Raw genomic sequence first — 69,874 nt, 5'->3', positions numbered from 1 at the left:
TAAACAACAGAAATTTATCTCACAGTTCGGGAGGCTAGAAGTCCAAAATCAAGGTGTTGGCAGAGTTGATTCCTTCTGGAGGTTCTGAGGGAGAACCTTTTCTACCTTCTGTAGCTGCAGCAACACCTGGGATCATTTAAGGTTGCTTAGTGCCAGCAATCCAGGTGATGCTTGTAAATGCATGCCTCACTCCAATCTCTTGTGTTTACAAGAACTTCACAACCACTGGGACCAGATTCCCTGAGAGGCTCATTAGAGAAAAGGATAATTGTCTTGCCTACTTCTTGGTCCCTTTGTACCAAATGATGATGATAAAGAATATTGTTTAAGGCTTAGATGTAACTCTTGGGTCAAAACTTGAAGATATTACAAATGAAGCCAGGGCTATGGAGATAAATCCCAGACAAAATTCCCTGGGACCTCAAACCTGGGACCCGGCTGATCTGGGCCTGTGCCCATAGATGGGGAAATTCAGTTATTAAATCCTAGCTCTCCTCACTTCCTGCGTTCAGACCTGGGGCTATTCTTGAGTTTCCTGTGTAATTCTTGCTTTCTTATGTCTGGTTATATCCAGAGAAGATAAGTGATGCCTAATCGTCTCCATTGTGCAGATGGGAATATTGAGAACCCATTACAGAGCTGAGCTTAATTTATGATCACACCTGGGTTAAAGGACAACCTGATTCTAAGGGAAGTTGTCTCCAGGAGAACGCAGCATACTGTGATTTACGGACTCCAAGCCCCAAGGCAGATACCTTTTGGACTGTCTGTCCAGCTTACATTGTTTACCTTTTTTCTGAATGGAACCCCTAATTCACATAGTAGTGACCGTGGGGCCCCAGCAACCATATTTATACCACATCCCTCTCTTCATCATAGCTGGTTAGACCAGGGTATTTGGAACTAGGCTGAGGGAGAGCCAGTCCATATCACTATGTGGCTTGGCTGGAATGTGTAAATCCAACCCTCTTCTGCCTGCCCATTGCTATCCTATGGACTGAGGAGCAGAGAAGTGCTGAAGGAACAAACACAGAGAGAGGAGAAGATATTAGTTGGAGAAAACCCTCATGGTTTTCTAATTCTGGGTTCGAGTCTTTACCTGATGACTGGTTACATTCCAGAATGTTTCACTCAGTGTTCTTAGTCACAAATAATAAAAACCAATATGGCTAATCTGAGCAGAAGATTTAAAAAATTTAAAAAAAACTTCTGGGCTTCCCTGGTGGCGCAGTGGTTGAGAGTCCGCCTGCCAATGCAGGGGACGTGGGTTCGTGCCCCGGTCCGGGAAGATCCCACATGCCGCAGAGCGGCTGGGCCCGTGAGCCATGGCCGCTGAGCCTGCGCGTCCAGAGCCTGTGCTCCGCAACGGGAGAGGCCACAACAGTGAGAGGCCCGTGTACAGTAAAAAAAAAAACTTCTAAAAAAATATTGAGTCCATCAAAGGATGAATGGATAAGTAAATTGTAGCTGGGTGGAGGAATAGATTGGGAGTTTGGGATTGACATGTACACAGTACTATATTTAAAATAGATAACCAACAAGGACCTACGGTATAGCACAGGGAACTTGGCTAAATATTCTGTAATAACTTAAATGGGAAAAGAATTTGAAAAGAATGGATACTTGTATGGGTATAACGGAATTACTTTTCTGTACACCTGCAACTAACACATCATTGTTGATCAACTATACTCCAATATAAAATTAAAAAATTTTAAATTGTATAAATAAATTTTATTTATACAATGGGATATTATTCAGCCATAAAAAGGAATGAAGTCATGATACATATTACAACCTGTATGAACCTCAAAATCATTATGCTAAGTAAAAGAAGACAGACACAAAAGGTCACATACTGTATGATAGGACATCCGGGTGGAGGGGCCCAAGAGTCAGATGTTTTGGACCTGTGACTCAGGCAAGGGTCCAGCTTCACATGGTTCAGTAGTCATCAGCACATAAGTTTATCTGAGGCCATGAGAGTGAATGTGATTGTCCACGGAAAGGGAGTAACACGAGAAGGAAAAAAAAAATCCAAGAATAAAACCCATGAGGGTAATAACATATAGTGAGGTGACAGAAATAGAGGCCAGCAAATGTGATCTGTAAAGGTAGAAATCAGGAAACAATCAGTGTACAAGAAGGAAGTGGTGTCTCAGAAGCCAAGAGCTAAGTTTCAAAAAAAAAAAAACCATATCAGTAATGTATTATCATAGTAATAGTATGTGACAAAACTCCCCAACCTCAATGGAATAGAAAAGCAATAACCTCCTATTCACTGGTCTCAAGGTCAAATTCAGCTTCAGACTGTGGGCCATCTGGGCTTGACAACAGGCTGTGGGCCAGGCTCACGTCCTCTCTTCTTGTGTCCTCCTGGGTCTCAGGCTGGAGGGACAGCAGCGACCCAGAGCATGGTCTCCTGATGGAGCAATGGACTGCGGGTGGGCAAACCCAGCCCCAAGTCCATTTGAAGCCTCTCCTTAGGTCACCTGCACTGATATCCCATTGGCCAAAACCCAAGTCAAGGGTCAGGGAAGGGCACTCCATCTGCCATGAGGCCACGTAAAGGGCATGGATATATAATGGTATTATAGGCAAGTGAAAGACTGAGTTTCATCATTCATTCTACCATACAAACCTAGTGGTAAACAATGCCAATGAGACAGATAAATTAAGCAAAGAAGTAGATGACATCAATTATATTTTGTAAAATTATTTTTTAAAGAAAACACTACGTGATGTTTTCAGAGTATAATTTTATAATACGGTAAATGCAATCCAGCCTGGTAGTTAAGCATATGTGTTTTGGTCAGCCAACATGGCTTAGTTGTACTTATTGTTAGAATATCATTATAATTAAAATGTTAAATGAAAAAGTGAGATAGAAAAATATTCAGAATGCAGGGTTTTTAGATAGTTTTCTTTCTTCGTAATAACTCTCTGCTTTTTCCAAAAGTTTCTTTAATAGGCATTGTGAGAACTGTGAGGGGTCTGAGATTTTTCCCTATTAACTAGTCTAGTCTTTCAGGTTCATGGATGGTAGCAGAAGACATAAGACTGTTAGGTCAAAGACAAAGAACTTTAAGGCATAACTCAGAGATATTGCAGTTCAGTTCCAGACCACCAAAATAAAGCAATTATCAAAATAAACCATGTCACATGAATATTTTGGTTTCCAGTGCATATAAAAGTTATGTTTACACTGTATTGTAGTCTACTGTGTGCACTAGCATTATGCCTTTAAAAAAATGTACGTACCGAGCAGAAGCAAGAAGAACTACAATCCTGCAGCCTGTGGAACAAAAACCACATTCACAGAAAGATAGACAAGATTAAAAGGCAGACGGCTATGTATAAGATGAAGGAACAAGATAAAACCCCAGAAAAACAACTAAATGGGGCTTCCCTGGTGGCGCATTGGTTGAGAGTCCGCCTACCGATGCAGGGGTCACAGGTTCGTGCCCTGGTCCGGGAAGATCCCACATGCCGTGGAGCGGCTGGGCCCATGAGCCATGGCCACTGAGCCTGCGCATCCGGAGCCGGTGCTCTGCAACGGGAGAGGCCACAACAGTGAGAGGCCCACGTACCGCAAACAAACAAACAAAAAAACCAACCAAACAAACAACTAAATGAAGTGGAGATAGGCAACCTTCCAGAAAAAGAACTCAGAATAATGATAGTGAAGATGATCCAGGACCTTGGAAAAAGAATGAAGGCAAAGATCAAGAAAATGCAAGAAATGTTTAACAAAGATCTAGAAGAATTAAAGAACAAACAAACAGAGATGAACAATACAATAACTGAAATGAAAACTACCCTAGAAGGAATCAGTAGCAGAATAACTGAGGCAGAAGAACGGATAAGTGACCTGGAAGACAGAATGGTGGAATTCACTGTTGTGGAACAGAATATAGAAAAAAGAATGAAAAGAAATGAAGACAGCCTAAGAGACCTCTGGGACAACATTAAACGCAGCAACATTCGCATTATAGGAGTCCCAGAAGGAGAAGAGAGAGAGAAAGGACCTGAGAAAATATTTGAAGAGATTATAGTCAAAAACTTCCCTAACATGGGAAAGGAAATAGCCACCCAAGTCCAGGAGGCACAGAGAGTCCCAGGCAGAATAAACCCAAGGAGAAACATGCCGAGACACATAGTAATCAAACTGGCAAAAATTAAAGACACAGGAAAATTATTGAAAGCAGCAAGGGAAAAATGACAAGTAACATACAATGGAACTCCCATAAGGTTAACAGCTGATTTCTCAGCAGAAACTCTACAAGCCAAAAGGGAATGGCATGATATACTTAAAGTGATGAAAGGGAAGAACCTACAACCAAGATTACTCTACCCAGCAAGTATCTCATTCAGATTCGATGGAGAAATCAAAAGCTTTACAGACAAGCAAAAGCTAGGGGAATTCAGCACCACCAACCAGCTCTACAACAAATGCTAAAGAAACTTCTCTAAGTGGGAAACACAAGAGAAGAAAAGGACCTACAAAAACAAACCAAAACAATTAAGAAAATGGTCATAGGAACATACATATCGATAATTACCTTAAACATGTATGGATTAAATCCTCCAACCAAAAGACACAGGCTTGATGAATGGATACAAAAACAAGACCCATATATATGCTGTCTACAAGAGACCCATTCCAGACCTAGGGACACATACAGACTGAAAGTGAGGGGATGGAAAAAGATATTCTATGCAAATGGAAATCAAAAGAAAGCTGGAGTAGCAATACCAATATCTGATAAAATAGACTTTAAAATAAAGAATGTTACAAGAGACAAGGAAGGACACTACATAATGATCAAGACATCAATCCAAGAAGATATAACAATTATAAATATATATGCACCAAACATAGGAGCACCTCAATACATAAGGCAACTACTAACAGCTATAAAAGAGGAAATCGACAGTAACACAACAATAGTGGGGGACTTTAACACCTCACTTACACCAATGGACAGATCATCCAAAATGAAAATAAATATGGAAAAGAAGCTTTAAATGACACAATACACCAGATAGATTTAATTGATATTTATAGGACATTCCATCCAAAAACAGCAGATTACACTTTCTTCTCAAGTGCGCACGGAACATGCTCCAGGATAGATCACATCTTGGGTCACAAATCAAGCCTCAGTAAACTTAAGAAAATTGAAATCATATCAAGCATCTTTTCTGACAACAACGCTATGAGATTAGAATCAATTACAGGGAAAAAAATGTAAAAAACACAAACACATGGAGGCTGAACAATACATTATTATATAACCAAGAGATCACTGAAGAAATCAAAGAGGAAATCAAAAAATACCTAGAGACAAATGACAATGAAAACACGACGATCAAAACCTATGGGATGAAAAAAAAAAAAACCTATGGGATGCAGCAAAAGCAGTTCTAAGAGGGAAGTTTATAGCTATACAAGCCTACCTCGAGAAACAAGAAAAATCTCAAATAAACAATCTAACCTTACACCTAAAGGAACTAGAGAAAGGAGAACAAACAAAACCCAACAACAAAACCCAAAGTTAGCAGAAGGAAAGAAATCATAAAGATCAGAGCAGAAATAAATGAAATACAAACAAAGAAAGCAATAGCAAAGATCAATAAAACTAAAAGCTGGTTCTTTGAGAGGATAAACAAAATTGATAAGCCATTAGCCAGACTCATCAAGAAAAAGAGGGAGGACTTCCCTGGTGGTGCAGTGGTTGGGAGTCCACCTGCCGATGCAGGGGACACGGGTTCGAGTCCTGGGCGGGGAAGATCCCACATGCCGCAGAGCGGCTAAGCCCGTGCACCACAACTACTGAGCCTGTGCTCTGGAGCCCACGAGCCACAACTACTGAGCCCACGTGCCACAGCTACTGAGGCCCGCGTGCCTGGAGCCTGTGCTCTGCCACAAGAGAAGCCACCGCGATGAGAAGCCCGTGCACCTCAACGAAGAGTAGCCCCTGCTCGCCGCAACTAGAGAAAGCCCGCGAGCAGCAATGAAGACCCAACGCGACCAAATATAAATAAATAAAATAAAATAAATTTATTTAAAAAAAGAAAAAAAAGAGAAGAAAAACAGGGAGAGGACTCAAATCAATAAAATTAGATATGAAAAAGGAGAAGTTACAACAGACACCGCAGAAATACAAAGCATCCTAAGAGACTACTACAAGCAACTCTATGCCAATAAAATAGACAACCTGGAAGAAATGGACAAATTCTTAGAAAGGTATAATCTTCCAAGACTGAACCAGGAAGAAATAGAAAATATGAACAGACCAATCACAAGTAATGAAATTGAAACTGTGATTAAAAATCTTCCAACACACAAAAGTCCAGGACCAGATGGCTTCACAGGTGAATTCTATCAAACATTTAGAGAAGAGCTAACACCCATCCTTCTCAACTCCTCCAAAAAATTACAGAGGAACACTCCCAAACTCATTCGATGAGGTCACCATCACCCTGATACCAAAACCAGACAAAAATACTACAAAAAAAAGAAAATTACAGACCAATATCACTGATGAATATAGATGCAAAAATCCTCAACAAAATACTAGCAAACAGAATGTAACAACACATTTAAAAGATCATACACCATGATCAAGTAGGATTTATTCCAGGGATGCAAGGATTCTTCAATATATGCAAATCAATCAATGTGATACACCATATTAACAAACTGAAGAATAAAAACCATATGATCACCTCAATAGATGCAGAAAAAGCTTTTGACAAAATTCAACACCTATTTATGATAAAAACTCTCCAGAAAGTGGGCATAGAGGGAACCTACCTCAACATAATAAAGGCCATATATAACAAACCCACAGCAAAATCATTCTCAATGGTGAAAAACTGAAAGCATTTCCTCTAAGATCAGGAACAAGACAAGGATGTCCACTCTCACCACTATTATTCAACATAGTTTTGGAAGTCCTAGCCACGGCAATCAGAGAAGAAAAAGAAATAAAAGGAATACAAATTGGAAAAGAAGAAGTAAAACTGTCACTGTTTGCAGATGACATGATACTATACATAGAGTATCCTAAATATGCCACCAGAAAACTACTGGAGCTAATCAATGAATATGGTAAAGGTGCAGGATACAAAATTAATGCACAGAAATCTCCTGCATTCCTATACACTAATGATGAAAAATCTGAAAGAGAAATTAAGGAAACACTGCCATTTACCACTGCAACAAAAAGAATAAAATGCCTAGGAAAGAACCCACCTAGGGAGACAACAGTCCTGTATGCAGAAAACTATAAGACACTGATGAAAGAAATTAAAGATGATACCAACAGATGGAGAGATATACCATGTTCTTGGATTGGAAGAATCAATAAAAAAAAAAATTACGTACCTTACTTTAAAAATATGTTTTTGCTAATAAATGCTAACCTTATCTGAGCCTTCAGAGAGTCATAATATTTTTGCAATAGTAACATTAAAGATTACTGATCACAGGTCACTTTAAAAATATAATAATAATGAAAAAGTTTGAAATATTGCAAGAATTACAAAAATAAGACACAAAGTGAGTAAATGCTGTTGGGAAGATGGCACCAAGGGATTTGTTTGACACAGGGTTGCCACTAACTTTCAATCTGTAAAAAAGTGTAATAACTGTGAAGCACAATAAAACAGGGCATGCTTGTATTACTCACAGCAGTAGCAGAAGCCAGAGTACCAGCATTTACAACAGTTCCCTAAGCCTTGATTCTCACAGGATGATGTGAATAAGGCCAAGCATCACCTGCATACACAAGGGATGTGTTACAGGAGCCTAAGCTTAGGAAATCAAATCTTTTATCATTGAGAATAAGCCTGCCTGAACTTTGCCCCAGAAGGATCCATTATATTTATTATACCGGACAGTGAAAAATCTTCCCTTTGCTCTGGAAAGACACACCATTCTATCTTCCAATGCTGTTCATTATATAGACATCCTTGGAAAAGTGGTCTAGAACAAAAAAGTGAATGTCTATGCTCATAGAATATGCAGAAAAGCAAGAGACACATGGAGAACTGTGTCTTACAAAGCATGTATTCATTCTCTACTCATAAAGTTTCATTTGTTTTTAACAGTGTATGGGAGATGGAGGCATTCATTGTTGACTATTCTTTCTAGGTACAGAATTATACTCTCTTTTTATCTCATGTACTGGAAGCTTTAAAAAAAAAGATACTGACAGTAGGAAAAGAACCCTTCAGCAAGTCAACTATTGTATTTATTTTTAAATTTTATTTATTTTTGGCTGCATTGGGTCTTTGTTGCTGTGCGCAGGCTTTCTCTACTTGTGGCAAGCGGGGGCTACTCTTCTTTGGGGTGCTTGGGCTTCTCATTGTGGTGGCTTTTCTTGTTGTGGATCACGGGCTCTAGGTGCACAGGCTTCAGTAGTTGTGGCTTGCGGGCTCTAGAGTGTGGGCTCAGTAGTTGTGGCACATGAGCTTTGTTGTTCTCTGGCAAGTGGGATCTTCCCGGACCAGTCTCGCACCCATGTCCCCTGAATTAGCAGGTGGATTCTTAACCACTGCACCACCAGGGAAGTCCCAAGTCAACTATTTTAGAGAGTCTGAGAGAATGAGTCAACACAAGCTGAAAGGAAGTAGAGATGTGATATTAATATTAACTAAAGTATGCTTTAAGATGAAGAAAGGATTAAAGAGGATGAAGATCTTTCAGTTACTAAAAGATACAATCCATAATGAACGTGTAGCATTCATGAACCTCTATTCCCTCCATAACCCAAAATCAAATCGAAAGGTAAAACTAGGCTTCTCTGGTGGCTCAGTGGTTAAGAATCCGACTGCCAATGCAGGGAACCGGGTTCCGGAAGATCCTACATGCCGCGGAGCAACTAAGCCCGTTTGCCACAACTACTGAGCCTGTGCTCTAGAGCCCACGTGCCACAACTACTGAAGCCCACGCGCCTAGAGCCGGTGCTCCACAACAAAAGAAGCCACCACAATGAGAAGCCCACGCACCGCAGCGAAGAGTAGCCCCCGCTCGCCGCAACTAGAGAAAGCCTGCACACAGCAACAAAGACCCAACACGGCCAAAAATAAATAAATAAATTTTTTAAAGTAAAAGCTATTAATATACAGAAAGAACATAGTTGAAATGTTCATTACCTTACAGATCAATCAATCAAAGAAACATTAATTATCCAAATATTATGATCTTCATATATACTTATTTCAATTCTATTTCACAGATATAGCTATGATATAGAAGAAACCTGAAGTCCACTCCATATAAAAAAGATCTCAAGGATGCAGCAGGAATCTCAAAGGTAGGAGGGTAAATCTGAGCTGAGTGTTCATGGGCAGAGCTGGTTTGACACAGTGGAGCTAGAAGTCCTGCTGTGTGTAGCCACCATGGCGCAGGGTCAGAATTTAATGGAGAATAAAGTAAACTTGAGCTCCGATAGCTGCGACCTGAGACCATAGGCGGGCCCGAAAAGGATGTGAGCCACAAGCATCAATTCTGCAGCAAAACAGGCCTCAAGAGATCAAACAAGACCAAGGTTTGCGAGCTACACTGGGTGCTAGCAACTCACACAATCATGCCAGTGGGCAGGTCCAACTTCTGGTTCTCTCTCTACACCTGGCAGTGGAAAGCGAGAAGGGCTGACTCTTTGAATGAGCTTCTGGGATGCTTTGACACCAAGAGAGTGACACTGGACCCCCTGCTAGTATTAACAGGTGGGGTGGGACAGAAACAAGGAAGAAATAAAGGAATGATGACCTTAATTTTTACTCCAAGCTGGGGAAATAGGTCATGTAGGTTACCTATGACAGTAAGGAACACAAAGATTTATACACCAGGAAGTGTGCAGCAGCATTATTTATAGTACAGAAACACTTGAAATCGTCCAGAGTCAAGGAATGGGTAAATTATACTGCACCCATGAATGGATAAAATATTATGCAGCCATTAAAATCACATGTCTAAGACCTTTATTGACATGGGAAGAAGGAGGTGGAAAATCGGAACGCAAAGTTATTTGGAAAAATTGCAGCCAACCTTTCTAAAACTTGTGTATTACCGTGGTTATCTTGGAGCAGCAAATTTACAGGTTGTTTTAATTTTCTTCTTTATGATTTTTATGTTCCATAACTAGGTATTACCTGTCAAATAACAAAAGTGATTTTTTTTAATGAGAAAGTTTTAAAAACCTCTTCTCAAGCAAGAATGTCCAAATTAGAAGTTAGCCACAACTAAAAGTTCACATGCCATAACTAAAACATCCCGCATGCTGCAAGGAAGATCCCGTGTGCTGCAACTAAGACCCGACACAGCCTAAATGAATAAATATTTTCTTTAAAAAGGTATTAAGTGATATTTATATCCTTTGCTCTCTGCTCAATCATCTGTATTCTGCATAAATATAATTTGGAAATAGTGTCACATGTTTATCTTCATATGTCAATAGTCTTTTTTTTTTTTCGGTACGTGGGCCTCTCACTGTTGTGGCCTCTCCCGTTGCGGAGCACAGGCTCTGGATGCGCAGGCTCAGCGGCCATGGCTAACGGGCCCAGCCGCTCCGTGGCACGTGGGATTCTCCCGCACCGGGGCACGAACCCGTGTCCCCTGCATCGGCAGGCGGACTCTCAACCACTGCGCCACCAGGGAAGCCCTCAATAGTCATTTTTATAAAGGACCAGTTGACAAGTCTTTTATTCTATATTTTAATTTGGGGGTAAATGAGGTAGAAATAGGAACCATTGCTGAGTTCAGTTATAAGCTGGTAGAACATGGGTGCCAATGAGGAACCGAGAATTCCTGAGTCCATTAGGTATCACTCTAGTTGTTCTGAAGGCAAGATCTGGCTTTAAGGTGCCCATAAAGGTCTTGATCTTATGCATTGCAAAGTTTACTTTCCTGAGTTGATAATATTAAAGAGTTACTCATAAAAACCATACATCTGGGTCAGAAGTGGCAATTGAATTCCTAAAAAATATCTCCTCTGGAAACCAGAGTGTTCCTCTAGCTAATTCTTCCACTTTGGGTTATTTATAAACAATATATTCCTCATGCTGACTATAGCATCTTAATAAATATCTTTAACCTCCTCCCATAAACTCAAAATAAGAATCTCAGGGCTGTAATGAGACTTCATGTCTCCATCAGACATGTGTTATGAGATCAAGTTCTCTCCATTCCATCTCCAAAAATAGGCCAACCGCCCCACACACAAAATTATCAAAGATCTGGGGAGGAAGGGGAGAATAGTGACTGGATTAGTAAAGCCATTGTTTACAAGTGATAGAAAACCAACTCATATCAGCTTAAGGAGAAATAGAATCTACTGGTTGATGTAATTGCAAAGTCCAAAGTTCTTCATGCAAAGCCTGTGTGTTTCAGGCAGGGCTAGATTCAGGGACCCAAGTAATGACATCCGGACCAGTATTTCTCTATCTCTTTACTCTGTTTGCTTCTGTTTGACTTCATTCTACAGACTGACTCTCCATGTGGCAAGAAGGCAGCCACCAGTACCTCTGAACTCACATCCTCCCAGACTAGCAATCACAGGGCACATAGAACTTCTCTCTACCACTGCTTATTGGCACTGTTGTAAGGCAAGACTGTCATCATCCCTATTTGGATCATATACCCAAATCGGAACCAACAATCCTGATGGGAAAGTGGGGTATTCTGGTTATCCGGGGTCATAACCCCAGTCCATTCCATGTGGGAATTCAGTGATGGACATTTATCACGAAGACTAAGTGGAGGAGGGGAGGAGTTGCCCAAACAGATCCAAAAAAATGGAAATGGGAAGGAATGCCCTGGAACTAAAAATTTCGAGTTATCGGACTTCTCTGGTGGTGCAGTGGTTAAGAATCTGCCTGCCAATGCAGGGGACTTGGGTTCGAGCCCTGGTCCGGGAAGATCCCACATGCGGCGGATCCACTAAGCTCATGCACCACAACTACTGAGCCTGTGCTCTAGAGCCCGCAAACCACAACTACTGAAGCCCGCGAGCCTACAGCCCGTGCTCCGCAACAAGAGAAGCCACCGCAATGAGCAGCCTGCACACCGCAACGAAGAGTAGCCCCCGCTCACCTCAACTAGAGAAAGCCTGCGCGCAGCAATGAAGACCCGATGCAGCTAAAAATAAATAAATTAATTAATTTTTAAAAAATCGAGTTACCATGATCCACCAGAGTCAATCCATCAACTGACCTGAGTTGAGCAAAGGATTGGAGAAGGAACACTTAAGACACAAGAATAAATTAGTAAGCTATTTTAAAAGTTAAGGTGATCTAAACAAAAACAAAAACTGTAATTAATGACAACCCGGTATCATTGAGCACACCTAGCACCCCGATCTTGGTTTCCAAATGCCATTCCCTACTAAAAGGAAATTGGATTCCTTAGAGAAAGGGCTGATTCCAGATCTGGGCAGAAAAAAACCAAAGTGAGTCTAGGACATTATGTGTGTGCCAGAAAATAAGGAAATGCTCAAAGTCCAATGTGAACATGCAAATGACTTTCATATGTATCATCATATCCATATATGGTGTTTAAAGTACTATTCTTTCAACTTTTCTTCAAGCTCGAAATTTTTCAAATTAAAGATTTGTGAATAAACGATTTTTAAAAAGGAACAAAGATGCTAGCTTGAAAGGGCTCTCCCACTGGCTAAATTTGGAATAATTTGAGCATCAAAGAGAATAATAGGGAATTCCCTGGTGGTCCAGTGATTAGGACTCCGTGCTTTCACTGCCAAGGGCGCAGGTTCAATCCCTGGTTGGGGAAATAAGATCCCACAAGCTGCGTGGCATGGCCAAAACCAAAACCAAAACAAAACAAATCAAAATAATAATAATAATAATTGTAAGTAATTATAAAATATTAAATATATTACAATCTGTGAATCAATATTAATACTATCTTTAAAAGAGAGAGTTTTTAAGGTAATTTGCCATAACTGAAGGTGAAAATTTAACAATTAAGGGAATGAATTTAGCATTTACTCTGTCTTTTTAAAATGATCTGAAGTTCATCATGTGTTCATGGAGAAAATCTCTTCTTTACAGAATAATGCCAGTTAAGAAATATAGAAAAATTATACAACTAGGAAATACTAATTGCAGGCAGGAAAATATACCAATATAAGAACTGCTTTTATAAAGTCACTACCACCAACCATCTTTACCAGCAACACAGCATTTACAAAGTTATCAAATAACATCACTAATACCTCCAATTCCACGCAACACCATAGGATTTATTGAAGCCCTCTCTCTTTCCAGCTCCACCAGTGAGCAATCTGGCTCACATTAATCTCAATATATTAACTTATTTGTGCAGTCCACTGTACGTAGCCTATTTCCTGACCCCACCGGGCTGCCTTCTGGGTTGGCCATTTCAGGATGAGTTTCCAGTTGGCCCTGATGCCTGGCCCTGTGCCAAGCCAGCCCTCCTGTCGATCCCACATGTGAACTGTTTGCGCCAATGTTTATGCCCTCAATTCTCTAGACAAGTGGCTCACAACCAGAAACAAATTTACCTCCCAGAGGACTTTGGACGGTGTATGGAGATATTTTTGGTTGTCACAACTATGGGGAGGCTACTGACATCTAGCAGATAGAGGCCAAGGATGCTGCTAAACACCCTGCAGTGCACAGACAGCCCCCCACCAAAGAGAACCATCTGAATCAAGATTTCAAAAGTACTAAGGTTGAGACTATAATACACCTCATTGATAATTTGTATATTATTACATGGGAAATAATAATAAACTGGTTAAAATAAAATATATTATTAAAATTAATTTCATTTTAAAAATTTAATGGGGCTACTACAAATTTTTAAATTACAAATGTGACATTTGCTGCCTCTAGGATCCCCTCAGGAGGCACATTCTATCTGGTTGTCCTTTTGTATTCTTTTTTCTGTTATTGTTGTTTTCTTGGTTGTCCTTTTTATTGATATAGTATTATAGATATCATCTTTCTAAGTCTTGCTAAACTTAAAACTTTTCATTCAAAGACACCTACTGGGCATATATTTAAGGGGAATCCTGGCTTTGTCACCCTTCCCTGCCGCCTACGATGCAAAGGAAAAAAGGCACACGCCCAACGTAGAGCTCGAACCCACAACCCTTAGATTAAGAGTCTCATCTCATGCTCTACCAACTGAGCTACCCGGATACACCAGGGCAATGCATATTTTCGGAGAGGAGTATGTACATACTACTTGGCATGACCCTGAGGATGAAGCGGGAACACCATTGACACCTCCTGTGGGAGGAGAAGCTCACGGCAGCCCAGTGGGATTTACCCAGGTCTCCTGGTCAGCGGGTGGAGCCGGGACTCCGCGGGCCTGGAGTCGACGAAACGCACCGGGCCGGGCTGCTCCTTCCAGCTGGGACCGTTCATCTTCCCGTCTTCTTGTAAGCTCTGGGCCCCAAAGGCGCCCCAACATACCAGAGACCACTCGCCTAATAGAGTCATCCATTCACTCAAGTGTTTATTGAGTGCCTAATGTATACCAGGCACTAAGGGTACAGCAGTTAACAAATTGGATTTTTAACAAAGAGGAAGAAAGGGGGCCGGATTCCGGATCAGATGAAGTTGCTGCTTTTCATTTTTGTTTCCTTCCTCACCAGGCTCGACGCCTGCAGTTTAACGGAGCAGACAAATATGAACCGCGGTAGGTGTCTTTTTAGGGGCGATTCTCTCTCCCTTCTACGGATACTTGCCCTGCCCTCTTTAGATATTAAGGAAGGAACGAAGGACGGAACGAAGGAATGAAGGAAGGAAAGAAGGAAGGAAGGAAAAGAAAAGTAAAGTAAAGAAAAGAAGCATGATGTTTCCGAGGACACAGGGCCATTTCTCACCCCGGAGGAACTATAAAAAGTCACAAAAGTAGCTATACTGAAATAACAGAAATCCAGGCAGAAAATCACCCACAGTCCTAACCTAGATAAAGTCAACGTTATCTTTGGCCCACGTTACTTCCAACTCTTCCATAAGCGCCCATTCAATTCTTACATTCACATATCAAAGGTGCAACGTCTGCTCTCCACATATTCTGTTTACCTTTTGACCGGCATATTTTTGCATTTTGCTAGTCTCTCTTTTTTTTTTCTCCCCTTCCCTCCTCAGCCTTTCCACACCCGATTCTTTCTTGGGCAGTCATGCAGGGACAACTGCAGTTTGGGAGTTACCGTTTGTTTTATAAGAACTGGCTCATATACAGCTTTCATAGCGGGATCTTCCAAGTCAACCGGGATAGACTGAACGTTCTTTTCTGAGGTTGAACACTATTAATGAAGCAAAATGTATTCCATGGTCATTTCCCTCTGCCTTTTATTTATTGTTTACCAAACTGCTGCAATAAAACTTCCTACATCGGTAGTTTTGTCTGTTACAGAAGTGGAATTAGAGGATCAAAGAGGTGTGTATACCAGACTGCTTTCCAAAACACAGGGTGAAACCACACATTTTTTCCATTAAGATGTATGGGTACACAGTCTTTCTCCTTCCCGTCTTCTCGAAGTAAACATCTGTAAATTTAACTCACATTCCCTTATGGTCAGTGGCGTATCTTCGAATTTTATAAAGACCCATTTTCCTCTGTGTCTGTAACCCAAAACTCGCCCCTCCACCTAAAGATAGAGTGCTTCCTCATACTACCCCAGGTGGGACTCGAACCCACAGCCCCTGGCTTAGGAAGCCAGTGCCTTAGCCATTAGGCCACTGGGGTGGCTGCTAAAAGTTTTCCTGAGAATGTGAGAAGAAGGAATAATTCGTCAGCACTGGCTAGAAAATGCTCCAGGAATTGGCTTGAGTACTCAAAATTTGGCTGAATCCCTGCAACGTCCCAACCTCTATCCAAGTCTCCAGGAGCGCAGTCGTGAACAAAACAGAAACTGCCGATCCTGGCGGAGCTCCTGTGCAGACCGCGCACTCGCCGCCCGCCGCGCTCTCCTGCCTTTTTGTGGCTCCTCCAGCGCTGGCCCCGCCAAGTCTGGCTTGTCGGGTTCCTCCAGGAGTCCCAAGCTCCGGAACGTCCTGGATTCTCCTCCGGATGACAGATTCAGCGAGCAGTGAGGGATCCTGGCTGGATCAGTGGTGTGTTGGGTCGGACCACCGACTGCAGTGTGTGTGATAAATGTTCGGTCCTCCCGGGCCCCGGCTGGACAGAAGACCCGGGAGAGCTAAGGGCTGGAAGAAGATGGTGCGGGACCAACACCGTGTGCACGGGGAGGAGACCCCTCCACATCCTCCGAGGCTCACCCGCAGGCGGAAGTCAGAGCCTCTTCCGCAGCCTCCTGCGCAGGGCGCTGTCACTCAGGGCTTGGCCTACGTACAGGAGACTGGGGGCGCGCGGAATGTTCTACACCGGACGTCGCTCTTCCAGGCCCAGAGCCAGAACAAACCCCTCCCCATGGAACTATACAAAGACGAAGTCCCGGGTATCTGGACACACCCCTGCAATTTTCCTCGCAACTCACCCTTCTTTATTCACTAAGGCTTGTAATTTATCCAAATGTAAAAGCCCTCCTCCCAGGAGAGCTCCCGGTACCTCAGAGACTCCTCTCGCCACCTCCCCACCCCAAATGTATCTTTTATCTTTGGAGCAACAAGATTGTCTAACGCACAGTCCATTTTCGAATTTCCTCCAATAACATCCTTTATGGCTTTAAAAAAAAAAAATCCAGGACAGAATCAGAGAACACACTTTGATTCAGTCTTCTAATCTCCTTTGTCTGGCTGGTCCTGGCAGTCTGGCCACAGGCCCGGATGAAGCGGCGGGAGGGCTGCTGGAGCCGCCACCCCCAAGACTGCACAGGAACCAATTTGGAGGAACGCGGCCTTCACTGAGAGGAGCTAGGACGCTGTAGACGCGGCCCCCTTGCTCCGGGGATGTGCTTCGTCTTCTGGGTGCGCGAGGTCTCGGCACAGGCTCTCCTCTTAAATCGATTGCATTCTAGCAGAAGGCGGGAGGAGGAGCAGACCCCGGGCAACACGCTTTCCAGAAGCAGTTGGCGGCCCGTTGGGACGGGACGGGTGTGTTTCTGTACATACTCATCTTTGAGGGTGACAGATTCAAGGAGGAATCTGCCTTGGTCTAGGAGCGGTCGCGTTTGCCGGTATTGGCAAGTGTCCTTGGTTCGACCGCAGCTTTGGGACTCCAGCATCCCTCTGGTTTTCCACATCCGTTTAAACTGGGCCCGGAATTTCTTTACTTTCCCCAAAACAAGCTCTTCACTGCTTTGAGGTTTGTTTGTTTTTAATATCCAACATTTTCAGTTGTTTTTAGCGAGAGGATTGGTCCCCAAAACCCTGCACATTCGTGTTACTGGAAACCTCAACTCTGCTGGAGTATTTTTCTTTGTAATTTCCTTCAAGCTGTTAATAATTTTTTAACCAATAAATTAAAGTTTAAAAAAATGTTTTTATTTTATTTATTTTTGGTCGCGTTGGGTCTTCGTTGCTGCGCGCGGGCTTACTCTAGTTGCCTCGGGCAGGGGCTACTCTTCTTTGCGGTGTTCGGGCTTCTCATTGCGGTGGCTTCTCTTGTTGCGGAGCACGGGATCTAGGCGCGCGGGCTTCAGTAGTTGTGGCACACAGCTTAGTTGCTCCCCGGCATGTGGGATCTTCCCGGACCAGGGATCGAACCCGTGTGCACTGAATTGGCAGGCGGATTCTTAACCACTGCACTACCAGGGACGTCCAGTTCCGCCCCCACCCCGCCCCCTCACCCAGGAAATCTAATTCAAGAGTCAGCCTTGGAGTTCTGCGGTAGACTCTGGAAGAAAGAGGAGATTTGGCCTGAGGGGTGACCCCGGCCCACGGTTGCCCCAAAAGCGGGGAACCTTCGCCCTTTACGGAAAGCAGCTCCCTGGGATTGGAATTCCTTAAGGGTCAAAGTCAAACCCCACTGGGACCCCCAGCCGCCAAAAAAGGGGACTATCACAGCCTGACGTCCAGAGCGGGGCACAGGATACCTGTCTTGATGGCGTGGACCCCAGGACTACGCCGCTCGGACTCCAGGAACCCTTTCCCGATCTGGGACAGCGGGACCACGGCAGACCTGGGAGCGCCCAGGTGAGGGGTAACAAGGAAATAGAGAGAAGAGGAGGAGGAAGAAAAGAGAATAAAGAAAGGGGAGGAAGGCCTGGGGCGCCGTCTCTAAGTGCCTCATCCATCCTCCCAGCTGGGTAGTCACGGTGGATACGTTACTGGACACTTAGCAGGGATGTTTGAGTCTCACTGGAGTAATTGCTGGACTTGAACCCTGAAAGCTATGTGACTTTGGGAGACTGTTGCCTCTCATGGATTTTCTCCCCTACCGGCATTAACCTAATCGAAGCCCAAGGCGCAGCGCCCTGAACCGGGATGTCCGCACCACTGGACCCCCGCCAAGACTCCTACTAAAATTTTAAAAGCACCTGGAGACACATTGAGGCTTTGAAATATTTTCTCTAATTCTCTCTTGCAGTGTTGGGTTCGACGCCCAAGGTTTGGGGCCTCAGGTAGTTCCCAAATCTCTACAGAGGAACTGTTTTTGTGTAAAAAGAAGTGAGCACATCCGGGATTTGAACACAGGACCTTTCACACGCGAGGCGGGAACCATACCCCTAAGCCAACGAGCCACACAAAGCACACCCTTTGGCTCTCTTCTAAGACTTCTTGGCGTCCCGGATGTGGAACAGGGAGGCCAGTGAAGTGGTGTGGGGAGGAGGTTCCAACTTCAGACCCGCCGGGAAGTGTTGAGCTCAAAGACCAGTGAGCGAGGCAAGGACCCCAGAGCTCCCCATGCCCACAAAGAGGGGAGCGGCCCCTGCACCCTACCCCCTGACCCAAATCTGGTGGATCCAGCGGATCCCACAGGCCCGGAAGGGCCAGCGATCCGTGCGTCCCCGCCCGGCTCTTATGTCACTTAGCAAACACTCCTTGCAGCCGGGAGCGCGCTTGTGGCTGCGCTGGGGTAAAAGCCAGCAAGGAACTCCGGGTCCGGCAGGGCAGCGTTGAGTGCCTTTTTTTTTTTTTAATTATTTTTTAATCATTTAAATTTTATTTTATTTATTTTTTATACAGCAGGTTCTTATTATCTATTTTATACATATTAGTGTATATATGTCAATCCCAATCTCCGAATTCATCCTACCCCTGGCCACTTTCCCCCCTTGGTGTCCATACGTTTGTTCTCTACATCTGTGTCTCTATTTCTGCCCTGCGTTGAGTGCCTTTTGACGGCAGGTCACAGGAACGCCTTGCTTGGAAAAGCCACTCCCCCAGGTGTGGTATCCTGGTTACTAGTCACTACCTGCTGAGTTTCTCAGGACTCCAAACAAAAGGTCCAAACTAGAAAAAGAGCTCGCCCAACGTGGGGCTCGAACCCACGACCCTGAGATTAAGAGTCTCATGCTCTACCGACTGAGCTAGCCGGGCACCCGGGAGCTGCTGCTATCGTTGTACATGTTGATGGGGAGTAGCGCGAAGGTGATGGAATCTAGAATAGTTAATGACTTAGACGAGGGCACCAGGGGCGGGTCAGCGGCCAAAGCTTCCTGGGCTTCACAGGAGGTTCCCCGCCACAGGTTCCACTCCCCACCGACGCTCCCTGCTGCAACAAGGGTGCTTCTAGTCCAGGACTTCCCTCACCACCCAGTAGCTAGGGAACCCGGTCTGGCCCCTATGCCCACCCGGCCCACCTGACGTCGGGTGTAGGGAGAAGCAGCTGGGCGTAGGTGGATGGAGGGAGCGGCGCCAAGGGTGAAAACCTAGGGCGAGATGTACCACAGTTAGTTTAACGATTGACCCCTTGAGGGACCTCTGGATTATTTCCAGTTTTTTGGGCTGTTACAAGTACAACAGCTATAAACACTCGTGTACAGGTTTTTGTGTGAACATAGTCTTCATTTTTCTGAGATAAATACCCAAATTGCTGGGTCATATGGTAGTTACATGTTTAGGTGGTTTTTTTTGGCTGCGTTGGGTATTCGTTACTGCGCACGGGCTTTCTCTAGTTGTGGAGAGCGGGGGCTACTCTTCGTTGCGGTGCGTGGCTTCTTACTGCGGTGGCTTCTTTTGTTGCGGAGCACAGGCTCTAGGCACGCAGGCTTCAGTAGTTGTGGCACGCGGGCTTAGTAGTTGTGGCGCATAGGCTTAGTTGCTCCGCGGCATGTGGGATCTTCCCGGACCAGGGTTCACACCTATGTCCCTTGTATTGGCAGGCAGATTCTTAACCACTGCGCCACCAGGGAAGCCCCTCATGTGTGGTGACCCACTGTCTCCAATAAAATGTTCAATAGAAGTAAAGAGTGTCAGCATCCTTGTTGCATTTCTAACCTCAAAGAGAATGTTTTCAAGGTTTCACCACAAATATGAAATTTGCTGCAGTATTTTGTAGATAATTTGAGAAGTTATGGGTATTTCCTTCTTTGACTAATTTACTAAGAATTTTAAAACTCATGAATGAAAGTTGGATTGTATCAGATACTTTCCCCTGAATTTATTGAATACATTTACCAATTTTCTCATGTCAAATCAACCTTGCATTCCCTAGGATAAATTCAGCTTGGCTGTGACATATTATTCTTTTTACCTCTCGTAAGATTTTGTTGGCTAATATTTTAAGATTTTATGTTTATTTTCATGAGCAAGATTATGTGCTTTTAAATGTCTTTTTCGTGCTGTCCATGGTTAGTTTGTTATCAGAATAGCGCTAGCCTCATAAAATGTGTTCAGAGGTTCCCTCTTCTATGCAACATTTTGTGTGGGACTAAAATTTTATTTCTTCAATGTTTGTTAGCATGCTCCACTGATGCCATCTGGGTCAAGAATTTTCGTTGGAGGGTAATACTTGACTATTGATTCACTTTATTAGTTTTAAGATCATTTACCTTTTTATTCCAGTTTGATTCCATTAAGGCATGTTTTATATTTCAAAAAATTATTTCTAAATTTTTACAAAGTTGTTTAGAATATGCTTTTATTATCTTCTTAAATTATGCAATAAGTGTAAAGTCATTCCTTGATATAGGTTATGTGTGTCTTCTGTCATTATTTCTTAACCAGCTTTTGCAGAGTTTTATCAATAACATTAGCTTTTTCCAATACCTGCCTTCCAAGATTTGTCATTAATCTCTGTTGTATGCCTGTTTTCAACTTCATTACGTTCATCTCTTCATCATTTCTTCCCTTGTTCTAATTTATCTGAGTTTATTTTTGCTGTACTTTTTCTAACTTCTTGTCATTAGCTTTCAACCTGTCTTCTCTATTACACACATCTAAGGCTATCAATTTCCCTCTAACTACTGCTTTATCCATGTCTTAAAGGTTTTGGTATGTAGTATTTTTATCATCATTTATTTCTAAGTATTTTCTAAATCCCATTGTAATTTCTTCCTTAACCTATGGAATATTTAGAAGTGTATTGCTTAATTTGTAATCATGTGAGATATTTTAGGGGTTTTTTGTTTTTGTATTATTTTGACCTATTTTTAGTTTACCATTTCTCTCATCTTTTTAAACCAACTGTTAATACATCTATTGAGTTTTGTTTCATTTTTTGCATACTTTTAATTTTAGAAAAATTTAGTCCTGTTTCATTCTTCTAAAGCATTTTACAGAGCTCCTATTCTCAAATATATTTTCATTATTGTCTTTCATGTCTTTATACATGGTATAGATAGTTGCGTTATAGTCTGTGTCTGATAATCTTAGCATCTGAAATCTTTCCAGTTTTATTTCCATTGTCTATTGTTCATTGGTTGTTGCTCATGGTGCCTCGTTTCCTTGCTATTTTTCATTGTGAGTAGCCCATTTTCCTTGTGTGGGGAATCCTGTGAGATCTAGAATAAAAGTGTATTTCTCTACAGAAAATTGTTTACTACTTACCAGTCATGGGTCACTTTAAACTAAATTTTCTACTTGATTTCCCCCCACCCCAGTTGGTCCTCAAGTTCCCAGCATTGGATTATTCATGATCCTTGGTTCAAGGCACACAAACTCACCATCCCAAACAAAAAGGAAGACCCTCTGCCACCCATTTCTCTGCTTCCTCCTCTCCAGCGTAACCATCCTTAACGTTCTATGAGAGGCAAATTCTCTTGGCACCCCATGGCACTCTTCTTTCCAGCACAAGCTGAAGGCATCGGCCAGCAAGCACTTGAGACCCCACGGTGGGGCAGGGGGGACTTTTCCTGGGCCAGTGTGCCCAGGGAAGTGGGAAAGGCTGGAGGAGTTAACCTCCCTCCCGATTTCCTCTCACTCCCCAGTACTTTGAGGAAAGGTGCCTTCCCACTGAGCAACTGTTTTGTAGGAATTTGGAGCCTGGAGCCATCCCCACCTCAGGGTTCTGCACAACAGACGTCCACCTCTGTAGAGTTCTTGAACATGTTTTTTTAGGCTTACTCACAGGTCTGAGATATTCTCTGATAGTGGTAGGTGTGTGTTGGCCTGAATCCGTTGCTTGACGTTATTGAGCTGGCAGGACATGGGGTGGGGGTGTAACCACGTGGGATAATAGCCTTAGACCAACAACACACCCACTATTGTTCTTCAGATGCTTAGATTTTGAACTTTCCCGTGATAGCAGGTCCTGGTGCTTGGTGTCTGGGCTCCTGGTGTCCACCTCTTGCGCCTCGCGAAGGCGACCCCCTGAGCTGCAGAACAGAGCAGAGGGGACACGGCTCCTGGCGGGCGCTGGGGTCCAGGGCCACGGTACTCCTACTGACCTCGGGCAGGGAAGGAGGAGAGATGCAGCAGGCCACGCCAGGTAGAACAACTGGATTTGGGGTGGGGGCAGGCTCGGGACGCCGGCTGCAAACACCAGCAACACATCGTTTCTCCCCAGGCTAATGCCTCGGCCTCCTGACCGGGCAGTGTGGGCCCAGGCTTGACGTTTCAGAGGCCTCCAGCTGGTGAAGACGGGGCTCCTGATGCACAGAGGAAGGAAAGACCTCTCCAGTCTTCGGTGCCTCGAACCTGGACTGACAGAAGTAGCTTGTTGTGAGACTCGTGGAGATGCTTTGGCTACTGGTCCTCAATGAAATTTTCTAAACCACAGTGGGTGGCATTGAGTGGGGCTGAGACACACAACTGGGGAAAAAGTAGGGCTCGTGCGGAACTTGAACGCAGAATCTGTCGCACCCTAAGCAAGAACCATACCCCTAGACCAACGAGCCACTCGACCTGCATTCTTTGGCTCTCCCCTATGACGCTGTGACACCCCAGGGGTGGGACCGACAAGGCCAATGAAATGGCTCGAAGAAGAGATTCCAATTTCAGACCCACCGGGAAGTGTAGAGTTCCAGGACCCATGGGCAGGGAGAAAACCCAGCGCTCCTTGTGCCGACAAAGTAGGCAGCAGATCTTGCGCTCTCCCCAACGCGGTGGTCCCCGCCGCCTCTCCTCCGCGCTCGGACGACAAAGAGCCCCCGGCCAGGAAGGGCGGCAGGCCTTAAGTCCCCGCGCCGCTCTTCGGTTCCTTTGCTGGCCTCCTCTCAGCCGCGAGCGCGCTGGGGACCCGCGAGGCCAAAGCCGGAGAGGAGCTCCTGGCCGCGCGGGGCAGCCGGACTGCTCAAGAGCCGGCGGGGCGCGCGAAGGGTCCTTGGGCCGCGATCGCCGGGACGCTCGCTTTGTAAAAAGTCGAACCGCCAAGTATTGGCACCCAGTAATTGCTCACCAAACCCCTGCAGAGTGCACGGAGGAAACGGCCACCACCGCCTCTACCTCCCCTCGCTGCTCCCGCTTCTACCGGCTCCGCTCCCAGCTCCCGCCACGGTGAGATCAAAACCAAGAAAGCGAGCACGTGGGGCCTCCAACCTGAGAGGCTGACTTTGAGAGTCGCTTTGTTCTACCGACTGAATCAGCCGGCCAGCTACGGTCCTGGCCTCGGATGTCCTAGGATGGCCTGGTTGGGGGGGGGGGGGGCTTGGCCCCCTAGAGGGATGCGGGTTAGCTCACCAACCAGACCCCACACCTGGGCGGGTCACGATGCCCCTCCCAGCTCACCAAGGGGAGAAGGAGGAGGTTCCTCCGGTCCTGTTGGGCAGCAAGAGGACGCTGCCCTCAGAACAGCGAGAGCCGCGTCCAGGAGTCGGGGGTCGGGTTCTGGGGCACGCTCTGCAGTTGATATGTCCTTCCCAGATGTTCAACCATTCCCCCACCCCTCTGGATACGTCCTTCCCAGATGTTCAACCATTCCCCCACCCCTCTGGATACGTGGCGCCATTTCTTCGCTCTCTCATCTGGGAAGCCCCGGGGCCGAGCGCAGGACCCAACACTGAAGTTCTGCCCACGGAAGCCCGGGAGTCTGTCTCTCTCTCTCTCCCTCCCTCTCCCCACCACTAAAACGCAACTTTAAGTAAGAGTAGGGCTCACCTGCGACTTGAGCAGCGACCATCCCGAGCCATAAGACGTGTACCCCTAGAGCAACCAATAATGCACTTTCCTTTGCTGTTTGCCGGAGTCATCTCCTTTGCGCTCCGATCCCACTCTCAGAGGAAGCCGTCTGCATCTCCCTGACGCCTCCACTGGTCGATCTTCCGTCTTCCGCTGAAAACGCTGAAAGGAAAAAGAAAAAGAGAGGGCGCTGCTGGGATTTGAACTGGGGAAACGAGTAGGGCTCGTCCGGGATTTGAACCCGGGACCTCTCGCACCCAAAGCGAGAATCATACCCCTAGACCAACGAGCCGCCACATCAGTCTTTTTCTTTTCTCTCTCAGCCCTCCTACAGGTGACTTATGTGAAGCTCGCCCCGATAGCTCAGTTGTTAGCTTGCGCACCTGTGAATCCGACTCAGTGGGTTCGCGGGTTCGCAGCCGCTGTCAGATCTGCTCCAAGTGCGGCGGGAGCCAGAGGAAGACCGCGCAGCTGCGCCTCTCCGTTCTCGGGAGGCCCCTGAAACCACGGCTTTCCTATTACACATGGAGGCAGGAGACTCGCAGCCCTGTTCCAGGGTGAACAGCTCGCCCGCAAGCGGCCCCACTCGCATCTACTCCTGGGCCTCGTCAGGGAGGGAGGCAAAACAGACACTGGAACTACTGAACAGCCCTATATTCCTCTACTTGATCGACACCTACCTGATAGACACCTGGATCAAATTCTCCCTCAACGGAGCAGTGTCTCTGAGCGAGAGGAGGAGGAGGTTAGGTGGAATGGTTCATTGGTCCAGGGGTATGATTCTCGATTAGGTACAAGAGGGTCAAATTCCTGGAGAAGCCCAGGTTTTCACTTTCTTGTATTTTAATTGGGGACAGTTTTTCCCGAGGAGGAAAACCCTTGTCAGCCTTAAAGAGCATTGGTTCTTGCCTTGTCCTGAGAGTCTAGAAGCTGCCATGAGAGGCCCCACCCTCTACAAAGGAGCAGACAACTCCGAGGGCAGGACCCAGCCCAGATTCCTCTGGTGAGCAGGAATTTCTGTGTTTCAGCTCACTGTGCCTCTAACAGGGCACATTTTAGTCGGGAGTGGACAGCCGGGAGCAGAAAACCAACCCACGTGGGACCGGAATCCACAATAGGCGCCAAAAAGCCCGCCCAACGTGGGGCTCGAACCCACGACCCTGAGATTAAGAGTCTCATGCTCTACCAACTGAGCTAGCCGGGCAACTGTGACCAGTTGACTATGGCCAAGTTTTCAAACTTGACTGGCTGTGGACCATTCCCAAATGACTGGATGGGGCAAGTCCCGGGGTCAGCGGGGACATGGATCCCCTCAGGGCATTCTGTGGGTCTAGACTGCCTGGAATCCTCGGCGTCTACAGGCCAGGAGCAGCTGTGCCGGGTTGGGGGTGAGGCGCCTCACTGACCAACGGACGGACGAACGGCCGGCGGCTCAGCAGCCGCCGGAAGCCCTGCGGCGTGGACAAAACTCAGGGCTGACGCGCCCGAGCTGATCCCGGGACTCGTGGCCCCACGGTCCGAAAATGACAAGGGGCCCACATAGATGCTGTTGTTGAATATCTAGGTTAAAGTCGCGTCTTGGCTCAGGAAGATGTCAGGGTCTGTTCCAGATCATGGACGTTTTCAGCTGCACGCATTGCCCTCAACCCCAACCCCAAAAGTTAGTCTGAGATCCTGGATGGCGCCGGTCGCTGAGTTGAATCCGGTCTTTCTCTGGGCCTTGACACCGCCTGAGGCCCACCTGTTGAGGCCAGGGTCCCTGCACCATCCTGAGGCCAGGGGAGGTGGGTGCGCCAGCTTGAGGTGGCTCCAGGGATGTGGGAACCCACCCTCTTCCTCAGAGCGACGGAAAGCAGGCCTGACCCGTGGATTCCTCCTGCCCTTGAAATATTTTGCTGAACCCTGACTCTGAGTCCAGCTGGATCACCTGATGGGAGCAAGCCCTTAGGATCCAGAGCTAGGGGTTGCCAATCTAGGACAAGACTGTTCAGGTTCCTGCCCAAAGGGGTGGGGAGGAGTGTGAGGTGGGGAAGCAAGAGGGGCCCCGGGAACTGGGAGGGGCCTCAGGGAGGAAACCTGGGCTTCCACCAGCCCAGAGTTGCCCTGCTCAGGGAGGTGGCTGGGGTGGCCTGGGGTGGCCTGGGGTGGGCAGACAGGCCGGAAACTCAGGCAGGAGTCTTGAGGCACTGTTCTAAATGCTTTACCAAAAAATTAAGTAACTTAAGATCCCAACCAAATCTTTGAGACATGAGCTGCTACTATCCCCACTTTACAGATGAGTAAACTGAGGCCCTTGAGAGCCCAGGCTTGGTGGGTCCAGATCTGTGAAGTTCAGATGAGGAATAGAGGAGCTTGGTCCTGCAACCCTCCTTCAACCCTAAAGGAACTGCCCAGGATTTGTGTCCTTGACCTTCCACACTTATGGGGAGGCTCAAGACCCCAGACCACAAGCCACTTGGCCGTGGAGATTTCCCAGTTCAGGATCTCTCCAGGAAGCACAGAATTCTCCTGAAACTGAGGTTCAGGGATGGAGTCTGTGCACGGAAGTATGGATGCATGGGTCAGGGACATGGGTCAGCCCACAGTATCCCAAAGTGAGACCTGGACAACGAGGGGAGAGGGCAGGGCTCCGGCTCCAGAAACCCCTCTCTTCACTTTCTCCTGTCTCAACCCCTTTGCTCTCCATCATAACGTAAGGCACCTAGAATCAGGGCCCACCATTCCATCCACACCACAAAAGTGTCCTGAGTGCAAGGGAAGGGCTTGTCCAGGATTTGAATCCAGGGCTTCTCACTCCTAAAGCTAGACATATACCCTTAGAAATCCATCAAGGTCAGTTACTTCCCCTGCCTCTCTTCCTTCCTTGGAAGTGGTGTTGCTCCCTGTTAGGTGGGGACTGTATTGTCCATTCTTCTGACAACCATTGGCTGAGCCAGGCCTTGAGCTGAGGCTGGGGATACACTGAGTACCAACTTGCCCACAGAACCAGTGACGGTAGGACTGTGAATGGCAACAGGGTCTCCTGGATGCTGGGAGGAATCCCTGGAGAGAAGCATCTCAGGGCTGGGGTAGGGAAGGTGGGTGCAGCAGGTGTGGGGCTGCCTGCATTTGAGAGGGGAGGGTAGAAATTGGCCCCTAAAATAAGAGAGAATCTGGCCCCTGATGCTGGGGTCAGGTTTTATTTTAAACATGTCTATTCCTTATTCCTATACTATCCTCTCTGTCACCTGGGCTCCCAGCCTCCTCTGTCCACCCGTGCAGGGGCCAGGGTGTTGCACAGGGCTCCCCAGGGGGGCCCAGCTCTCTCCTGTGGGTCTGAACAGAGCATGTCTGGAAAAGGCCAGGAGGCCACATCTTGGGGTGTCCTATGGGTTATTTTATTTTGTGGATTCCAGGTTGTTCTGGTCTCCACAATGAGATAGTAATATTTACTCATGCTGGGAGTCCAAGAGTATCTGGGTGCAGGCCTCAGTTAAACCCAAAAGTCCAGAGCCGTAAAAGACAGGTCCAAGGTGTGGTACAGACCACATCCCTGAGATAAGAGCCTCAGTTCAGCAACCCACCCTGCATCCACAGTGGCAGCAGCCTTAGGGGGGTAAGGGGGTGTTTTAAGAGGAAGGCAGAGCCTGGTGCCCTGGAGGCAGGTAGACCAGGGAGGGTCCTCAGCTCCTTCCACCTAATTCCCATGCCTTGGGAGCCTCCAGAGACCAGGATACAGGTGTGGGTCCCTACCAGGCTTCAGGCTCTGGCCCAGGGTGGTCGGGAGGAGCAGACTGGTTGAGTTCCTTGGGCTCTGGGGTCAGGGCTGCTCTGAGGCCCTTTGCTTGCAGAGACAGAGGCAGCAGTGGAGGAGGCTGAGGGTGGTTTGAAATCCAAGCCTGTTCCTCTGCTAGGAGCAGGAGTGTGACCACAGATCCTCAGTCAAAGGGCAATGGGATGTTAGGACCCTGCCTCCTGGATGGGTGTCCCCGTCGACCTGGCCTCTTTTCCTCCCGATCCCCAGGTTTGGATGCTTTCCCCTCCAGCACCCTCACTTGGAGCATTCCCTGCGGTAAGACAACCCTACCACCCACCCATAGAGAGGAGTAGAAGGTGAGTCTCCTTTAGTGTGAAGATGTAGGGGGCCCTATCGACCCACACAAGCCAACTCAGGGGTATGAGTGAGGCAGGGAGACCCCAGGCAGTAGAGGAGCAGATGCAAGTAGAGCAGTAGAGGGCAGTGCAAGTGCAGGTGGGGCCCAGGTGACTGGCTGCTCCTACCCTTTTTCTTCCCATCCTTTAAGTCCCACAGGCGAGTACAGGCGCCAAGTCCTGGAGCTCAGACTCCCACTCGTGGCCCAAGTTCCAGCGCCACAGAGGAATGTCGGGGTCCCATCCCTGGACAGTGGCCCACTCACCGGAGCCTCCGCCGCAGACAAACCGGGTCCCCTTTGTCGCGCGCTCCGGTGGGGTGGTTTGAGGTCTGAGGTTGCTGAGTCCACAGTCTGGATGCCCGGAATCCGAGGAGCTGCGACCTCCTCTCTCTTCCTGAGCATGATCCCGGGGCCAGGTCCTGGGTCTGAGCCTCAAGGGCGTCGTTGTGGGACAAGGTGCCACGCCGGTCCGAGGACGAGTGCAGAGGTTCCGAGCTCTCCCCGCACCCCCACCTCGGTCCTTGTCCACAAGTCCCAGTGTCCTTCCCAACAGGGTCCCGCGGTCCCCCCTTGCCTCGCCTCCAGGTGAGACGAGCGGAGGGTGAGGGACACTTACTCCAGCTGGAAAAATCCGAAGCGACCGCCTCCCCTGTGCTGGGCACTAAAAAGGGGAGACCTGGTGAAGCTCCTCCTCCTGGAGGGGGCTTCGGAGCCTTCCCGGTTTGCCCCACCTGAAACAGACAGGGTCTGAAAACTCCCCCAAGGCTAGCACCATACCCTTAAACCAAAAAGCCAGAACGAAGATGCGGGCTCTCGGTACTCGGTCACCCTGGCTCCCCCATCTGGGGCAGAGGCGGGATTCTCCGCTCCAGGGGAGGGAACCTGGGGGAAGTTTCGGTCCCGATACCTCCAAAGGGAGGGTGAAGTTAGGCTCGGTGTTCTGGGGTCCGGGGTCCAGTCCCGGAGATGCACACGCAGGGCGGCTTCCACCAACGGCCCGGCTCCCTCCTCCATCCCCACCAGGCGCGGCGGGGACTTGAGCGGCCGATGAGCTGGGGAGGCCCCAGGACCCAACGGGGCCGGGCCCGGGGGTGTCCAAGATGGGCCCTAAATAAAGCAACCAGCACAGCAAAATGCTGGAACAGACATCGGGCGCCGGAAGAGTGGAAGGGGGCGGGTCCTGGACGGGAAGCCAGCTACCAGGTAGTGCGCCCCGGTGGCCTAATGGAGAAGGCACTGGCCTCCTAAGCCAGGGATTGTGGGTTCGAGTCCCACCCGGGGTATTCACTCACAATTTTGGCATTGCTATGCTGGGGTGGCTTCTGTTGGCAAAAACTGTTGTCAGCCACATCTCTGAGAGCTGCACCTTCTAGGACCCCCGAGGTTAGGGGACGGGTGTTTCTTTACACCCTTGAAGGTGAGGAAAGAAGGGAGCTGGGGCCACCTGGGGCTGAACCCACTGAGGCTAGCTGGGGGGTGAGGGGCATCTCACAGAGGTGCAATATCTTTAAAGTTCTGATATGTAGTTTTAAACTATCTATCTAGAATGTTTACATTTAAAAATCAATGTACATCTTATAGACTAAGAAACGACCATATGATCACCTCAATACATGCAGTAAAGGCATTTGATAACTCCAACCTCCATTCCTGATTTTAAAAAAACTCTCAGCAAACTGATGTTGAGGGGTAGGAGAGAGAGCGAGGAGCTATGAGAAAACTTTTGAGGATGATGAATATGTTCATTATCTTGACTGTAGTGACGGTTTGGGTGTACACAAATGTCAAAACATATAAAATTGTGCACTTTAAATGTATACAATTTATTATATATCAAAACTTTAAAAAATTGAAGTATAATTGATGTACAATATTATATAAGTTACAGGTGTACAATATAGTGATTCACAATTTTAATGCCGCAGAGCAACTAAGCCCGTGGGCCACAACTACTGAGCCTGCGCTCTAGAGCCCACGAGCCGCAACTACTGAGCCAGCACACCTAGAGCCCATGCTCCACAACAAGAGAAGCCACCGCAATGAGAAGCCCGCGCACCACAACATAGAGTAGCCCCCGACTAGCTGCAACTAGAGAAAGCCTACGTGCAGCAACGAAGACCCAAAAATAAATTTAAAAAAAATTTTAAAGGTTATACTCCATTCATAGTTACTATAAAAATTGGCTATATTCCCTGTGATGTACAATATAGCCTTGTGGCTTATTTTGTACATAATAGTTTCTACCTACTAACTCCTTGCACTTGTGATGCCCCTCCCCCCTGCCCTCTCCCCACGGGTAATCACTAGTTTGTTCTCTATATCTGTGAGTCTGAATAAAACTTTTTTTAATGACCACAAAATTATTTGACACTCTTTCCACTGAGAAGTGGCATCTGTGTCTCTTCTCCCTGAGCCTCAGTGGGCTGTGACTTCTTCATACAATAATGTATGGCAGAAGTTACACTGTAGAACCTCCAAGGTTGAATCATGAAGGGGGATGCAACTTCCATCTTGTTCAGTAGAACACATACATGGGGTTCCATGTTGCCAGGTAAGAAATTCAATTAGCCTGAATCTTCCATGCTGTGAGAAAGCCCAAGCCACATGGAGAGGTCATGTGCAGATGTTCCATTCCACAGCACCAGCTGAGCTCAGTCTTTGATTCATCTCAGTTCATATGACAGCTGTGTTGTTAAAGGAGCCTCCAGATGTTTCTAGACTTCAAGTCTTTGCAGCGAGGCCCCAAATTTAACAGACACAAGTTATACCTGCTCTTCCCTGTTGAATTCCTGACCCACAGAATCAATGAGCATAATAAAATATTGCTTTATGCCACTACATTTGAGAGTGTTACATAGCAATAATAACTGACAAATAATAACTATTAAACTAAAAGATGGCAAACATATTTAATGGAAGAATTTTGAAAGCTTCTCACTATGAATTCTGAACAAAACAAGAAGGCCTCCTATCACATTTCAATTTAACATCTTATTAGAGGTCTTAGTGCAATCAGGCAAGAAAAGTAGTTAAAAGGTATAAGTAAGGATTGGAAATAATTAAACAATACTGCCATGATTCACAAAGGACATGCCTGAATAGGTAGAAAATCCTACAGATTAAAAATAATAAAAAAATAATGAGTTTTGTAATGTAACTGAATCTAAGATTAATATACAAAAATGTATTTTTATGTAACTGCAAAACATAGAAAATTATATTCAAAGTGATATAATTTACAATAGCATCCACAAAATCAAATACCTAGCAAAAATTCTAATGAAAGATGCGCCAGACCTATTTCAGAAAAATATAAAACACTATTATGATCAATTAAAGAAGACCTTGATAAATGAAGAGATACATCATGTTCATGAGTTGAAAGACATTATTGTAATGATATCAAATCACCCCCAACTGACCTACAGAATCAATGTTAGACCAATCAAAATCCCAATCACTATTTTTGTATAAATTGACAAGCTGATTCTAACACTTATATGAAAGTGCAAATGACCAACAATAACAAAAACAAATTTCGGAGATTTACACTCCTGAATACCAAGATTTATTATGAACCGAAGTTATTTTGGTCACAAGGGTAAACAGATCATGGAACAAAGCAGCGCAGTATTAGAATCACGCGTACTCAGATTCTTGATTTGTGAAAGTTTGCACTACAAAGCAGTGGGGGAAAGGACAATCTTTTAAATAAATTGTTCTGAACCAAAACTGTCCCCCTTTAACAGATGGTGAAATTACGGCCTACAGGGCTAAATGTCTTGAGTCCAGAGCCTGGGTTGGGAGGAATGCGACTCCCCCCTCCCCCCGCTACAGGGTCTAAAACAGAAGGGAATGTTTTTACAACTACGGATTCGGTCAGCATTTGGACCTGGGACCTCTGTCCCCAATAACAAAAGTCATGTCTCTAGCCCAGCGCAGTCCATTGTTGAAGGCCACAAAAACGAGCCACATCTATCATTTAAACTCATCTAGCAGCAGATCTTTTTTTTTTTTTTTTTTTTTTTTTTTTTTTTTTTTTTTTGCAGTACGCGGGCCTCTCGCCGTTGCGGCCTCTCCCGTTGCGGAGCACAGGCTCCGGATGCGCAGGCTCAGCGGCCACGGCCCACGGGCCCAGCCGCTCCGCGGCACGTGGGATCCTCCCGGACCGGGGCATGAACCCGTGTCCCCTGCATCGACAGGCGGACTCCCAACCACCAGCAGATCTTTTTTTAAGTCTTTAAGTTTAATTTAATTTTATTTCTTTGGCCTCACCACACAGCTTGCAGGATCTTAATTCTCGGATCAGGGATCGAACCAGGGGCTCCGGCATTGAAAGCGCGGAGTCCTAACCACTGGACTGCCAGGGAATTCCCACAGATTTAAAAAATACAAGTAAAAAGGTAAAATTAAGTGTAATGTATTTTAATTAACCCAATATATCCAAAGTATCATTTCAACACATACTCAGACTTCTTACTTTTTTTGAACAAAGCCTTCAAAAGCCAATGCGTGTTTTTACACTTAAAGCAGCAATCTCAGTCGGACCAGCCGGAGGAAACCAGTGTCCAGCCGGGGAAGAGCTGCCCTGATCGAAGAACACAACGAAGCTGCTTTTGGGGACTGGGGAGTTCAAGGGCTGCCTGGACCTCTGCGGTTAGGTTCCCCGGGCTGGGGAGGAGGGGAGGGACGCGGGGGCGCGGGGGCCCGGGTCAGCAGGGGTGGGCCTGGAGCAGAGCGCAATACGCATGGCCGGATGAGTCTCTAGGCTCGGTCTCTCATCCCCGAGCTTTAAAACAGTGAAAAATCGGGACGCACAACTTGAGCTCGTCCGGGATTTGAACCCGGGACCTCTCGCACCCGAAGCGAGAATCATACCCCTAGACCAACGAGCCTCCCTAGTGAATTATCTTCCAGTGCTTCCTTCACAACTATTCCCATCGCCCCGCGACTAGGGTTTATCCCGAAGTGGACTGGGAGGAGCACTGGAATCACAGCGGGGAGACCCAGGAAACCCAGACCGGCAGGGGCAGAAAGAAGGGTCCGCTAAGCCCGGACAGGGCCGAGGAGATTGATTCCTGGACCACAACAGGGGATAGATTCTTGCCCCAGGGGAGTGAAGAGCAGAAATGTGGGGGTGGGGGAAGGGCGGGGACGGGAGGCTTGGGTGACCCGGAGAGCACCTTACTCTCCAGGGGAACCCGAGCCTCAGGCTGACAGCCGTGGGGCTGTGGATTGTGGCTGGGGAGCAGGCAGGAGGCAGGGGACCGGCATCAAGTAGGCCCTGGTCCTACGGTGGGGCCCCTGCCCTAGAATCTCTAGGGGAGGAGGAACAGGGGGGAAGGAGGGGAAGGTTCCGCTTTTTGCGCCGGGCTCCAGGGCTGCCAGCCTGCGGCTGGGAGAAGAGAGCTCCGATGATAGAGGATTCTGGCTCTCCCTGTTGATCCCCAAAGTGCCGCAGGGTGGACGACGACCACCTTGGGAGCCTCCTGTGGCTCGGGCAAATCCTTTCCGCAGGAAAAGTAAGGCAGAGTGTGGTAAACAGTGGCTGGCTCGTTTGAATAATTCAGTGGGTTTTAGGGTGTAGGGGCTGTCCCTAGGGGTCTAATATCTGGCCCTGGGTGATTTGGGGAAGGGGAAATATTGGCCTGGTGTGTGAAAGTTAGATAAGGAGTTGGGTCAGGGTGTGGACTGGAAATTGGTTGGTTTGCAAACTGTCTACTTTCTCTAGAATTAGCTGACCCTGGGGTTGGCAGTCTCTTCCTAGCCAGCAGGCCCCTCCAAGAGGTCAAACAATCATTAAAAAAAAAAAAAGACCACACAGGTGTCTTCACCCACTTCACCCTGTCTATCCTTCCTTCACCAAGCAAAGGTCCCATGCCTTCTCCGGAGCTCCACGATGGTCTGTAACCCTAGCTCAGGCAATGGTGTGTCAAGGTCCTGGAATTTGTCCAAGGGTCTTGTGATTGGCCTGGCTAGGATTCCGTGAATGCTTGCTTTACAGGAGAGAATCTGAACTCCCTCACTCCAGCTTGGCAAAAGTTGGGCCCAGCGTGGGGCTTGAACCCACAACCCTAAGATTAAGAGTCTCATGCTCTACCGACTGAGCTAGCCAAGCAAGGACAAGAACAATCTTTGACGCCCAGCTTCTCAGAGTCCCAAAGGCAGGTCCTGCAAAAAATGGCAAAGGTGCAGCCGCCCCCGGAGTCGACCTTCTGGAGGCCGGACACAGTCCTTGACTGGGACTCTGGACATCCAAACCCGGCACCACGCCCCCACCCTGCCCCCCATTCTCAGCCAGCTGTCAGCAGACAGGGAATCTTTCACCTGGTGTTAAAGTGGAATTTTTGGCGTGGGGCCATTAGCCACAGCCCTGGGTCGGGGTCATTCAGGGTGGTCCTTGGGGGGTGAGGATGGGGGCAAGGAACAGCCTCTCTCGAGGATCAGGGGAGCCTGGGTTGACACTCCCTCTGCTTGCATAAACCCAGATCCTAACTCAGTACTGAGCCCCTGCCTATTTATGGCTCCAATTCTTTTAAAATGACCCAGAGAATCAGCCCCCTCCCACTCCTCTGCGGATCTATGTGCAGGGCCACAGAGAGGCCCATGAAGTCCCAGAGGGGAGGGCTCGTTGGCCAGTTCTGTTTGCCCCGTTGTAGAGTCCTCGCCTCTGTGACTCCACGGAGCCACAGCCTGCCCAAGACCACCAATGTCTTGGGAATATAATGGAAAAATCCGAACCTCTCCTGGGTCCCACCCACAATGGTTCATCTGTCCAGAAGGTCCCTGGCGCAGGGGCACATTGTTTACCATTCCTGCTCAGCTAGGAAAACCGATCCTGGGTGGGATTCTCTTCCTGACCTCCCACTACTTCCCCACAAAGTCTCAGACTCTAGAAAAGCTGCCGCTACTGAAAAGTCAGAAGAGCTAGACTGAATGAGGAGCCTCTTACCCCCTCCCAGCCCCCCACAGTGCCAAGGATGACAGCCCAGCCTTAGCAAATTAACCAGAACACCCTCATCCCAGCCTCGGGGATCTGTAGGAGGAGCTAAGTTATGCCAATGTCCAAAGCTGGAGCTCCATTTGCCCCAAACCCGGGCAACAGAAACCTCCAAGACCCAACACGCAGTCCCTGCTCCGGGTGGAGCTGGGGCTCACAATCTCTGGCTTAAAAGGCCTGCGAGACCCCATTTGGCCATGGGCCTTCCCCCCACAACAAGGCTGTGTGGTTCCCCTCCTTCCACCCTCTGACCCTGCAGCAGCCCCTCTTCCAACGTGCACTCCAGTCAACCCCACCCACTCTGCCCTTCCCCCATCTCCCCCTCCTCACTCTGCCCCTGTGTCAGGACTTGAACCAGCCTCCCTGCCCCAGCCCGTGACCCCTCCCTTCCAGGTGTGTGCCTCTCCGTGCTCAAAGATCACGGCCTCTCCAGGTGGGGCTGGTCCCCACAAATCTTGTCCCTGCAGAGTTCTCAGCGCGGGGCCTGGCTAAGGATCCGGCGCAGGGGGTTTGTGGGATGAATGCAGAACGGAGCCAGAATGCTCGGTGGAGAGCAGGGTCACCGAGGTCGCAGGAGCAAGAGGGACACGCGAGGGTAGTATCTCAGGTGTGAGAAAGCCCATTGGGATCTAGGCATGAGCTCTTCTGAACATTTTAGTGCTGGCGCTGGGATGCACAGGGAAGAGCGGGCTGGGGACCCTCTGCAGAGCTCTGGAGAGGACAGATCCTCCGGGGCTGGGAGAGGTGGGGGCTGTGGACAAGGCCACCAGCTCAGGGATGGAGGCTCCTACGGGAGGGCCCCGGGAAAGGCCCCGGCCACACTAACTGGTCCTCTGAGGTGACCGGTGCGCCTGGTCCCTAAGCCTCACGAGACGCACATTTCTCTGAATCCCAATTCGCTTCCAGTGGAGGAGAGCGACAGCTGCGTCGCACGTGGGCTCGTCAGGACGGAGGAGTCCAGGCACCATGCCTCTAGCTCTGTCCCGAGCCTTGGGCTGTAGAGAGAAGAAAGGACCCTCAAGTTTCCCTGCCGTGGAGGCATCAGTCTTCTGGGCGTGGAGACGCCAGCCGAGCCCAGGACTAGGAGAGGCACAAGGGAGTCCCGGACCCGCAGAGCGTCAGCCTCCGAGACCTGGTGCTCACAGGGGCGGCGACACTGCGCTATCCTCTTCTCGAGGGCTGAGAGCTGAACTTATCCGAGCTCAATACGGGGGCCGCTCGGAATGGGGAAAACGGGGACCTGAGGCTGCACAGGGAAATGGTGTGAAGATAAGCTGGAATAGGCAGTCAGAAGTTCAGGTCTACTGTGGCTCGTTGGTCTAGGGGTATGATTCTCGCTTAGGGTGCGAGAGGTCCCGGGTTCAAATCCCGGACGAGCCCATTCTCTTTTCTTTTTAACCCAAGAACTCCCAGGGTACCCAGCCCAGGGACTCCTGCGGGAACAAAATATGGCTCTGAGGGCCCGTCGACCTCCACCGCCCACATCCAGCCCGCCAGCCTGATCGGAAGGGCCAGAAGCCCTGAATCTGAGTCCTGAATTTGGGCTCCATATTAGTTTAGGGAGTGGGAGGTAAGGAGAGAGATCTGCACGCACAGCCGGAGGCCACAGCCTCAGCTTGGGACACCTCGCCCTCCGCCCATCCCGCTGAGGCTCAACACTCCCAGGTGGTTTTCCCCTCTGGCCGCCAGAGGGAGCGCCGAGCCGACGCTGCTGGGCTGGGAATTGGGGAACTTCCACCTGGGCCCCGGTCCAGGAAAGCCCCCAACTGTGTTCGGGTGAGCTAGGCTCTGGCCGCCGGGCTGCACTTCTTCTGTTGTTAATGACCAGTGGAGGATAGGGGAGCCTCCAGAGACCCCCCCCACTCCCACGAGGCGAAACGGGAGAGTTGGGAGGCTGGGTAGGACTGCCCTGAGCGTGCACCTCACGAAGGGGACCCCTTAACTTCGGCCGCAGTTTCTTCTCACTTCCCCTTTCCCTTCCTGGGATCTGAACAGAAACCTCAGAGCCACCTCAGCCGGTGGCCCAGAACCTAGTAACAGCACCCTCGCGCTGCATTAATCCAGCCTCTAATGATGGACATCCATGTTGCCCCAACCTTCTCTTTGTCCACATGGGGAGCAGTAAGAGGCGCCCCTTCTCCCCCCAGACAGGGGGCATCAGCCGAGGCCTAGTGGAGACCACGAACACCTACTCCAGCCCAGCAGTGAGGAGGTCCCACCCTGTGTGAATTGCCCGCGCCAGACAGCAACAGGGCAGCCCCCACTTTCCCTACCAGAGGGGCATCTAGTCAGAGAAGGCTGCAAACCAGAAGATTTAAATGAGATCTAGAATCTCATAACGTAATACCGAAAATGTCCAAGATGCAATTGAAAATCACTGGTCAAACTAAGAACCAGGACAATTTCAACTTGAAGGAGAAATGACAAGAGACACCGACTCAAATGTTGGAACCATCTGCCAAGGAGGGTAAAGGTGGGTGAAGCAGCTGTGGTAAAAATGCTTCAAGTAGCAATTACAAGCTACTTGAACAAATTTAAAAAGTGAAAGTCTCAAATAAATGGAAGATATAAAGAATAGCCAAATGGAAAACTTAGAACTGAAAAATACAATAACCAAAATAAAAAGCTTAATTGATGGGCAACAGCAGAATGAACAAGACAGAAGAATCAGTAAACTTGAAGACAGAACAATAGAAGTTGCCCAATCTGAAGAACTGAGAAAATAAACTTAAAAAATAAAATAAACCAAATAACAGAGCCTCAAGGATCTGTAGGGCTTTAACAAAATATATAATATTGGAGTCACTGAAGACCCAAGAGAGGAGAAAAATGGGGCTAAATAGTTTTAGAAGAAATAGTAGCTGAAAATTTCCAGTAGGTTTTTTAAAAAAATAAACTTTAGGAGAGGGTGTACTCACACCTCTCCATTCTTTGATGAAAGAATAAAGTTTTCAAAATAATCCTTATTGTTAGAGTTCTCAAAAAACAACAACAACAAAATCGAGCAGAATTACATAACCCCCTGCCCCCAAACACCACAGCCTCCTCCATTCCCATGTTGTTGTTGTTGTTTTTCTCAGTATCACAACTGTTATTTCATGCTGGTGCTACCTATCAGCTGCAGTGGCTGTAGCTTGGCTGTGGCTGTGTGTTCATTCCAGGGTCCAGGGTGAAAAAGTAGCCCTAATTGTGCACATGCTGTTCTCACACTGTGGGCAGGAAGGGGAGGGGTGACCCTCACAACAGCTTTTAAAGTTTCTTCCTGAAAGTCAGCTCTGATTACTTTACAGATGCCTTTGAAGTCACATGGCCAAGTTCAACATCAAGGAAGAAAGCCAATAACTGGGAAAAATAGAATCTACCGCCCTTCCAGAACCCACAACCAAATCAAGCAACGGTCCATCAGGAAAACGTAAAGCGACCATAGGTGTCTGGGGTCACGGGAAATCAGGGGCTTGCACCGAATGAGGTGGGGGAGGAAAGTCAGGGAAACTGTTGCCACGACCTCAGCCCAAGCACCGAGGCGGATGGTCTGGAGTTCGCGGGGGTCCACTGCCATCCCCAGCCCTGGAGAACCCTCGCCTGTCTCTCGTCTGCAGCAGGGAAGCAGGTGCTTCATGAAGGCTCCCTGGAGAGCAGCCCTGAAATTCAAGGCCACACTTCTGGCTGCCTCCGGATTTCTCCTCGGCAAACTCGAACTTCCAGAGGAAATTCTGGGAAATGCGGCTCCCATCTTGTTACGGGCCGAACGCTGGTGTCCGCCCCAAACCCCTAGGTTGAGGTCTGACCCCACCGTGATGGTACTTGGGGACAGGCCTGCGGGGCTACCAGGCCCAGAGGGCGGGACCCCCCGACGGGAAGGCGGCGGACGCGGTCTCATCTGGAACCGCCCGTAAGACAGCGGCCAACCTGACTGAGCTCTTCCCGGCGCCCGGGGGCGCGGCCTCAAGGTCCCCACCGTCGGGGAGTAGGCGGCGGGCAGGCCCCGAGGCCGCAGCCCCGCGCCTTAGGAGCAGGGACCGCCGGCCGCTCCGCGCTCCCGCCGCCCGCTCCCATGACGGCGGCGCGCGCGAGACACGGCCCATTCCCGTGTATTTTTGAAATCTATCTCCCTCTACTTTTTTTCTGACGTATTTTAAAGCACATATAGCATTGCTTCACCCGTAAAAGCTTTTTGCCTTTTTTTCCACCAAATATCTCTACAAATAAAGTCCTTTGTTCTAAAATACTCGCAATGCCATGTGCACATCCAACAACATTAACGGTGATGCTGCAGTGTTCTCTCGTGCTCAGTACGCATGCAGGTGCCCGCTGCCTCCTAACCTCCACTCCGCATTTGGCTGGTTAGATTCAGGATTCAAGCCAGGTCCGCACATCGAGGTTGGTGGAATCTGAAATCTCATTGAGTCCTCAGCAGATTCTCCGAGGTGCCCTGTCTCCAGAATTTGGGGTAGGGAAGGAGCAGGCAACCCCTAGGTCCCACTCCCAGTCCATCATGTATCTGAAGTTCCTTTCTGTTCTGGAGAGCCAAGCCGGGAGGGGGCTGGGGCGGGGTTGCCCCAGCCCCGACCTTCCCGGGTCTCACTCCTGGCATGCAAGGATCCGCTTGCTCCCTCCAGTGACGTCTCATTTCTGACCCTGAATCCCGGGAGACTGGATCCTAAAGCAGAGGGCGTGAGCAGGGTAGGTGTCGCGGCAGGCTCCACGGGGTCTCCATTCCCCTCCAGCAATCCACCACCAGGTCGCTGGTTCCAGCAACTCAAGATCGTCCAAAGGACGGACCAAGAAATGTTGGGGCAAAATAAGTTTTTAAATAAAAATAAATTTCTTTTAGCTAATTCAAAGGAAGTATAGATGGAGTTATGCGAACAAGTGGAATCCAGTTAAGTCTAACAATTATTTTGGGTTCACGGGCTTGTTTGCGTAAATATAGTGGTGGGTCCCTTATCATTGCCCCATTTCGGGCCGCGTGTCCGCGCATTGCAGGATCATCTCGGGCTGGCCCGCCCCGAGTTCTATCCGTGCCTCAGGGCTCCCGGGGGCAGCAGAGCCGCTGTCTGTCCTTCCGTCCATCGGTCAGTGTGGAGCCTTACCCCTCCCCCCCCAGCTGCTCTCCGGCTGGGGACACCGCGAATTCCGGGCATTCTCAACACGCAGGTCGCCCGACGGTGCTCCACGTCCCCGCTGACCCCGGGGCCTACCCAGCCCAGTCATTTTGGGTTATCCACAGCCAGTCAACTTTCCAAACATGGTCGCAGTCTACCAAGCATGGGTGCTCGGCTAGCTTCATCGGTAAAGCGTGAGACCCTTAATCTCAGGGTCCTTGGTTTGAGCCCCACGTTGGGCGTTCTTTTGACAGAATCTCTAAGCAATTCCTGGCATTCGGTTTAGGTACAAAATGCACCAAAGGCTAGTCTGACGAACTGGGTCCAGACGCTGCCACATCTGCAGCCTGTCAGTTCGCAATGAGTCACTCCGCCCAAGCTCTCACAGGCCTGGAGTCTCCTCCTTACAGTGGGTCCGCGAACCCACTTGATTCCTCAACTTCTTTAACCAAAGGAACCTTAGAAATGGGTCCATCAAAGATTTGAACCTGGCTACCAGACAAAAGCCACCCACCAGTTCCTCCTTTGGTTTATTTAGTCGATGGAGCGAGCTGCTACTATTATCTGTGCATCTGCAAGACAACGTGGTGTAAAAAGCTCAACTTATACTATGATATTCCTTTGGGAGTGAGGGGTATACTGGATTCCAAGTCACAATCGTTTCTCAAACAGGAGTGACCCTACAGGGCAGAGGAGCCCAGACCACTGTGAGGAAGGACGAGGGTGAAAACCAGGGTGGGCATGTCCATATCTGGTGAATGCGACAGCGGTGTGTCCCACATCCCAACTACTCTTTTTTTTTTTGCGGTATGTGGGCCTCTCACCGTTGTGGCCTCTCCCGTTGCGGAGCACAGGCTCCGGACGCGCAGTTTCAACGGCCATGGCTCACGGGCCTAGCCGCTCCGTGACATGTGGGATCTTCCCGCACCGGGGCACGAACCCGCGTCCCCTGCATTGGCAGGCAGGCTCTCAACCACTGTGCCACCAGGAAAGCCCCCAACTACTCTTTAAAAGAGGGGCTCGTCCGGGATTTGAACCCGGGACCTCTCACACCCTAAGCGAGAATCATACCACTAGACCAACGAGCCACCTCCTGAGGGTCATTTGTTCTCCTCTTGAGTTCAACGTGGTTCTGTCCTCACTGGTCTGGACTGTCTCGGTTTTCTCATCCATGGATCGTTTCCCTTTTCCCCACGAATGTCAGGGAAGGATTTGATTCCATGGACAGGAGGGGGATGGGAAGGCTCAGCATTGGCACACTCTGAGACTCCCAAGTCGGCAAGTCCCGATGCGAGTTTTGGAGGGTCCCGCTCCTCTGCTCTCCTCTCCGCCTGTGGAAAACTGAGACGATCAGCTCAGGAGAACGTCCCCAGGTCCCTCTTCCATCACCGGGCTAAGGGCTGGGCAGCGGAGTGAAGCTGAGAGCCGGGTTTGGCCCCCCGCCCCTGGCGTGGCGGGCTCCCCGGACGCCTCCGGGACCGCCACCCCCACCCCCACGCCACTCACTGGAAAGACCCGCCGCGGGGTCCCGAGTCTCACACCCCGTCCAGATCAGAGAACTGCCTCCCGGAGCCCCAGACTCGCGTCCCAGTGCAGACAGCAGCTGGGAAGGGACCCCGGCGAGGGGGTTTAGGTAGGGAGCAAAAGGATGAAGGAGGAAGTTGAGGAAACTCAGGGAGCCCTCAGGGGACACTCCCCGCCCCGCGTTGCCGTTGCCGTTGCCACTGCTGTGACCTGGGTCACGGCCCCTCCATGTCCGCTGAGCACACCCAGACACCAGACTTCAGTGTCCAGGCCCGATCTGGCCACTCAAGTCCAACTGGGATCTGGGTCCACCACCCCCTGGGCCTGCCACATGATCCATCCTCACAGGCCCTGACCCCACACCAGCCCTGCCAGGGATTCCGTTTCTGCCATAAAATGACCAGAAAAAGCAAACTGGGCTCCTCGGGGATTCGAAGCCAAAGTGAGGGTAAGAACTCCTCCCCAGGGACCTTCCTCTGCAGTTCGCACTTCCTGTTCATTGGACAAATGCCCAACTGGAGGCAGGCCCTCGACTGAGGGCATGGGTAGAGGGCAGCAGACACCGGGTGCCAAAGGGGGTTAAGGCAGGCCTGAGGGAGGGACACCACTGACACAGGACTTTGCAGAGGAAATAACCTGCTGGTGGAGGCAGTAGTACTTTCCCCTCAAGAAAAGGGGAGTCTTAAAAGGCTCTGGCTATAGGAGAAGAAAGTGCTGGCCAGGGAGCCTGGTTACCCCGGTTGACCCCCACCAGGCCTTAGGGGTGGGAGAGGCCTCCCTGGACATCCAAGTGGGGCCCGGGGTTCTGTGCAGGAAACCCACTTGCTCGGGGACTTGAGAGTCAGGAGGCATGAAAGGGGCACCCAGCATGCACGACCCTGGGCTTAACTGGAGAAACCCAAGCGTTTAGGTCAGAGAAGAGGCCCACCAGCCCCCTGCCCCCTCTGCATGTTCTGGGAAGATCTGGCTCTTCGGCAGCTCGCCTGGCAGGGGCTCTGTACCATAATCCCCTGGGCCTGGGATCAGGAAGCTCTTCCCAGATTGGGGGACCTGAAATTTCAACCAAAGCCTCAGTCCCTGCCCGTGTCACACATGTCTTGTCTTTTCTGTATTCTGATTCTTTGATGTCTGGAGCCTTGCTGACTCTGGAGGGAATGCCCCTCCCAAGGTTGGCCAATTCTAGGAGATAGTAAACAATTCCTCTGCCAGCAGGCATTTCAGATACAAACCAACCAATCCAGAGTCCACAACCACCTGTTTTATCAGACTCTTACACTCTGGGCCACAACCCATCTGCCAGAATCACCTCAAGGCTGGGAAACAGACAACTAGGGACAGCACCTATGCCCCAGAGCCCAGTGAAATTATTCAAACTAACCCATTTAAACCTGTTTTCCCTGCCTCACCTGTTTCACCTTTCGTGAAACCACAATAAAGCCTCTTTTGCCCACATTTTCTTCTCATTCCTTCCGCCTCCTGACTGACTCTGGTGCTTCCCCTGTGCCCCCCTCCCCCAACGTGGAGGCGTGCCCCCTCCTCTTGGAAACTGTGAGTAACAAGCCATCTTCTCAATGGCTGGATCTGTTGGCCTCAGAGAATAATAATAAAACCTATGTAAACATTGCCGTTCTTCCAACTTGGAGAAGAGACCCCGTGTCTAGAGCACCGCCCTCTGGACACCTGTGGAGACCCCAGGTCCTTCGCGGTCCCCAGGCTCAGTCTCCGATGCGGTTTCCTTCCTTCCCTTGGTCGTGGAAGGCCCTTTGGCAGCCCCTCAAGTAGGAAAAAGACGTTGAAACGTGGGCTTGTCCGGAATTTGAATTTATGACCCAAAGCAAAGATACATGCCCAGACCAAGTTACATCGTTCTCCAGGTCCAGGCACCGTCTGGCACACAGACCCGGTCTCCAGCGAGCGGAGACAGAAGTGTTTGCCCCCGCCCCGTTCGGGCTCCTTCCCCCAGCGCCAGGCCTCCAGGCCAGTCCCGGAGCCCCAAGGACGAAGCCTCCGGCCTGGAAACACCCGCCCCAAGCGGAGCGATGGCCACTTGGCAGCACGGAACTGGGCGCAGCCCGATCGGATCGCGGCAGGCGGGGACCAAGATCCTCACGCTTAGGACTCCGTAGAGCTCCGGAGTCTTCAGCCCGAAAACTGGGGATGTCTGAATAAAAGAAAGTGGGGCTCAACCAGAATTTGAACCCGCGACTTCTCGCACGCCAAAACGAGAACCATACCCCTAGACCAACCAGCCGACGCCTGAATAGCTCCTGACGTCTGTCTTTGGAAGCCTGAGACCGCGGCTCTGCCCTCCGATCCTGGGCCGAGTTCTGGCGGCCGGGCCCCGCAGGAACTTGCGCCGGAGGAGGTTTCGGTTTCGATTCCAGAAGGAGGAGAGTTGCAGCGCTGCCGGAACCTAACGGAGAGGGGGCTCCCGCACACTAGGGCCCTAGAGCCGCAGAGCCAGACTCCCCCAGGCCACGAGGGCCACCCAGTCTCCAACAGCTAGAGGAGGGGACGGGCGACCAGGAGGAGGAGGGAGTCCCTGTGGCCCAGGTGAGTGTGAAAGTCTCCCAGGCCAGAAATTTCACCCAATATGGGACACAAATCCAAGACCTCGAGAATGAGACTCTGCCACCTCCCAACCGGCCAGTCCGGGTGAGCCTCGAGCATCTCGGGGTCCCTCTTGGCCTGAGCTCGGCCCCAGAAAACCCTCACAGTTCTGGAACCCTGATGTAGGGGTCAGAACTGGGGTTGGTGCGCGCTTCTTCCTGAACGGCGCTGCCCCGCTAGCAAGGAGTCCAGCATCCACCTGGAAAGGAAGGCCTCCCTGGCTTGTTCCCGAGGCGAGGCCATGGAGCCTTCCTGATTTGCTTCAGGCTACTCGTCCAAAAAGAGAGCTGAGAATTTGATGATGAGAAATCGTCCCTTATTGGAACCCGACACCTCCCACAACCTAAGCGAGGATCACACCGCGATCCTTACTAGTCTCTAGTGATACCCAACCACGTGCCCTTGCCCCCGACTTTCCAGCTCCCTGGAGCTGCTGGGACTACACAGACCCACGGCCGGACAGCAGACAGGAACTTGTTGGGGCTCTCGTCCTCTGCTGAAAGGACCCGAGAATTCAGCACTCCAGTGCCCGAGATGCAGTGTGCACAGGATCCAGGGTTTGTCCCTACCATTTTTAGGACAGTAAAGTTCTGAAGAAATACAACTAGTTTGTGAGGAGTATCCTTTTCTAACCCTGCCTGGCTAGCTCAATTGGTAGCACATGAGACTCTTAATCTCAGGGTCGTGGGTCCCACGTTGGACATGACTTTTGCCCTCAGGGCTTGGCTTCACAGGTAAGCAGAGATGATATTACAGAAGTGACCAGATCCATATAAACTAAGCCTCTTCCAAAGGAGGATCTGTTGCTGGTCCAGGGAAGCCGGCATGTGGCCACCAACCTCGAATCTCACTGGAGCAACTTGCTTTTGTCTCATTAATATTTTATTATATGCGTTTTGGAATTTAAAAGTTGAAACTTACTCCACAGTTCCAGATACAGCACACAGAGTGGGTCAGGAGCCCCTCTGAGAGGTTCCTTTTCTAAGAACTTTCTTGAAATTCCCGCGATCGGGGCAAGCGCTTATCAGGCCAAGAATTATCGCCCAAAGTAGGACTTGAACCCATTCAGTCTCAGTTCTACACGCGGAACGAGAGCTACAACAGGAGACTTGGAAATGGATTTTCAGCTAACTCTGGCCCTAAGCAGGGACCTACATGATGCTCCATCCGGGGGTGTTCCCCACCCAGGACCCTCGCCTCCCCCAACCCTGTGTGTCCCCACGTGCATTTGCTTCAGTTTTCCTCCCTCCTGAGACAGAGATGCAGCAGGGAAGGGAGCCCCTCATCTGGCCGTTATTCCTGTCCCAGCCCCCTCCCCTTTCTAAAGTAGAAAGAAAGTTGGAAATCGTGGGCTACTCCAAGTAGAGGTTGGGTGTCCCTCTCCTCGAGAGGCAGCAGTGAGGGAAATGTGAGTTCCTTTCTTGGGGTGGGGTAGGGGAACCAGAAGGGTTAGCAACACCGGCCCTGAGGCTCTCATGATGTCGGTTCATCTGGGTATCCAGGTTTCCAAGGTGGGGGCCAACGGGGGGCAGGAGAGGGCTTGGCAGTGGGGAGGTGCCTGCCAGGTTGTGTCCCTCTTGGTGCCCTGGATTGGGGCACCCTACTCGTCCAAAAGAGAGAGAGACTATATTCATCAGAGTTCTGTTGTAGTCTATTTTTCTGGAGAACTCAGAGAGAGAGAGAGAGAAAGAGAGAGAGAGGAAGGGGAAAGTGAGGGAGAGATTGTGATTGATTGTAAAAATTGGCTCACATGATTGTGGGGATGCCAAAGTGAAATGTGCGGGGTGGGAATTCCATCAAGAGTCCATGTTGCAGACTGGAGTCAGAAGGCAGTCCAAGGCAAAATTCTATCCTCTTGGGGCTAATCTTAGTCTTCTCTCTTAAGACCTTCAGTTGATTGGGAGAAGCCCACCCACATTATGGGAAGATAATTTGATTTACTCAACTCTACTGATTTAAATGTTAGTCACATCTAAAAAATACCTTCACAGCAACATCTAGACTGGTGTTTGACCAAACATCTGGGCACCATAGCCTGGCCAAATTCACACACAAAATTACCCATCACAGGGTCCTGTCAAAGTGCTGGACTTCCTTCCAGACTTGTGGTTGCCAAGGGGGAGGAGAGTAGGGAAGGGATCGATTGGGAGTTAGAGGTTAGCCAATGCAAACTATTATATATAGACTGGATAAACAACAAGGTCCTACTGTGTAGCACAGGGAACTATATTCAATAGTCTATGATAAACCATAATGGAAAAGAATTTTTAAAAGAATATATATATGTATATGTATAACTGAATTGCTTTGCTGTACAGCAGAAACTAACACAACATTGTAAATCAACTATACTTCAATTTTTTTAAAAGTGCTGAGCTTCCTTCTTAATAATAGGAGAGACAAGGTACAAAAGCTTACCTTCTACTTTGGATGTGTCCCAGTAGGCACCATACCAGAAAACAGTACCTCCCAAGCTTCTCAGAGGTGCTGGTGCGTCTCCTCAACCGTGCAAGTCTTATTGCCTCCGTGAATAGCATTTCCTGCAGGCACTGCCAAGATCCCTAGTCTGTTCCACTGCAGCATGCCGTAGAGCCATGCTGGCGAACCAGTATCTCTGTCCCTTCTGATTCCTTCTTTCACAGTTTGCCATGGCATTTCTGGCAATTCTACTTCATTTAATGTAGGCCATTGCTTTTTCCATCCTTCCAAGAGCCATGCCAGCTGAGTATCACAACCAGCTTGAGGGACCATGCCAGGCGTTAAGTTCTGTGTCATGAAAGAGTGTCCCATATGATAATCTCTCCTTTTTCCAGCTTTTTATTCTCCTCACCCAGATCCAGGACCGTCAGGATCCACTCCGGGCAGACTCTCCAGGTCACCGCTGACACGTCATCCAGATCCTACAGAAGCAGTCCCAGTACTTTCCCAGTTGAGTCATGCTGGGATGTGACCCTAGTATTTGGTATGGTGGCCTGGAGGGGAAGTTGGAGCAGGTCTGAAGTGACCAAATGTTTTGTAAAATACCTGCCTCATTTGAGGTTCCTCCTAGTCTCCAGGCAAGGGGGTGGAGGCCTGGGCCCCCACAGCAGGCCCCGAGAGTTCAAGGCTCTCAATGCAGCTACCCAGATATATCCATTCCAAGTTTGATGGCCCCGAGCGTTCAAGGTTCTCAATGCAGCTACTCAGATATCCCCATTGCAAGTTTGAGGGTCCCATTTCTTCCCTATCAGCACCCTGACATTGGTCCAGGAAATTTGCTGAGACTGAGAATTCAAGTCTGCCTCAAGGCCTGCTCTTGAGCCTGGCCTTCAGCTTTATCGGCCCTTCAGCTGTAGAAGATGTAGGTTGCTTTCAATGCTGCCAGAGCAGCCTCTGATGTTCACTCTGCTTTGAATTGGTGATTAGTCCACAGGAGGCTGTCATTCTCGGGTTTCAATGCTTTAAAGACATTGAAACATTTTGGTTTCAATGCGTCAACACATAATTCCACAATGCTTACAATGATCACATTTCCACTGTATCTCCAAAATGCCAGAGACATGGGGTGAGCTCCCTCCCATACAGCCATCCCAGTTCAACGGGGACAAAAGGCTTAATAATTGCATGGCTCCAGCATACCCGGGTCTCTCAGAAGTCTACCTACCACCAGTGATGTCCTCCTTGGTGCCAGGCAGCCAGAAGGTGATTCAACCTTGGAATCTTGTAACCGAGTAGGACCCTGTGGGGCCTTCCAGGGACAGATCCCCCCATGTCCTCCGCCTGCCCTCATCTGTAGAAAACATTAGCCTTCTAGGCCTTCCCCAAGTTCCAAAGAATAAATTTAATCAGAGAAGTGAGAAAATGCAGAAAGAAAGGAAAACAGTCAAGCAAGACAGTGGTTTAGCCATTAAACAAAGTCAAGCACCTTTAACTCCTCCTCAAGGGCTGTAGATAATATTCTGAGCTGTTTTGCAGAGCCCGAAACCCTCACCAGGTGGTAGAAGTTAACTGTAGATTGCCCAAAAGCACCTATGTAGACCCCAGACCGGTTGGAACCAGAAGGTTGATGATGTTGACTCCCAATTACCTCACCACCAACCAATCAGAAGAATGTCCATGAGCTGATCACACACCCCCACAACCCCCATTCCTCACCTTGTCTTTAAAAACCTTTCCCTGAAAGCCATCTGGGGAGTTTAGGCCTTTTGAACGCTAGCTTACTGGGCTCCTTGCGCGATGCCTGCAATAAACGCTGCACTTTCCTTCACCACCACCCTGTGTCAGTAGATTGGCTTTATTGCACAAAGCTGAGCAGACCCAAGTTTGGTTCGGTAACATTCTCATTCTTAGAGTCTGTTTCCAACTATTTTAGGACAAGTTTCCAGGGATTTTTGTGTAATCAGTTCATGAAGGGAACACTCTGAGGAGGCATCTGTAAGGAAGCAGGGGAAGCAGGATAGACCCGTGGGCCAGTATTTAAACTTTTATCCCTCAGCTTCAAACTCACCCTGTAGACCCCGCTTAGTGACACAGTAAGTCCTCTACATACGAACGAGTTCCATTCTGAGAGCACGTTCATAAGTCCAATTTGTTCCTAAGTCCAACAAAGTTAGCCTAGGTACCCAACTAATACAATCGGCTATGTAGTACTGTACTGTAATAGGTTTATAATACTTTTCGCACAAATAATACATAAAAAACACAAAATGAAAACATTTTTAATCTTACAGTACAGTACCTTGAAAAGTACAGTAGTACCAGCTACATCATTGCTGTTTTTATGCTTGCTTCCGGACATCCTGGGCTTGAAATAAAGACACTGTACTACTGTCCTCTATACAGTACTGTACAGTAAAGTACACAAAAGCATAACCACTTGTATAGGATGCACGCATGTGACAATATACGCCAGACACGTGAACTAACTTACGTGATTAGACATGCGAACACACATTCGCATCTTTGAAAGTACGCAACTTGAAGGTTCGTATGTGGGGGACTGACTGTACTGCGCTTTGCCAGAGGATCTGTGTCATATTTTGCCGATAGGAGACACTCGAGAGGCTGAAAGGCTGGCGGAGGAAGAAGGGACTCTACTTCCTGTTTGCTTCCCGTTCCTACTGCCACCCACCCCACCCAGCCTCACTTTTTTATTCCTGGAATAGTAGTTCTTTCCAGAAATGGCAGCTGAATCCAGTTTGTTTTCCCAGCACTCACAGAACCACCCTCATCATGGCTCATGAGAGACACCTGCGCAAGCTGACGGAGCGCCCCCCCCCCCTCAGGCGTTTGGGGATACCAGTCCTAGGGGACCCTCCTCTGAGCTCAGCTGAGCTGCCTCTTTTCCAGAGATTGGTGTTTTTTTTTGTTTTTATTTTTGCGTTACACGGGCCCCTCACCGCTGTGGCCTCCCCTGTTGCAGAGCACAGGCTCCGGACGCGCAGGCTCAGCGGCCATGGCTCACGGGCCCAGCCGCTCCGTGGCATGTGGGATCTTCCCGGACCGGGGCACGAACCTGTGTCCCCTGCAACGGCAGGCGGACTCTCAACCACTGAGCCACCAGGGAAGCCCCAGAGATTGGTTTTTAAGCTCCACAATTTCTCTCCAAGCTTCTAACTTTTAATAATCCCAACCTCTTCCCGTGGTCCTCCAGCCCCATGGGTGGTAGCTGCTTTCTCACGGTTCCCTTCTGCCTTCTCAACTGCCTCCTTAACAATGCTTTTTACATAGTTACCAGTTTTCATTAGTCTTACAATAACAAATAGGTTTGCTTACCCTCCCCCAGCTTTATTGAGGTATAATTGACAAATAAAAATGATATATATTGAAGGTGTATAACGTGAGGATTTGATATATCTATACCTCGTGAAATGATTACCACAATCAAGCTAATTAACACATCCATCACTTCACAAAGTTACCTTCTGTGTGTGCATGTGTGTGTTGAGAATACTTAAGATCTACTCTTAGCAATTTGAAGTTAACAATACGGTATTATTAACTATAATCACCATACTGTACATTAGATCCCCACAACTTATTCGTCTTATAATTAAAAGCTTGTATCCTTGTACCAACCTCTCCCCATTACCCCACTCGCCAACGGATGGGTTTTTTGACTGCTGTGTGGACCCTGGTTTGGTAATGAATTTGGGCTTGAGCTCCTTGCCAATGGGAAATGAGATACTGGTGACTCGTGGCATGCAAGGGCATCGTTATCAAGCCGCCTATCACCTGGTTGATTATGATGAAGTGCCGACTGAAGCAAGTGCCCTGGGAGACCACTTGGCTGCTGCACTTGACTCTTATGGCAGTAAAGGTGACTACAAGGACTGTGGCATGGAAAGGATTCTCCTGGGTGCATCCGTTTGCTTAAAGAAAGAAAATGACAAGATCAGGCCTTTAAATTTTCAGCCTAAGTCATGTTCAGAGATCCAGGGACGTTTTCTGGCAGCCGTAAAATAATCGTATAGCTGCAGGGCTGACATTGCTGAAAATCAAACACATAATCGAATGAAGTATGTTGTGGAATGACAATGTAAGTTGAGTTCATAGACTTGGGAGATCTTCCATGTGGAAGAAACGGCATTGATTATGAAGGAGTGGAGCCGAAGCCTGGGGACATCTAGGTAGGCTCAGACCTAGTTGAGAATCTTGAACCCCTGAGTCATTTGGAGCCTCCCTTGCCAGTGAAAGCAGCCTGTCCTCTGATATCTGAGAAGAGTAGCCTTCCTGTGTTTGAATATCCTATAATAATCTCACCTGGAGCATGGCAGGTGAGACACGGGATGACGGTTCTCCTCAAAGCCCACACCAGCCAGCCTTGTTACCCCCTAACACTGGTTGCCCTATAACTACAATCAGATCAGCACGCTGTAGGAGAAGGACAAAGGCCGGCCTGGGAGGAAATCATTCATATGCCAAAAGAATTGCAAATTTTGTTCATTTATGCCAGCAGAGAACTAGGGAATGTGTGTGGGAATGGACCCAAGGATGTTAGAATAAGGAGGATGGGATTTTTGCAACTGGTGACGTTATTTCTCTGGGTGCACTTCCCAGCAAGCCTGTATCTAATGTGTTATCTTGTGCAGCTGAATGTGGCTCTGCCAGTTTTCTTAGTTGGTTGGCTAAGCATGGAACTCAATGGTGGCCTATGTTTAAGGAGATTAAGATTCAAGAATGTTCCTGGCATCATGTAGAGAAAGGAATCCAAAGACTCTGTGAGACAGAAATGCTGGAACAGGTCTATCATACACGAAAAGCACACCCACCACCCCACTGAGAGGGCCCCAGGGACATTCCCTTCAACAAGGCATTGAGAAACATTGGTGAGGGAAGCACCAGCAGCCTTGGATAGCTCTGTGGTCGCTGTTCTCTGCAGGCCACATATGATGGTGGGAGATGCTGCATTGAGATGAGGTCCCTGGTTTGAGTAGGGATGATGGGACCTCAGGTGCTTGGGAAAGCAGAAGTAAGGCCAGAGCTGGAGGAACAGAAGAGTCCCATCCATGGTTTTTAAAAATAAAAGAGAACTATGTGTATATATGACAAAGCCTCAGCGGCCACCTCCTCTTTGGGCATGTGGTAAAGGAGGCTTCTGATTTTACTCCACCATGTCCTGCAGTTTGGGAGATTTTTACCTTGAGGATGAAGGCATGGATTAAAAAGAGAGAAAACTTTATTATGGGCAAAATCTGAAAACGTGCACATCTTTATCAGAAAAGTAAACCTTGTCCAACTTCGCTATAGGGTGGCATCTAGCTAAACCCCAGGGCCACTTAATTTCCCACTAGGGTAAATAGACAGCTAGCTTCATTTCATTTTTCCTCTGGCAGAAAGTTTAAAATACTACCTCCCGTACCCCGGGTGGGACTCGAACCCACAATCCCTGGCTTAGGAGGCCAATGCCTTATCCATTAGGCCACCGGGGCTCATGAGAAACGTTTTACAACAGTCCTAAACCAGTCTTTCTGTCACCTCCCCGTGGTTCCTGCACTTTACGCACAGACTCCCGGCTCCAGCTCGGCGGGTCCTTGGTCCCCTTGACGTCCGTATTCGGCGGGTGCATCCTCTTAGAGCCCGCCGGTTCCCGAGCATCCTGGGGCTCGGGAGAGGTCGCGCACGCGCGGATGGAGCTGAGGTACGATCCTCGCTTAGGATGTAGGAAGTCTGCGGATCAAGTCCCGGAGGAGCCCTTTCCCCATCTTTTTAGGAGAATTCGAGTCCTGGGATAATTAACATCAAGAAGGCGTTCGAGGGGGCAGGAGCGCGCCCGCGGCGGTGCGGACGGCCGGGCCATGGCCGAGAAGTTCGACCACCTGGAGGAGCACCTGGAGAAGTTCGTGGAGAACATCCGGCAGCTCGGCATCATCGTCAGAGACTTCCAGCCCAGCAGCCAGGCCGGGCTCAACCAGAAGCTGAATTTTATTGTTACTGGCTTACAGGATATCGATAAGTGCAGACAGCAACTTCATGATATTACTGTCCCTTTAGAAGTTTTTGAATACATAGATCAAGGTCGAAATCCCCAACTCTATAACAAAGAGTGCCTGGAGAGGGCTCTGGCTAAAAATTGAACAAGTTAAAGGCAAGATTGACACAATGAAGAAATTTAAAAGCCTGTTGATTCAAGAACTTTCTAAAGTATTTCCTGAGGACATGGCTAAGTACCGGAGCATCCAGGGGGAAGACCATCCTCCTTCCTAACTCCCTCCTCCGTCTGTCTGAAGATCCTCCTAGCCCTGCACGAGTGGCCGTGACCTTCAGGCAGCCTTGACTGAGCGGCACCAACGCTGTTTCCTGGGCCCATCCTCCCGCCACCTTGTCCTCGTCGTTGGCCTCTGGGGACGGCAGGGCCTGGAGGGCGTACGGGGCTGTGCCACCAGCTGCCCCTTCTCCCTGACGTGCTCTGTTTGGTCCTCTAGCTCTCAGGGGACTGGTGATCACACAACTTTGAGTGCGATGTGTATGATTCTCCATGGTGAAATAGTCTTGGAAATATTAAATATGATAGGTAAAGTAAAAGTTTAAAAAAATTATACCTAATAGTTTTCTTTTAATATACTTTCTGTTCTTTTTTTTTCTTTCTTTTATGGTGTCAAAGAAAGCTAAACAAAAAAACAAAAGGAAAACTTGGTTTAATATAAGTACTTTAAATTCGTTTTGTATTTTATATTTTTAAGTATAGTGCATAAAGAATGTGTTCAATGGAACTGTGTTTCCATAGATTTCAGTTAGTCTAATATAATAAGTCTTTAAGTACTTAAAAAAAAAAAAAAGAAGGTGTTCGTTATGCAAAATGTGGGAGCAGAAGGGAGAGAGGCAACAGCCAGGAGCTTGGGAAAAGTGTCGGTCCCTATCTTCATCCTCCTCCCTACATTGCCCCTTAGACCAAAAGTGTTTTCTGGTTCCAAGTCTGTGCAGTTTTTAGCAGAGCCCAATGGCCTTAGGTCTTTGTCCTAAGGATGCTCCGTAATGGCTCTGTATCTGCCCAGCCAGCTCAGTTGGTAGAGTGTGAAACTAGTATCAGAGGACCCAGCGTTTACTTTCCCACCAGAAGATGGGTATTCTTTGCCATCTCTAAAGTATTTGTCTTACTGTGGCTACCAGAGGCGGGGTGGAGGGAGGCGTGGGGGGAATTAGATGAAGGTAGTCAAAAGGTACAAACTTCCAGTTATAAGTAAGTACTAGAGGTGTAGTATTCAACGTGATAAAGAGAATTAACATTGCTGTACGTTATAAGAAGAGTTAATCCTAAGAGTTAAGACAGAAAATCCTATGAGTTCTCATCACAGGTTGATGAATGGTCACTAAACCTGTGATAAGCATTTCATGATGTATGTAAGTCAAATCATTATGCTGTACACCTTAAACTTATACAGTGCTGTATGTCAATTATATCTCAATAAAAGTAGGGAAAATAATAAAAATGTTTATCTTAATGAAGTTTCTCTTTTTATTTATAAGCCCTTAGTAAACCACTGAGACATCACAAAAACGATAAAGGAGATGGTGACACTCCTCATGACTCCAAGGTCACCTGCGCCCACTGTAGGGGTACACGCTCAGCTGCCATTCCCCCAGCGTTTTCCCTGGTGGGAGGAGGTCCCATCACTTTGGTCATTCCGCTTAGCCAGAATCCCTTGGTAAGAACTCGGTTCCGCAGGTAGAGTCGTTTTTTCCAGGTAAAATGATGACTCAATCCTGGGCATATTCTTTACATTTAAATTTTTAAAAAAACATTCACACTAATCATTTAAGGGTATACTCTCACTGCAAGAAATCGAAATAATCTATTAATTTCTTTTCACATTTTTTATTGTGGTAAAATATACGCTTAAGGTTAAATTTGCCATTTTAACCATTTTTAACTGTACAATTTACTGGCATCAGTTACATTTACAATATTGTGCAAGCATCATTACTATCTATTTCCAAAACTTCTTCATCACAATAATCTATTATATTTTTAAATGCCCCTGTCCACTGACCCCTTGGGGATGACCTACCCGTGCAAAAATTCAACCCCTCATCTGTCACAGTTCTCGTCGTCTGAGCTATATTCATGCAGCCAGTCCCGTGTGGGCTCCCGGCACTCACGGCCGGTGGACTTCAGAGTCAGCATTCCGTCTGGATCTGAGCACTATAGGTCCTCACAGCGCCCTCGGAGCCTCCCAGGCGTCCCGAGCTACGCAGCTGCAGGTGCAGGGCTACTTCCGAGGGGTGGACATAGCCCGAGGATCCTAGGCCCGCGTAGGGAGCAGTCTGGAGAGAGGGAAAAGTGTTTGTTTGCTTGTTGTTTTTTACCCGGAGTAGAAAAAGCAATCTCCGCAACGACCACGAAGGGACTCGAACCCTCAATCTTCTGATCCGGAATCAGACGCCTTATCCATTAGGCCACGCGGCCTTGCCGCTATTTCGATTGCAGCTTTTCTCATAAAGCTTTCTCAGGCGCCTGTTCAATATGCCCTAATACGCATGCTCACACTGGCAAGGAGCCCCGCCCCTCGGGCTCGGTGTGAGCGGGGCTCCAAGCTGTACGACTGAGCGCTACTGAGCACAGCCCAAGTGAGGGTTCGAGCCTGGGTGAGGCTGCCCAAGCCCCTCCTGTCCCGAGAGGCTCCTGATCTCTTCTCCCACGTGCCCCCGGCCCGCAGTGGGTCAGGAGTTGCCCTCTGCTCCCCCAGCCCCTTTGCTTCCCCTATCACAGCTCTGCTAAACCTGCCATGCTCTGTTCCAGTCTTATGGCCCCAGAATGGACTCTGACTGCTGTATAGGCAGAGGCCCTGTCCGTGGCCCCAGCGTGGTGTGCAGGTGGGGTGCGCGTGCTGGGAGGATGGTGTGGACCCCGCGCTGCCCTTTCCCAGGACATCCAGCTCAGCCTAGCCCATGTTGGGTTTCTTAGAGCCGGAGGCTGCCCTGGCGCCTCCCCTGCTCCCCCTCCTCACCCGGTGGGCCCAGCCTCTGAAGTGCCAGGCACTCTGCATACATTATCTCACTTAGTGTCACAGCTCCCTGCGTGCAGGCGCTATTCACGTGTACAGCGATCATCATGTTTATTCCATGGCGGCTGAGCCTCCCGTGCTATCGCGCTGCTTTTAGATGAGGAAACCGAGGAGCGGATGGGGTCAGGGATGGCGTTGGTGTGTGGCCACCCACAGTCAGCATCCCCTTGGTAGCCGCGGGCTCAGTCAGGCCTGCAGGCAGAGCGAGCACCTCAACGAGCTGCGGATCTCCAGACAGGCCTTGCGGTGCTCATCACAGTCGGGACCCAGCACGTCTAGCTTGCACACCTGCTAATTGACCTGTGCCGACCACACCCAGCCTGTGCCCAGGACTGCCAGGTCCCCCAGCGCCCAGCCTGGCATCCAGTGTATTGTAAGGCCTAAAGTTTCAAGTGTTGCCTTCACATCTTTGGGTCTCACAGGCCCCGTTGGTTTCCCCTGCTCTTGTCAGCTGTACCCCCCGACCCAGCAGGGAAGGCCCCCCCATCCCGCTAGTTCCCCCACCAGCCAGATCAGCCACACTCCACCCCAGTTCCCTGCCAGCCTGTGAAATTATTCAAACTAGTACCCCACCCCGTTACTACAAAGTCTGCATCTACAACCCCTGCTGGTTCCCTGTGCTCCCCGGGGAAACACTGAGTGGCCGGAATGGCCTGAGGTGTCCTCCTCCCCCAGCTGTGAGTATATGTGGTTAATAACTGCTGTCCGTCTCACTGTCCAGGGCCGGGTGTTGTGTGTTCAACCGTCTCATACTATTGAGGGCGGGGTATCCCTCCCTCTGCAATGGGGTGAATAGGAGGTGACCAGAACACCAGGGCTGAGAAGAAGGATGAATCCAGCTCCTCTCCCCAGGAGACCCCCCACCCCCAACTCACCTCAGTCATCAGCTCCAGGAGGTCTTCCCTGGGGTCAGCTCTGAGGACCTCCACCAGCATCTGGATAAAGTCTCAGCCCTTCTCATCCCGAAAGGCTACACAGCCCAGGCCAGGGGACCAGGGCCAGAGTGTCAGACTCAGGCCCCTGCCAGCTGCCTTCCAATCCCCAGGGGCCTATTGTTGGTGGAAGTGGGGGCAAGCACACAGGACCCCAGCAGTCAGGCAAGAGAATGGGGCAGGGAGCAGGAACTTCTCGCTTCCGGATCAAGTTGTTGCTCAATGTTTGTGCAGTGAATATACAATGGATTCAATATCGAAGAAACATTTACTGTGAACCTACTACGTGCCAGGCACTGGCCAGGGCCCTGAGGCAGACAGAACTGTCCTGCCCTCATGGAACTTACAGCCTAGAGGAAAGGATGTAGGTACAGTGCTTAGCAGAGCCAACCTTCAATATGTGCTCACCATCGTTACTATTATCATAAATAATATACATGGAAGGAAGACGGCTTAACTGCGACGAGGCTGGTACCCCTGCACCCCAACAGCCAAGCGCCAGATGCCCCTAAAGCCACTTCAGATCTCTGGCCAGGAGGCTAGGCCCTGTGTAATGGGCTTTGTGGAGACCCATCCCCTTACCTTCAGTGGCTGCGTAGACCATCAAGATGTCTGCTTGGTTAGGGCTCCCTGGAGTGGGGCCCCCGGAGAAGCTGCCTGCAAGAGGGACCAATGCCTTTTACCCAGCGTCCTGGGACTCCACCAGCCCCAAGGGTCTCCTCCAGTCTTGCTCAAGGGCACACAGGGCAGTAGAAAGAGTGCAGAGCAGGAAAGCCAGATCAAGTTTCAAATCTCAGCCCTGCTGCTTCTTACCAGCTGTGTGACCTCGGAAAAGCTATTTCACCTTCACTTGTTTCAGGCTCAAGTAGGGGAAGAAACTCTCCATTTTCAAAGGCCTTTGCCATTTAAGGTTTTCCTTCCCATCTTCTTGGCAAAGAGAGGAAGGAGGTGGCAGCAAGATCCCAGCTCAGAGCCCTGGAAGTGCTCTCCAGACAGCTCCCCCCATCAGCCCCGCCCAAGCCCAGGCTCCCTGAGGTAGGTAGACCCACCTTGCACATCAGCATAGATGTGGAGGACATCGGCCGGGGAGGGGGTGGCTGGTGGTGCCTGCAGCCAGCGCCACAACCAGGGGAGAGTGTGCGTCCCACACCAGTGTGCGTCCCTGTGCCCTGGGGAAGGAGGGAACAGTCACGTCCTTTCACTCAGGAGACACCTGGGGGTGCTTCCAGGGCTCTAGCCCCCAGAGCTCCTGGGCAGGCTGCCAGGCTGGAAACATTCAGAGCACCGAATGACAGGTGCTGAGGGTGAAGTGCTCAAGTTCATGGACATGACTCCTAGGAGAGGCTGGGAGAGGGGGTGGGGAAAGGGCAGGGCTCACTCAGGCTTCTTGGAGGAGGTGGACAGCAAGTCCTGGGAGGCTGAGGGCTGGGTGAGGAGAGCCAGGGCTGCAGGAGGCTGGCTGGAGGGAAGGACCCGGCCAAGCCTCCAGGGCGGGCTCCAGGCCCTGCTCACCCCATGGCAAGCCTGAAGCAGGAAGATCTTGGGGCAGCCCCACAGGGCCCTACAGCAGCTCAGCTCCTGCACCAGCGCCTCTGGCTGCACCTCTTACCTATCAGCACCCAGTAGCTGCCCCTGAGGCCCCCCGTGGGCCATCAGGGCCACAAGGGCACAGCTCACAGGGTCCCTGCAGGCATCCAGCCACTCCCAGAAATGGACCATCTCCTCCTGGAAAGTCTGGGGGTGGGGATGAGATCAGGCCTGGGCCACAGTCACGGCCTCCCTAGCATCTGGTGGCCCTCTCTCTGGGTGGTTTCTCTAACCCCCTGCCACACTACCCCCCACCTCCTTCCAGCCTCAGGCCCGGGGAGCAAGTCCTTTTACTTTCTTTCTTTTTTTAAAAATTAAAAAAAAAATTTTCTGGCGGTGCTATGTGGCATGTGGGATCATAGTTCCCCGACCAGGTATCAAACCTGTGCCACCTGTATTAGCAGGCAGATTCTTAACCACTGGACCACCATGGAAGTCCCACAAGTTCTTTTTCTAACCCTCTGGTTGCATGGCCTCATTGGAAGTGACGTGGGTCCAGCCTCCTGCAGCTGGTTCTCTGGCCCCCCTGGAGAAGCTGCACCAAAAAGTTAAGAGCTGTGAGGGGAGGGCAGTGAGCTGACAGGTGTCTGGGAAGGAACCTGAGACCCTCCCAGGAAAAGCCTGAGGGTCCAGCCAGGGCCTTGAGCAGGGGAGAGGAGAAATGGCCAGTGTGGGGGGCTTCAGGGTCCCTGGAGACTGTGCTTCCAGAGTCAGGGAAGTGGGTTCTGCATGCGTGCAGCAGGGAGGATGGAGGCTAAACTTGGGGGTGCACTTCCTGCCCACGATTGGTAAGAGGCTAAGGAGAGAGTGCCCAGGGTCCTGGTGGGGGGTGCCTTCCTCAGAGCACCACCAGAAGTTCTGGGCTTCCCCTCACCTGGGCTGTAGGGTCTGTCTTCAGGGTGGTCTCGAAGCCCAGGGCCTGGCACAGGTCCCCAGTGCCTCCACATCGGGCTGGGCCCCAGGCTGGTCCTGGGTCACGGCCAGGAGGAGGGCGGCCTTGGCCCCAGACAGGTCACACTGAGCGCTGGGGCTGGGTTTTGGCTACAGACAGGATTAAGGTGGATTCAAAGTGGTCTGAGGACCTCCCAGCTCCTCGCCTCCCTGCCTCAGGTCTCCCGAGCCTCTCTCCCAGTCGAAACTGTTGCCACAGAAAAGCAAACATGTATTAAAAAATAAAATAAACCAAGATAAATGTCAAAAAAAAGAAACTGCTGCCACATGGTTGGACCCCAGCCATGTCCCGCTAATCTCGAGCCCCCAGAGCTCCACGTCCCCTAGGCACAGTGCCCCCCCTCAAGGAGCTCCCAAAGACTGGGCAGTAGGTAGCCCCTGAGGACTCTTCAGCTGTCCAGCAGAAGACCTGGTGGGGGTTAGGGCCGGAGGACTCCTCAGGCAGCCGCTCCGTGCGGGTGCAGTTATGGGGGAGCAGGACCCTGGCTCCAGGGAACAGCTTGGCCAGGCTCCTGGCTACCACTGTCTCTTTGGTAAGGACTAGTTTGGCGCAGGTGGCGGTGTGTTAGAGACCCTAACCAGACACTAACCCTGCCAGACACTAACCCTGCCAGAATGGAGGGAGGAGGAGACAGACAAAAGAAAGGGAGGGCCCAAGGGGGGTCTTAGTTCAGGCTGAATCACAGGATTCCCAGGACATGGATGGCCTCAGGTAGACACTGGCTGCACCATTAGCCATGCTGTTCCCCGGGGTCCAGGGATCAGCGTGCACAGAGATGGGGCGCTCCCAGAGCGGGTCAGGGCCTGTCTGGGAAGGCTCGCAGGGTGGGCACCGCCTGGGGAGGCCGGGGAGAACTGTGGAGCAGAGCTGGGGCCCATTCTCACTTCCAGTGACCACCCAACTGCCCACTGAGACCTTTGGGCCTCGGGACCAGACCTGAATCATCCCCAACCCTGGACCCCAGGGACCCACAGTCTGACGAGACAGTCACTGCCAGGTAAGTGTGAACAGGGGTGGATGGGAATACAAGTGTCAACCCAGGGATTGTAAGGGGCATGGTTGACGCCTGGAAGGGTCTGTGTGAGGCTAGGTCGAGAGGGAGGGATGCCAAGCAGAGGGAGCAGCCTGGGCAAAGGCACGGAGCTGAGAAGATACTGCAACGTGTGGGGGACCCTGAGTGGGTTGTGAGGACGGGCGTGGGTGGGGGTGGGAGGCGAGGCTTTGAAGCTGACACCCATTGCAGGCAACACGGCCTTATGTTGTGGAATGAATGGGTGGAGGTAATGGGTTCAGGACAACACAGCAGAGCCACAGCCCCCCTTCTGGACGCCTCTTCTGGGCCTTCACCTGGTCAGCAGCTGCAGCAGCGACCAGTGAAGACGACGGCCACAGAGCTCGCCCAGGCCAGTGAGGAACGCTCCAGGCTTGGGGGTAGCTGGGTGGGGAAGCAGCACACAGGCCTGGAGGGAGGGTCTCAGCCCTCCTGCCCACCCCCCAGACCCGCTTTGCCCTGCCCCGCAACTGGGGGTCCCTGGCCAGCCCACTCACCCCCGGGGGGAAGTGGAGAGCAGCAGGAAGACTTGGGGCAGCCCCACCAGCCTCACAGCGGCTCAGCTCCTGGACAGCTGCTGGGGCTGCCTCAGCTGCTCACTGGGGGCCACCAAGGCCAGTAGAGCACAGCCCACAGGGCCCCCGTGGGCATCCAGCTGCTCCCGGAACCTAACCAGTTCCCCATGGAAACCCTAGGGCAAGAGCGAGTGCTGGGCCTGAGTCCAGGGAGGCCCCAGGTGGGACTGGGGGTGGAGGTGGGAAGAGGCAGGCGAGGGCTCACCTGGACCAAGGCCTCCCACCTCTTGCAGCTCTCAAAGCCCAGCGTCCGGAACACACCCTCCAGGACAGCGAGTGTAGAGGCTGACACCTCAGGACTGCTGAGTGACAGGGTCACCCTTGGACCCTGCCCACTGTACTTACCTTGGGGAGGCAAGGCCAGAGTCGGGCCAGGGTAGGGCTCAGCTGGGAGCCAGCTGGGCTGGGTCAGGTCGTGCCTCCGACTACCTTTCTTCCCAGGCTGTCCCGAGCATCTGCCATCTGCGAGGCCACCTGCAGGGTCCCAGACACCAGGAAAGCCATGGGGCTATGTGGGGGTTTCCTCCAAGCACAGAGTTCACCTCCCGGGCCCAGTGCCAATGCTCTTGGTCCCAACCCTTGGCCTCTCCCTGAGTCCCATCCTATCAGCTCTGTTTATGAGCTGAGCTGGACCCTGTCCCCTGCCCTGGAACCCTGCGTTCTGGGCCCTACGACCCCAGGCCCTGCTCTGTTCCCTGGCTCCAGCGGGCTGCTTCCTGGCTGGCACTAACACGCCCCCACCTGCACCAGGAGCCTGTATCCAATCCTATTCTTAGCTCCTGGCCCACCTGCTACCTGATCTCGTTACACCCCAGTGTCTCCCTTCTGAGCCAGCCACCAGCACCAAAAAAATTTGTGCACTGCTCCCGCCACCCATCACCCCTACTCATTCAGGGCACCCACACGCGTGCACGCACGCACACACACACACACACACACACACAAACACAGAGCAACTGCCAGCCTGAGGGCATGGGGAGCAGTGAAGGGCATCATCCCAGAGGTAGAAACCCCGGGCTGGACTCAGCTGTCCAGTGAGACCCCGGCAGCTTCATCTGGGAAATGGGGTCTGTCCAGTGACCTCAGGATGAAGCCCAGGTTAAATGGGGGCGCAGAGAGGCTGGCACACACACACTGCGGGACAAAACATCTTGTCTCAGCCCGCCCTCACTGCCTCTCAGGTGGCCCCTGAAGCCACCACCTGGTGAATCAGAAAGGACTCGGTGGGGTAGAAGGTGCTCTCAGCACGTGCCTACCAGCTCCACAGGACCCAGCCTGGGGATGGCAGGGGCGGGGGGGTCAGATGCGAAGGGCTGGGTGGGGATGGGGCATGGCCCATTTTGACTCAGCAGCACTCTCTCCCTAAGGGATTTGAGCACAGGGTCCAGCTTAGTGCTCCAGATCCTCTACGGGCAGCATGAGCCACCACCCTGACCAGTCACGGACTCTGAGCCTGGTTCCTCATTTCATCAAAGGGAGAGAGGGAGTGGCCTCGTAAAGGCCCCACTCCCAGTCAGCTCCCTCACTCTCCGGCTGAGTAGGGAGGGGTGCCACCAGCTGTCCCATCCTGAGCTGTCCTCAGACTAGGACAGGCACTAGCTGACAGGAGGAAGGACCCAAGGCTCATGGCAGCCCTTGGGGCCCAGGTGACCTGGAAGCCAAGAATGTGGCTCCACCTGATGACCATCCAGCATCACGTGCCACTGTGACCACCAGGCCAGGAGGCCCAGGGGTACGAATTCCAGGTCCCCCCAACCCCCAGCAGCCACCTAAAGAACAAGAATAGCCTGGAGAAAGTTTTCATGTTTATTCAACCTTTCTGCTGCCCTTTGAGGCCAGCTGGGCCAGCTCCTTGGGAGGGCCTGTGGTCTGTCCCTGTGAATGCCCTTCTGCAGGGAATACAGCGCCTCAGGAGTTAGTGACAAGGTGCTGATGGAGTGCTAGTGTTAAGTACCATAAACCCCGAGACTCCAGGAGACTGGGGAGCAGCGGGGGCAGCGGGCCTCCGCTGGCCCTGTTCTTGGTCTGCACAGTTGGCCTCTGTCCCTGGAGCCAACACCACCCTCCCCAGACTGGTAGAGGGTGACTCTTGGGAACTCAGCTGGGGGCAAGCTGGCTGAGGGCAGAGGCAGGCAGCTTGCATGCTGCTGGGACAGCGCAGAGCGGTCAAGGTCTGGAAATGGGAAGGGGTGGAGGCCAGAAAGCCCCTGTGGCTGCACCCAGGACCCAGGTCCTCATGGGTGTGGGCTGACTGACCCTCCCAGAGCCCAGCAGTACCCTAAGGCTTAGCCTTCACCCCCGTGGGAAGGCACAGGATGGCAGGACAGGAGGCCCAGCTCATAGACCCAGCCGAGAAGGCTGGGAACAGAGAGCGACGGGGCCAAGCAAGGCTTAGGGGGTTCTGGGATGGAGACCCCAGGCCTGCCCGAGTCCTCATACGTCCCTGTGCCCCAGCTTCTCCCCTGTGCTCACGCCACCAGCCTGGAATGTGCCGGGGCTCCAGGAAACCAGGGGGCAAGAAAAACCCCAGAGCAGTTAGGGGCATGGCCACGAGGTCACAAGGGATTCCATGCCTGGTGGGCGCTGGCCAGGTCCCCAGGAGGGCAGGGCTGATGGGTTCTGCACGTGGGGGACCCTGCAGTCCTGCCGGCAGCGGAGATGGTGGACTGGGCCGGGTGGGGACCCTGCCTGGGCTGCCCTTCCGGCCCTCACCCCACAGGCTGGGCCATCTTGGCGTGCAGGCTCTGGTGGGCGATGAGGTGGGCGCGCTGCTTGAAGCTCTTGTCGCACTCGCCGCAGCCGAAGGGCCGCTCGCCCGTGTGCACACGCCGGTGGTCCAGCAGGTAGGAGCGCAGTGAGAAGCTCTTGCCGCAGTCACTGCAGCCGAAAGGCTTCTCGCCCGTGTGGATGCGCTGGTGGTCGGCCAGGTAGGCACTGCGGCTGAAGCTCTTGCCGCACTCGGAGCAGGAGAAGGGCTTCTGGCCCGTGTGCACGCCCTGGTGGCGCACCAGGTCCGAGGAGCTGCGGAAGCTCTTGTCGCACTCCTGGCACTTGTGCGGCTTCTCGCCCGTGTGCGTGCGCTGGTGGCGCGCCAGGTCGGAGCCCCAGCGGAAGCGCTTGCCACACTGGCCGCAGCTGTGCGGCTTCTCGGCCGCCAGGTCCCGGAACTGCCGCCGGCGCGTGGGTGGCCGCCCCCGCCGCGCCCCCGCTGCCCGCCCTCGGGGCACCCCCGGCCGGGCCTCGGCCTCCTCCAGCCTCCAGGACACGGTCACATCGCCAGCAGCCTGGCCCGGGAGCGCCGTCACCACCTCCTCCAGCCGGGATCTCTCGCTGTGGCTCGTGAGTCCCAAACCTGCAAGCGGGGAGGAGGCGGCCTCTTCAGTGCCACGCGGTGCCAGGGACAGAGTTGAGGGGAGGCAGAAACGAGGCTCCCGGCCAGCGCCTGGGGCTCAGGTTCAGACAGCCCTGGGCTCCAGCAAACTCCAGCCTCAGCTTCCTCCTCCATGGAATGGGGACACGAGAAAATGATGACAGAGAAACCGTTCAGAGTAAGCGGCAAGGGGCTTGCTGGGCGTCTCCAACAGAGGCACTTACTAACTACAGGGCTAACCAATCTACACCCCCTTCCCACACTGCGATCCAACGTCCCACCCCAAGCCCTGCCTATTCAAATGCCAAAACTGCATAGACTGAGGTCATCTATAAATGATCCCAACCCTCACCATTTGTTATCAGCAACCAAGGAACCACAGGGCTCAGCTAACATGGTTCCTCTCGCTACACAAGCTCTTGTCCTCTCAGCTCAAGAACAAATGGAAGTGGATCAGGAGGGATCTTAGCCGGTCCCACTGGGTTGCACAGATTAAATGAGATGATCCCCAAACAGTGCTTAGGAAGGCCCTGACCTGGAGAGAAACCCAGCAGCGCGGCCTCTAGTGAGCAGGTGTCTCTCCGCGCCTCTTCACTGGGCAGGCTGAGGGGGCCTCACAACCACGTTTGCACGAAGTCCCAGCTCCGTCCCTTCAGTGTCCTTCAACCTCTCTGAGTCTCAGGTCCCTCGTCTATAAACATGCACACGCTTTCATGCGGTGGGTTGTGAGGATCCCATGAGAAAATGCCTGTACCCGTGCTCAGCACAGTCCTGGCATGTTGCCCATGCCATCACAGGCAGAGAAAAGTGAACACCAGCACAAACGAAACCTCCGGGGGCTCTTAAAGAGACGCAGGGAAAGCCCTCTTTGGAGCCAGCTAAGCCAGGACTTGGGAGGAAGACTGAGGATTCCAGCAGGGTGTGCAGGGGTGGGGCCTGACTGGGCCCACCCATTGCTGCTGGGACTCCAAGGAGGCGAGAGCCTCCAGCTCAAAAGAGCCAAGGACGCCAAGGCCCCTCGCTGTGCCCACTGCTTACCCAGGGCAATGTTCTGGGAGTTCTCCCTTTTTATGTCCCAGAAGAGATCTCTCTGAGCAGGGTCCAGGGACCCCCATTCTTCCCGGGAGAAATAGAAGGGAATGTCTCCAAATGTCACAGGTCCCTGGAATGAGGTGAGAAAACCCAGCTCAGGGCTGCCCTGCTCAGGACTCCCCAGACAGTCATGGGCAGAGACATGAAGGGGGATGGGAAACAGGACAGGTCCAGGCCAGAAAAGGATGGATGGAAGAGGCCTTGGTGAGAAGGCATGACCCATTACAGGGACTCATCAGCATCAGAGGGGACAAAGGAACTGGTAACTCACCCCAGAGTCAAAGCAGGTATCTGTCGTCTCTCTGGTGCTCCCCTCTTTAAGAAGAGCCGGAAGCTGGGCTGCAGGGAAAGAATAGAGCCTCAAAGAGGCCAGCCCAGGCCGGGAGTGAGATCTCGCAACTCTCCTTCACACACACACGTACACACCTTGCCTTCTCAGAACAGAAATACCCTTCTTGCTCCCTTTAGGGCAACGTCCAGGAAAGACCCAGGCCCCTGTCCAGCCACTCTGCCACCTTCAAGTTTACTCACCACCATGGCTGTGCTGCTCCCAGGGTACAGGTGGCCGGCTTTGTGTCCCTGCCTTCCGGGGAGGCCCCTGGGCCTGAGATCCCTGCACTGCAGCCTCAGGTTCCGCCCCCTCTGAGGGCACATCCTGTGCAGGAACCACAACATGCTCATCAGCACCAAGACCAGATGGGGGAGACAGAGTTTAATCCCTGGGAAGGAGACACAGGACACATCCCTCAGGAGGCTGGGTGTGGGGAAGAAGGTCAACACGGGGCCCCAGGAAAGACCAGATGAGAATGTGACACCAGGCAGTGCTATGTGCCCAGGGACACTCCCCAACCAAGCGTGAGGCAAGAACCAGCCCCCAAAGGCCAGAATCAAAGAGCCACTTAGCAAGGGGCAGTGGGGGGAGACCTTCCTGTCAAGGGCAGAACCCCACACCCCCGCCACACATTAGCATCTCCCCAGACGCTTCCAGTGTCAAGGACCCAACACCCCACAAGACAGCAGGGTTCACAGGGACAGCTCTACCTTCTCACACCCCCTTTGGTGCTCTCACTATGCACATCACTGTATCCCCAGGGCCTGGCCTAGAGCAGAACACAAATAAACGTTTGCAGAACCTGTGGAGCTAAAACCTGCCTTCCTGGAGCATGCCCACTTTGGTCCTGCTGCTGCCCTCCAAAGCCACCAAAAGAAACCAGATTCACTTGGACAGTGTCTTTCAGAAAGGCCACACATTATGACAAGCTCCTGTGGACGCTCCCTCTGGCTCTCCATGTCCTCCCCCACCCCCAACCCCCGCCCCACCCCCTGGAGGACTCATCTCTATAGAGATGGCCACCTCTCCTCAGTCCAGGCGCTATCCAGGTGCCCCTGGATGCGGGAGGGGCCCCTCACCTGTGGCCAAGCTTTCACTGGCTGCTTCTGCAGGTCCTCCACCAAGGCAACAGCTTCCTCGCCACTCCCTGGGCATCGTTCGCATACCCAGCCCTGGACGCCCACGGGCAGCACGCTCAGGAACTGCTCCAGCACCAGCAGCTCCAGGATCTGCTCCTTGGTGCGCAGCTCGGGCCGCAGCCAGCGGCAGCAGAGCTCCCAGAGCTGGCTGAAGGCCTCGTGGGGCCCACCCGCATCCCCGTAGCAGAACTGCCGAAAGCGCTGGCGGCACACCTCTGAATCCCTGCTGTCCTCTTGCTGGGTAGCGTCCTGCTCCCAGGACGAATCTTCTACCTTCACGATCAGAAGCCCTTCTCCCTCCCCAGGGGCCTGGTCCTGAGGCTCTGGGGGGGCTGCCATTCCCCTGGCCTAAGGCTCAGGGCTGGTCAGCCTCAACCTGGGCCTTCAATCTCCCAGAGGGATCCCCAGTGGCAGCTGGGTTGGCATCTGGACAGGCACTCCTGAGGAAAGAGCAGAATAGCAGGAGGGGGGCGGTACATGAGCAATCACCAGCCTTGAGGGACATCCAGGGACTCCAGCTCCCTTTCTTCCTGGCCTTGAAGGCTATTTTAGGCTCTCCTATAAAGCCTTGCTCACATGACTCTCTCCTACCAATACAGATCCGCGGCTCCTTATCCTCAGCTCCAAAATCCAAAACTCCCAGGTTTTCACCACCTGGTCTACTGACATGAGATGAGCATATTTATAACCTCAATTTATCTCACTTAATGTAAATGTTCATAGGTTCTATGGGAGAAATATTAATGTATTTGTTCAGTTTGTAAAAATCTATCAAGTTGTACTTCTGATGTATATTTCTGTATATTATTCTTCAATTAAAAAAAATTCTTTTTAACTGGGAATTCCTGGAGGTCCAGTGGTTAGGACTCTGCGCTTTCACTGCTAGGGACCCCGGGTTTGATCCCTGGGTGGGGAACTAAGATCTCGCAAGCCGTGCAGTGCGGCCAAAAAAAATGTTTTTTTTAAACTAATGTTTTGATTACTGAGTGTTGTACCAGATTGCGCTAGCGGCGTTATTTAATATACAATATATGTATTTTTCTCAAATTTTGTATTTTTCTCAAATTTTGGCCCCTAGTGTATCAGCAAAGGGCCCACAGACACCATCCTGAGCCATTTATCCAGATACACATGAACGTGGGACAGTTATACCTTACTGCTTCTCTTCACAACAGTCCTGAAAGGTCTGTATTTTGGAATATATATATATATATGTGTGTGTATATATATATATATAATTTTTTTTTTTTTTTGGTACACGGGCCTCTCACTGTTGTGGCCTCTCCCGTTGCGGAGCACAGGCTCCGGACGCGCAGGCTCAGCGGCCATGGCTCACGGGCCCAGCCGCTCCGCGCCGTGTGGGATCTTCCCGGACTGGGGCACGAACCCGTGTCTCCTGCATCGGCAGGCGGACTCTCAACCACTGCGCCACCAGGGAAGCCCTGGAATATTTTTAATTGCTTTTTGTTTCAACAAAAAAAGTGATACAAACCATTGTAATAAAAGGGGGGGGGGTGTTAAACAATACAGAAATACATAAAAGAGAAACTCTTCCTTCCACACTGCAGCTGCACCCCCATTAACAGTCTGACATATGACCTCCCAAATCTTGCCCTGTTCATTTACTGGAAATATATCCATAGAAACCGGGAGAAAAGTGCTTTGTGCGTGTTTTTACATAAATCAGGTCTTACCGCAATACTATTTTGTCATTTGCTTTTCTACCCAACAATGCTGCCTCAGCCGCTCTAGGAGATTCCGTGGTATGGATATGCTCGTTTCTTAATGAATACCCACCCGAGTGAGGCATTCAGGTTGTTTCCAATTCTTTACTACTACACACTAAGCACTTTATTTAGTTTATTCTGAAAGGTACGCTCTCCATGCTCATCCTCCAGTGACCGAGGAGAAGGCTCCGTTCGGACAGAGCCAGGGACTCACCAGGGTCGCTCAGTAGGACTCGGCAGTCGGGAACGCGGACCCGGCCAGAGCCCCGCGCTCGGTCCCAGCAGCCTTGCCTGAGCGGAGATGAGAGGCGGAGAGGCGGGCAGCGGGTGCGGCGCCCCAGGCTTTTCCCCTGCACCTCCCTGAGGTGCGCGCCCCCTTCGGCCTCTGCCTCGGGGCGCCGGCCCCGGCCTCCCGAAGCCCTGCGCTCGACCTCGTAGCCAGGCGGGCCGCGTCGCCTGTCCCGCCCCCCAGGACTCACACCGCCCACAGTCGCCCAGGCGTTCCCAGTTTCCGCCTCCAGGTTTCGGCGCCGGAAATTCGCGCGGGGCTCGCCGGGAAACAACACGGCGCATGCGCCGAGACAAGCACTCCAACTACTCTCCCCAGGAGGGCGTTCGCCTACTGTACGGGCCTTCTCCCTAACGGATGACCAATGAACGGTGAGAATTTCCAGGGATGGCCAATCAGAAGGCAGTGACGTCATGTGGTCAACACCCATGCCCCCAGGCTGAGGTCTGCCCCTAGATTCGCGCTTTCTCCCTCTCGCCTTGTCTTTCAGTTTTCTGTGTTCCTCTGACCCGTGAAGGGTGAAAAGGAAAAGCCAAGGCTGGCCTGCTGGGCAGAGATGTCTCTGG

At 50.6% G+C, this 69,874-nt stretch overlaps 1 protein-coding gene, 11 non-coding genes and 1 pseudogene across 13 annotated transcripts in view; 3 read left to right on the top strand and 10 right to left on the bottom strand.

Annotated features, from left to right (window-relative positions):
* Window positions 1-15,681: 15,681 nt before the first annotated feature.
* TRNAR-CCU (transfer RNA arginine (anticodon CCU)) lies at window positions 15,682-15,754 on the bottom strand. The gene has a single exon. It is a non-coding gene; the product is annotated as a tRNA-Arg (tRNA).
* Window positions 15,755-19,376: 3,622 nt separating this feature from the next.
* Window positions 19,377-19,449, bottom strand: TRNAK-CUU (transfer RNA lysine (anticodon CUU)). Its single transcript has one exon. It is a non-coding gene; the product is annotated as a tRNA-Lys (tRNA).
* Window positions 19,450-24,628: 5,179 nt separating this feature from the next.
* Window positions 24,629-24,700, bottom strand: TRNAP-UGG (transfer RNA proline (anticodon UGG)). The gene has a single exon. It is a non-coding gene; the product is annotated as a tRNA-Pro (tRNA).
* An 839-nt stretch (window positions 24,701-25,539) lies between these two features.
* TRNAK-CUU (transfer RNA lysine (anticodon CUU)) lies at window positions 25,540-25,612 on the bottom strand. The gene has a single exon. It is a non-coding gene; the product is annotated as a tRNA-Lys (tRNA).
* A 4,139-nt stretch (window positions 25,613-29,751) lies between these two features.
* TRNAR-CCU (transfer RNA arginine (anticodon CCU)) lies at window positions 29,752-29,824 on the top strand. The gene has a single exon. It is a non-coding gene; the product is annotated as a tRNA-Arg (tRNA).
* A 3,539-nt stretch (window positions 29,825-33,363) lies between these two features.
* TRNAP-CGG (transfer RNA proline (anticodon CGG)) lies at window positions 33,364-33,436 on the bottom strand. Its single transcript has one exon. It is a non-coding gene; the product is annotated as a tRNA-Pro (tRNA).
* A 1,150-nt stretch (window positions 33,437-34,586) lies between these two features.
* On the bottom strand, window positions 34,587-34,659 carry TRNAK-CUU (transfer RNA lysine (anticodon CUU)). Its single transcript has one exon. It is a non-coding gene; the product is annotated as a tRNA-Lys (tRNA).
* A 2,190-nt stretch (window positions 34,660-36,849) lies between these two features.
* TRNAP-AGG (transfer RNA proline (anticodon AGG)) lies at window positions 36,850-36,921 on the top strand. Its single transcript has one exon. It is a non-coding gene; the product is annotated as a tRNA-Pro (tRNA).
* A 4,741-nt stretch (window positions 36,922-41,662) lies between these two features.
* On the bottom strand, window positions 41,663-41,734 carry TRNAP-AGG (transfer RNA proline (anticodon AGG)). The gene has a single exon. It is a non-coding gene; the product is annotated as a tRNA-Pro (tRNA).
* Window positions 41,735-52,617: 10,883 nt separating this feature from the next.
* On the bottom strand, window positions 52,618-52,690 carry TRNAR-CCU (transfer RNA arginine (anticodon CCU)). The gene has a single exon. It is a non-coding gene; the product is annotated as a tRNA-Arg (tRNA).
* A 366-nt stretch (window positions 52,691-53,056) lies between these two features.
* On the top strand, window positions 53,057-53,730 carry LOC132438742 (mediator of RNA polymerase II transcription subunit 10 pseudogene; annotated as a pseudogene).
* A 1,862-nt stretch (window positions 53,731-55,592) lies between these two features.
* TRNAR-CCG (transfer RNA arginine (anticodon CCG)) lies at window positions 55,593-55,665 on the bottom strand. Its single transcript has one exon. It is a non-coding gene; the product is annotated as a tRNA-Arg (tRNA).
* A 7,491-nt stretch (window positions 55,666-63,156) lies between these two features.
* LOC132437946 (transcriptional repressor RHIT) overlaps window positions 63,157-69,874 on the bottom strand; it is a 21,343-nt gene continuing 14,625 nt past the window's right edge. Inside the window, exons 1-6 of one of the 2 annotated variants that reach the window (XM_060031608.1) lie at window positions 69,234-69,520; window positions 67,233-67,732; window positions 66,354-66,477; window positions 66,094-66,161; window positions 65,769-65,892; window positions 63,157-64,712 (exon numbers count right to left, since the gene is read on the bottom strand). In XM_060031608.1, the coding sequence (XP_059887591.1) occupies window positions 64,069-64,712; window positions 65,769-65,892; window positions 66,094-66,161; window positions 66,354-66,477; window positions 67,233-67,631 (1,359 nt within the window). In that variant the 5' untranslated portion in view covers window positions 67,632-67,732; window positions 69,234-69,520 and the 3' untranslated portion in view covers window positions 63,157-64,068. Of the gene's footprint in view, window positions 64,713-65,768; window positions 65,893-66,093; window positions 66,162-66,353; window positions 66,478-67,232; window positions 67,733-69,233; window positions 69,521-69,874 lie in introns of those variants that run through there. The other variant, XM_069541401.1, reaches the window with a different exon arrangement.

This window comes from Delphinus delphis, chromosome 15 (assembly GCF_949987515.2).
Source record: "Delphinus delphis chromosome 15, mDelDel1.2, whole genome shotgun sequence".
Classification (NCBI taxonomy): Eukaryota; Metazoa; Chordata; class Mammalia; order Artiodactyla; family Delphinidae; genus Delphinus; species Delphinus delphis.
This window is presented reverse-complemented; position numbering and strand designations above follow the sequence as displayed.